The sequence below is a fragment of the Erithacus rubecula genome (genome assembly GCF_903797595.1).
Source record: "Erithacus rubecula genome assembly, chromosome: 1".
NCBI classification, from domain to species: Eukaryota; Metazoa; Chordata; class Aves; order Passeriformes; family Muscicapidae; genus Erithacus; species Erithacus rubecula.
The window spans coordinates 109102619-109163566 of NC_136658.1; the positions used below are offsets into that span (position 1 = coordinate 109102619).

General features: G+C 42.8%; 1 protein-coding gene across 1 annotated transcript; it reads right to left on the bottom strand.

Moving 5' to 3' along the window:
* Positions 1–6197: 6197 nt before the first annotated feature.
* PCP4 (Purkinje cell protein 4) lies at positions 6198–52843 on the bottom strand. The gene is made up of 3 exons (XM_079313110.1): positions 52743–52843; positions 34845–34896; positions 6198–7012 (listed from the first exon to the last, which is right to left on the bottom strand). The coding sequence occupies exons 1-3, from the start codon at positions 52749–52751 to the stop codon at positions 6885–6887; spliced, it is 189 nt and encodes a 62-aa protein (XP_079169236.1). The 5' UTR covers positions 52752–52843; the 3' UTR covers positions 6198–6884.
* Positions 52844–60948: the final 8105 nt, after the last annotated feature.

Genomic DNA, 60948 nt, shown 5'->3' on the forward strand with positions numbered 1-60948 from the left:
CAGGGGGAAGTCTAGAGGGCAGACTGATCAAACACTGAGGCTTTTATCTCTGGCTCTGCCCAGATTTGCACTGCACAGCTGTGCTGCTCAGCCTTGCATAACCTGGGCACGCTGTGATGCCTCTGCACTGCTGCCCAGGTGTCCCTGAAGACAACACCACCTTTACATAACATGAATTGGGAATCTCTGAGGCAGTTCACCTCCTCAGCACGGGAGGGAGTGGGAAATGAGGAGCTGCAGCTCCCCAGCATCAGGCAGCCACTTCCCACCCTCATCCCCCTGCCAGTGCCCCCTGCCAGTGCCACTCCCTCAAAGTGCTCTTATTTCATCTGTCACAGAATCACAGAATCACAGCATCACTGGGTTGGAAGAGATCTTCAAGTCCAACCCATGCCCTAACACCTCAACCATGGCACTAAGTGCCACATCCAGTCTTTTTTCACACACCCAGAGATGGTGACTGCACCACTTCCCTGGGCAGATCATTCCAGTATTTATCACTCGTTCCCTAAAAAACTTTTTCCTAATATCTAACCTGATTTTCCCTTGATGCAGATTGGGACTGTGTCCTCTTGTTCTGTCAGTGCTGCCTGGTGAAAGAGACCAACCCCACTGAGCACAGCCACCTTTCAGGGAGCTGCAGAGAGTGATAAAATCACCCCTGAGTCTCCTTTTCTCCAGGATAAACAACCCCAGCTCCCTCAGCCATTCCTCACAGGGTTTGTGTTCCCTCACCAGCCTTGTTCCTTCCTCTGGACATGCTCAAGCATCTCAACATCCCCTTCACCTTTCCCAAAACCCTTCCCATCCAGTGCATGTCCCCTCTGCTGCATCTCCCCACCCCACCCATCCTGTGCCCCCAGTGGTACCCAGGGCTGCTCTGGGCTCCAGCTCTCCTGCTGATGCTATTTTGGCCTTTGGTGTTTTGCCAATGAGATTTGCCTTTCAGTGTGGGTTTATTGTTCCCACAACACATTTCATGGGGGTTCTTTCTTGAATGAGGCAGAGAGACAGGATTTTTAGTTGTTCTAGAAAGTGGGGTTATTTTTTTTATCTTCTGCAGAAAATGAAAGTTCTTGTTACAGGTGTTGAGAGCATGGTTAGAAGTCATAAGACTTATGGCTACAAGTTTTTTTTAAGGATTTATTAACTAATAAAACACTGCTAACAGATATTTATGTTTCTAATTCAATAGTAAGATATTTCATTTTATTGATTTATCCTACTGAACTTTATTAGCCAATCATATCACAATACACAAACTTACATTGCTGCACTCTAAACTTCTTGTTACCTTTGTAACTACTTTTATTCCTTCTATATCTTAAACTCTATAACTAAACTTTTCTCTACTTAACACATCTCTGCTTTAAGCTTTAAATCTACATTCTTGCCTCTAGCACTTAAACTTGGAAGCTTTTCCTAAAGCCTCAGATTAAATCCTGTGTTTATTTCAAAGCTTTGGTTTATGTTCTGAGAATTCCCAACTTTCTGAGAATTCCTTAATTTTGAATTCCAGCAGTTCAGGGCACCCAGGTATGTGCCACCATCAGCCCCTAAAAGGCCATAATCTGCTGGGTTTTTGTTTTGTTTTTTTTCCAATATTCACTCCATTAAATACAGGCTTGGCTCCCAACTAGAAATTACCATGGCTCAAGGAATAGAGGGATATAATTTTGCCAAGATCTGCAAACCAAGCACAGAAAGTCACTGTACTTTGTGTACTTGATGAGGCCACCAGATCCTGTGCTCACACCCCCTCCCTTTGTCACATTAGTCCTGAAGATTTCTGCAGGAATATTCATGCTGGAAACTACACAGAAAGTGAGTAATAGTATCAGTTTGGCCTTTGTGAAAAGATCATTAAATGACAGCACACTGAGAAGGGGCAAGAGTCCTCAGGCTTATTTCAAAAGCTATTTTTAGCTGTGGATGTGAAGACTTTTCTTATCAAATAATTAGTCATCACCACTAAAGGCAAGTTAACTTTTCAGAATAAAATAGGAAGTCATTGAAACCTTTTCTGAGTTTCCAAAAAAGGTTGAGTTAATGATCATTGAAGCCTCTGCACCTGACTGCAATTATTTAGTAACAGAAAATGAGAAAGCACAAAAAAAATTTGAAACTATTACAATTCCTACCTTCTTGCCTTATTTGAAGGAAAAAGTGCTGCAGATAAAGACATTTACCCAGATTTCTGTGTCATCCCAGTATTGCAGAGGTGCAGGGGGATTATAAAATTTAAAAAAGAAAAAGATGTTTTACAGCCAGAATAGTCTTTTGCAGGAAAAAAAAAAAAAAAAAAAAAAAAAAAGGTGAAATCCTGACCAGCCAAAGATCACAGAGCAGCTCCATATTCTTGGGAAATTATGTTCTGACTACAAGCCAGCACAATAATGCTGTCACAAAAAATGCCAAAAGCCATGCAAATTTGTGGTGAGGGGCTTGTCACTGGTAAAATTGTGGAGATAATGATGTTGCTGTGCCTGGCACTGGGTCCATTTCATCTGGGTGGCTGCAGTTCACTCCAGGCACACAGATAAATTGGCAGGGTTCAAAGGAGAATAACAAAAAATAACAAAAAAGGGTTGAAAAGGAGACCTACAAGATAAGATTAGGGAAACTGGGTATAGCTGGACTGGAACAAATTAATCTATATGGCAGGAGGGAGGATTTAGGTTTTAAGTACAAACCAACCTTTACAGCTTTAAGAAAAGTTCAGCCATGGAACAAGCTGCCAAGGAAGGTTTTAGCCTTACCATCACTAGAGATACTAAAAGGCAGGAGACCATCTGTCAGGGAGAGTTTAGGGATTAAAAAAAAAAATAGCAGGAAAAAAAAAAATGCACTGCCTTAATTTAAGAATTGAGCTAAAAAACCCATTCGTGTCTAGGCTTTAATGGATTAGAAATGGCAGAGCTTCTCTTTTGGGGGAAGTTCCTGGATCTCTCCACTCTGAAGATTGCCTTGATCATATAAACCAATACAAGGGATTTTTGCTGTTTTCAGATTGAGAAGGATATTTGCATTTAAATGCTTCCAGGAGATAGATGTCTAAATATTAATTTCATCATATTGATAGTACACTCTGCTAATTCCCCATCAGGCTTTGAACACTCATATAGAGCTAATATTGAAAAAAGAATTATAGAATGTCCTGAGTGGGAAGGGACCCACAGGGATCATCAAAGTCCAACTCCTGGCCCTGCACAGACATCCCAAAATCCCACCCTGTGCCTGAGAGCATTTTCCAAATGCTCCTTGGTGCCACTGCCCTGGGGAGCCTGTATAACAAATTGTCACCTTACTTTTGTTTTTTCTGTGGGATCCTTTCTTCCCACACCTCAGCTCCTCTAAGAGGCACTCAAGGCAGTCCTGTTAAAACTCCTGGAAAATCCAGGTACCCCATTTCCCACCTGTCATCTCCACCAGCAGCAGATTTGGGTATCAGTGTGGCCAGTGGTGATTACATCGTATCCTAATGAAGTTGCTCTTTGGAAATCTCAGAATTCTGCTAGAGCCCTTTCTAAATAACATTTGTAAAATATGTTATGAACTTTCCCAGGAGCTGAAGGCAGTGGGAGCAATGGTTTGAAGAAGGCAGGTGTTGTGCATCTGAGCTCCTCCAGCCCTGGGTGAACCTCGTGCACTCCTGGGGATTTGTTGGTATTCATTTGCTGTTACTAAGAGAATCAGCTCAGATGGGATATTGGGAATTAGGAATTGTTCCCAGGGAGGGTGGGCAGGGCTGGAACAGGTGCCCAGAGCAGCTGTGGCTGCCCCTGGATCCCTGGCAGTGCCCAAGGCCAGGCTGGACACTGGGGCTGGAGCAGCTGGAGCAGTGGATGTTCCCTTCTTATGGAAAATAAGAGCTGAGCTTTCGGGTCCCTTCCAACCCAACCCATCCCATGGCTTGATTCTGTGATTCTGTGACATTGCCAGGTTGCTCCAAACTCTGAGTTGTGGGAGCCTCTGCTCTGGGCATTAATCCAAGACTCATTTCTCCTTTCTGTAAAACCTCCACTTCCCCACTTCCCCCACAGGTTTGGCTGTGGTTTGCTTTTCTGTCTTTAACTTGATAGACTCCACATTCTTTGCTGTTTTCCTTGTGTGGGCATTCCTGTGCTTTTTGATGGCTTTTGCTCCCTTCTGTTGGTCTCCTCTGTGTTTACTTCCACAGGTTATTTTATGGTCCAGGCAACGATGTGAACTAAGGATTTCAAAGGCTCAGGCAATTGTTCTGATCACTCAGTTGTAGGTTATTCTCATTTGGGATAATCAGGCAGCAATTTGGAGCAGAGGCAGCATGGATGTGTCTGGGAGGGTGTGGGTGTCAGTGGTGGGAGCCATAACCCCATTTCCTGCAAAATCTACTGCTCTGAATATTCTTCCATGTCACCTATGGGGACTTTGGGACTTAACAGCACAGATATCTCCCTAATTTAAATCTTTCTTTCCATTACTGGGTTACCCACAGTTAGGCAGAGCTCTGAGTGTCAGGAAGTTAAAACACCCACGTTACCCCTGGAATATTTAACTGTCCTCCTTCACCCATCCTGGTTGAATCCAAGTCCTCTTCCCACCTCAGCCAAAACCAGGTAGGTCTTTGGAAAGTGTGAGTTAGTGGTAAGAAAAGAAATTAAGAGCTGTCACCTTGGATATGGGCAAAGGATGAGTGAATAGCAAGACTCAGGAGTAAGAAAGCTGTGCTGGGAACACAAACTGAATCAGTGTGCAAACACATTCACATAAATAGGAAATTGCCTGACAGGGGCAGCCACAACGATTCCAAATTTCATGCCAGAGACTGTTTCCTCATTATGTTCCACTGTACATTAGGGCTGTGTCTATAAGATGCACTCTGAACTTCACACTGAAGAAAAGCCCTGCTGCTGAAAGTGCCATAATTCATTTACTAACAGCCCCTGTTGCTGTGCTTCAATAATGCAATCATTTCCTCTGTCCCAACCATATGATTATTCCTGTTGTGTAGGAAATTTAAGTCCAAGGAATGTCAGATCAAATATAAAAGCCTAGTGCTTACCCATAGTTTTTATTCAATTAAGTAGCCATTACAGAGCTCATGCTGTTTCAAATGACATAATGCAGAACACAAATGCAATCTTTTATTACAAATATATGTTCATCTAAACAAAATGGCACCAAAACAATCCAAAGCCATTACAATTTTTAGATTATTAAGCTTAGGCTATTATTATATGGTGAGCAGTTGCACTGGGGCCTCCATGAACCACACTTGGAGCACAGTAGTTCTGTTGTTTGAGGTTTATTTGTGAAATTCTTAAATGCAGAGGAACAATGCTGATTTAAAAAAATAATGCAAGCACAGAGCTGCAGCTTGGAGGATGCTGAGTTTGCAGGTGATGAGTGGGAAAGTCATGCCTAGGGCCAGGACCTGACAGATAGATGTTCCACAGACAGGATCTGAGCAGCATCCCACAAACTGAGCTCTGAAAAACTTTTGTGCCTCCCCACCCAGTCTCAAGCAGCTCACAAGTCATGTTTGCACAGGCTTCCTTCACTGCCCACAGGAACTCTCCTGCTCAGCATCCCTGTAACCAGCACAGGGCCAGAGCTCTTGGCAGCACCACTGAAATGATGCTCAGCATCACAAGAGCCTCAATCTGCAGAAGATTTTTCCTTTTCTTTTGTAATCCCACAGCTCTGCACCTCTCCAGCATTGTGAGGACATGAGATCCCTCCTTGTCCTCCATTCCTGCCCCCTGCTCTGGATTTCTGTTCAGATTTTACTAATGGTGCATTTGTCCCTTGCCTGCTGATCAAACCCTGTTGTGGATGGTGGGAGAGGAAGAAAAGAATCCCCCAGGGCAGAGCTGGGAATGACACCTGGATCTGTCCCCCCTGCAGGAGTGAAAGGCTGGCAGGATGTCACCACTCACTTCCCAATTTCAGACGTGCCATTGTAGCTGCTTTTTGTTGATCCAAAGCTGGGCTAACACACCAATAAAAGGGCTCAAAGCTGAATACAGAACAGTGCAAATGGACACAGGAAGCCTCTGACTTACTCCTCAAATTCTGAAAATAATATGGAAATAAAGAGATGGCACAGGAACAGTTGCTGAATATGTAGAGACTGGAAATCTGCATCAAGAAACAAGAGTTTAGACGGTCAGTTTCTATTTTTACACACAAAAATCAATCCCAAACTTCCAAAGGTATTTTGTGTCTGGTTTATTATTTTCTTTCCATAACAGTCAATGCAGTCCAAGATCTCTGAATGTTATCATGCAAAGAGGAAGGACAGGCACAATTTCCCCACTCAAACCACTTTATTGACACACTTGCAAGACAAAAATAAACTGCTCCCTGCTTCCTACACCCCTCATGCCAGCTTCTGCCTGCAACTTTTTATTATTATTTTTATTTTTTTTACTTTCAGCTCATTACAAGAAAGTCATTTTATTTTTTCACATTTTGCTGGCAGCTGGAATTCTCCAAATGAGGGAAGCAGGGCTGAGAAGCATCCATCTCATCCCTCAGCAAAAATCCCTGCAACATACGGTGCTGTTATGACTCCGAGCTTTAGGTGGAGAGGGAAACAGGCATCTGGGCTGGGTTCATTTGTAACGCTGCACTTGCTGGATTAATATGGAAAGACAGATGAAGGCAGACACTTTAATTACTTCACCCTAACTTTTTATTACAACATCAAGTAAAATGGTGAGTTACAGAGGATAATGGGCGTGAAACATCTGGGATGAAGTCGCACACAAGCTCATGGGTCGTTATCTGCCAATGGGGTTTTAAATATTGATAATTTCTGTACATGCATCTTTGTGTTATTTCTGATCTTCTGGATAAATCATCTCAGGATGACTTTGTTTTGCACTGTGAGGTAGCTACTAGGACTGGGACCCCGCTTTTTTCTTCTGGAATTTTCTGAACTGGGACTGTATCGCCACGGCCGCCCGCTCTGTCTCTGGCGCGTCCATGTCTATGTCAAACTCCTCTTGGACCTTCTTTTGCCCATCTGCTCAAAGGAAACAGAACAAAAACAGGTTTTTCAGACAGGGGAATCACTGAACAGCACAGGTGGAAAATGCTGATTCTTTCTCCTTCTTCCTAAATATGGAGGTAAAAGCCCTTTCTCCCTTAACCATATCTGGCTCTCAATTTTAAGACCGAGGAAAAGGCACCAATAGACAAATCCATGGCAGTGGGAGCAGATTCAGGGAAAAGCCTGGCACAAGTTTCATCAAACCCCTCCCAGGGACAGAGTCTGTGACAGCCCATGGGGAGCTGGGCACTGAGGAGCAACACCCAAAGGGTGCTCAGCACTCAGCCAGCATCTGGGCAAGTGCCACAGGACTCTTGTGTGCCACCCAGCAGGGAGAACTTAAAGGTCTTTCCCAACCTAAATTAATCTATGTTAACTCTAAAAAAAATGCAGATTAAAATATTTTAAAGTAGAGGCATTAAGACCCTGTTCTTATCACACTTCCAACACGACAGGAAGAGCTAATACTTCCCAAGGCTAATTTCCATCCTTTCCTCTCGTTTCCTGCCTCATCCCTTCCAACAAGCACAGCTCTTCCCCTTTGAATCATTTATGTCCAATCTCTCCACCACTGTGCTGCTTCCCTCACTTCTCTCCAGGCTCTGCTCTTGTCTTTCATCCTCAATCCTTGGCTCTTTGCCTTCCTTTATTCCCAGGTCCCAGCTTTCCCTTCAGCTGCATTTGTCCTCCACGTGGACAACCCAGCTGACTCTGCTGAATTTTCCTTCACCCACCTACAAGTTAAAAGTGCAGCCCTGGGAAAATTCCTGCCCTGCTTTGCAAAGATAACCCTAAAATGCCTGGCCTGAGTCAGTGGGAGCATGTTCACCCCACTAACCTTGCCACAGCACCGAGTTTTTCACCATAAACTTGTTTGTTTAACTCCCTTATGTAACTGTGGTGTGCCATTTTCAACCACTTTGCCTTTAATTCCTGACATTAATACCTCCAGGATGCTCATCCCCAAGTGCTGTTAATGCAAATAAAGGCAAAGCTTTCAATGTTATTAAAATGAAAAGAGACTTATCCCTATTGCCTCTGTCCTGCACACTAGGAAACAAGGATGCCATTCCATGATTTTAGCATGAGTCCTACAGAATTTCTTGCCTTTACTTCTTGTTCTTACCCAGAACTCAGTTTTTGTGTCCATTTTTATGAACCACTCCTAACTGAGAAAATATTTAAAGGGAAGGTTTTGCAATATTCCATATTTATTTTAACTACAATAACCAAATAAATGCAGCTATGTAAGAGAATGTAAAAGAAATGTTCACTTAGTATTTTGTTTTATTTAGAAAACATTTAAGAAGAAGGATGAAAATGGAAGAAGAAAGAGAAAATCTGGTAAGAACAGCTTGAGAGTTCACTAAGTTTTATTACACAAGCTAATGAAAAGCTAAGCTATCAAAACAAAGATTTTCATGGAAGAAAATCAATCCATTAACTTTATGCCATTAAATCACAGAATCATGTCATTAAATCCAAGAATCTGCATTGTTTGTGTAACTATTCAAGCAATACAACCACCCTAAGAACAGAAATACAATTATAATTTAATTTCCATGGGGAAAGGGATGTGAAGGTCAGAAGTGACACAGCCAAGGAGAAACTGGAACTGATTTTGATTTGGTATTTATGGGTTAAAGGCAACCTAACAGTAAAAGTGGAGTCTATCCATTGATTTTAGCCTTTCAGTGAATTAATTACTGTCCTTTGGAAATGCCAGTTGGGAAAACCAGATGGGTGGATGAATAGACACAATTGGGTTTGTACCTCTTGATGAAATCTGGCTTGTACAGCTCATTTCCTATTTCATTCTCATTTCCAAGTTTTAGCACTATCTTCACTTGCAACAGTGACTCAGCAATCTCATGTTAAGACTTAAGAAAATGCAGCATTTAGTGTAATGTGTCTCTAGAATTTCCAGGTCATTTAGATCTTTGCTTGATGTACATCATCATCAATGCCTTAAAATCAACTGTAAAACAGTAATTTACAATATCTTAAGATTTGACTTTTTTTTTTTTTTTTTTACTTCCTGTTGTTGACATCAAAACCAAAATTCAATATGAATTCTTCCTATATTTCTGTTTTCCTATCACCACTGAGAAATGGTAGGACAAGAAGTTTTCAGCCATGACCTAGACTTGCAATTAAGAAATTAGAAGTGTCCAAAAGGGCCAAGACATTTATATGAATAATGAAGAAATTAATAATTAGCAGATGTTAGGGAAATATAATGACTACACATATGTGCATAATATACATTATAAAACAACGTGCATTATCTATATGTAATGTAATATATATACTTATATATGACTAATGTATAATTTTGCATAATAATGTATATCTGTATAATTTTCTTTCTCTCTATGCCCATATTTCACTTTTTTATATGTCTGGTCCATTCACATTTGCATACATAGAGAATATATATATATATATATATAATTGCACAGATATATTTGCTTGAAGAGTTTAAGTCCTCTGTTAAACTGAAAAGAGCTGGACTGGGTATTTCCCAAATTTTGGGAGTGGATTTTCTTGGAGTTCTCCCCAAACCATTTTCTATTGATACCTGTCACAACACAGATACTTTAACAGATGGACTGTCAATCTGGAGAGAAAATTCAGTGGGGTGCCAGCTCAGGCTTTGTCTAAGGGAGTAAAATTTTAACTTTTATTTTGAGCTGCTTTCCTAAAAGCAGCCTTGTGATTTAAAAAGTATCACACCCTGAAAAATACATGGTTTTATTGGTTAGGAGCAGAAGTTCCAACTCCCTTGTGACAGGGGAGCTGGAACCAGGTCATCTTTCAACCCACACAATTCCATGATTCTACAAATTAGGAATTAACAAATTAATTACAATGAAAACCCAGCCTGGGCTCAGGACCTGCACAGATTAGAAATCCCCTCACTGCACTGATAAAAACCCTAAAAGTCTTTTTGCCCCTTCCTACTCCATATGCACCCATGCCACACTAACTTTTACCTGTCAGTAGCTGTTCACCTATCTCAGGCGTGCAGGCTGCTGGATTTGAGTCCTCAAATCATTAAATTTCTGCAGAGCTGAAAGTGAAAGCAAGCCTGAAGAAATGCTTCTCTTTCATGCACCATCTCCCAATCCTGTTTTTTCTTTCAGAAGGGATAATTAGCTTGGAAATGGTCTGAAAACCCAGGAAATTCACTCTCAGCAGAGCACAGGTAAGCACTGGCACAGGTTTTACTCCTGGACTTGATTTTTTTTATTCCTGTTGGAGGGGGCCAAGCATTCTGATAAAAAACCACCTTCTTCCAAGCTACCTTTATGTGGCAGTAAAGGTGGATCAGGATTCCCTCCCCACCCTCTGCCACACACAACCTTTTGTTGGTGTCTTCACTTTCTAAATAACATGATGATTCCTGCCACATGGATATCTGAGGATCCCTACACCCATCCCTATGGGAAAAAGAGGGAAAACAAAACTATTGTCAGCAGATTTAAACTCACGAGCTTGTTGTGATTTTACAGGATTCAGAGATGGTTGATGAGCCCTGGCCTGCATTTTCTGCTTCCTGAGGGGGATCTGCTTTCATTAGCACCATAATAAATAAACCCTCCTAACCCTTCCCACTAAACTCAGCTATTTCAAGGCTTCCCTGAAAGATTTCTTCATACTTTGCTGGGCTCTTCTGAACACACCTGACAAACCAGGGCTCTGATCACTGCCAACAGGGGAGGTGAACAATCCCAAACAATCAGTTGCTAGCCACAAAGAAAAGATTGCTACCTAGTGAATTTTCCAAAATCATGTTTTTAACAATGAACTGGCTCTGGTGCCAACTCATCAGTGTGATCAATTGTGATCAAATGTGATCAGTGGTGGGACAGACTCCTTGGAGCACAGCATGGACTGCTGGCTGACAAGGGGCACCCCACATCCCATTACACTGCAGGGCTGAAGTCAGACACAGTTTATGGGGTGCAGGCTTTCCCTCACCACAGGCAGCACTCATCCCAGCAGGAGAGCCTGAAGCACCATTAATGAGCTGCTTTCCAATTCTCCCATCATCTTGCACTGTTGCGACTGAAAAAAGATCTGTATTCCCTTTCCAGATGAAACACTCAGCATTAGAATGCTGTCTCCATGATCTGCCACAGAGCCTCACGATCCATGGCAAACACTGGATGGATAATGAAGCTGAAGGAAAACAATAAAATCTCACACACAAATCTACCCATCAAATTCTGAAGAAATGTGGTGCAAATGTAATTATTCACAAATGTCCCTCCAGCTATTTCTTTCATTTACTTTTCAGCTATGAAGTAAAATCAATTGTGACAATGCTGGGATAAGGAAACATTGCTTATTCCATGTGGGCCAAAAGTTTAAAGAACAAAAGATGTCTTTTGTGACATCTGAGCACAGCCCAAACAGACCAGTCCTGCCCAAAACTGCACAGGGAAGAGGTTAGTGGTGTGGAAAAGGGGACTCAGCCTTTATTCTCAGAAATTCCCATCTTCCAGATGAAACAGAAATTGCTTGTCACATTCTGGATGTGACAGAATGGAATACACTCATAAAAGCACTGCATTTTTCAGGGGCTAAACTGCAGCATTTGGGAAAAAAGATTCAATGGAGTGTGGGACAGAATCACAGTGCCCTGTATCAGGCCAGAAGCAGTTTTTTGCCTCAGGCAGGATCATTACCTCCCACTGCTCCAAAGATTTTTCAAGCTGTGACAATCTTTATCCCAAGCTATTACACCAGCCTGGCCAATGAGGCAGAACAGCCCCTAATTAAAGAGGACCAAAATGGGCAGGAATCACATGGATGTTGACATCCGTGTGCAGCTTTATCTTTATGTGATGGGAAGAGTCATTTTATCTGCCCAGACTCCACAGAGAACCAGCCAGCTGGAGAAAACATATGGATGCTCAGAGCTGTGGAGGCCACACTTAACTCCTCACAAGCAACAGTTTTAAAAGCCAAGAGTTGATGTTGGCCATTCTTTCCCCTCTGTATCTACTTGAGGGTGAAGAAGTAAAAGACTCATTTTTTAGGGGAGTTATAGAATTATGGAATAGCCTGGGTTGGAAGGGACTTTAGACATCATCCAGTTCCACTCCTGCCATGGCAGGGACACCTCCCACTGCCCCAGGCTGCTCCAGCCCCAGTGTCCAACCTGGCCCTGGGCACTGCCAGGGATCCAGGGGCATCCATAAAATTTCTGGACAAGCTGTTACAGTTCCTCACTAAGCTCACAGCAATATCTGCTCTCTGTCAGTGTGAAGCAATTCCCCCTTGTACCTGGTATTTCTCTCTCTTCCCAGCTCCTTCAGGCCCTGCAAGGCCACACTGAGCTCAGCCAAAGCTTCTCCTGTGCAGGTGAACAATCCCAGCTGTGCCAGCCTTTCCTGCCAGCAGAGCTGCTCCATCCTCTGCTCATCCTGCTGCCTCCTCTGGGCTCTGCAGCAGCTCCAGCTCCTCCCTGGGCTGGGGCAGCAGAACCTTTCCCTGCCCCTCCTGTCAGGGAGTTGTGCAGAGCCACAAGGTCCCCCCTGAGCCTCCTTTTCTCCAGGCTCAGCCCCTTCCCAGCTCCCTCAGCCCCTCCTGGGGCTCCAGCCCCTTCCCCAGCTCCGTTCCCTGCCCTGGACACCTCCAGCCCCTCCAGGGCTCTGCAGGAGCCACAGCTGGACACAGCCTGAGGGGCTCTCAGTGCCAGCACAGAGGGACAATCCCTGCCCTGCTCCTGCTGGACACACAATTCCTGAGCCAGCCCAGCTGCCAGGGGCCTCTTGGCCACAAACATTCAGCTTCTTCATTAACAAGCACAGAATTTTTCTCTCATTGGAGGAGGAACAACAATCATTTTCCTTGCTGCTCATCAGAAGTGCTGCAGGGTGAGATGCTCGTTTTGTGACAAGGACTTCATCCCTAAAGCTGTTCTTGTTTTGTCACTCCAAAGGAACCCAGACATTCCAGGGCCACCTTCCAGAGTCCAACCTCCCTGTTCTGTTTGTCAGGAGAGAGGCATCAATGGTGGGCAATTACAGCTTTACACAAGGGATTTATTGTTTTCAGCTTTTTGAAGGTGAAAGATGCTGGGGAAATGGAAAGTCCACAAAGGAACCAACTCTGAATAAAAAAGCAACCCCTGGAGCTCAGCAGTCTCCTGAAACTTCAAAAGCTCCATGTGAAAAAATAAAAAAAAAAAAAAAAAAAGGTTATCATTAATGATAAGACTAAATGTAACAGCTATTTTTATCTGAACTACACCAACTAACCCCAGAATATCACTCAAAGCAAGCCAGAAATAATTAATATCATTTGATTCTACTGTAAATTACAATTTGGTATAAAGAACATGACCTTATTAGGCAAGTAGAATCTTTTATTTTTCAAATTGACCTTTACTTTCAGAATATGGTGTTGCTATCTCAAACTCAAAAAAATTAGTTTTGCTGTAGAAAATAATGGTTGTTCTTCTAGAATTTTAAGAATGTCATTTCAGCATGAGGCTTTTGAAATGTCTGATTAATCTTTTTTTTTTTCCTAGTTATAATAATGTTCGAGAACAGGAATATTATTTCTGACATAAGATAAATGAAGAAGCACAAAAAATATGTACATTGGGGTAACATAATGGAACAGAAAGGAATAGCAGTAAAATTCAGTTTACAAAAATTGCATTCTCAAGTAGATTGTAGCCAACTACAAATGAATTGATTTGGCTCAACAATTAATATAGAGACAAATATTGTTTTTCCTTAAATGCTAATATTATTTAAGCAATCATTCCTCATCTTCAAAGTAATTAATGGATCACTGCCAGCCTTTTAAAATGGTTTACAAATGCATAGCTGATGCATAGGTAGGCACATAATTCATGGGAGGCATTCTGGGAATGAAAACAGAGGCCCTAATTCACATTCCCACTTGGAGATAAAACTTTGTGCAAGTTTAACTGGAAACCTGGTGAATAAAAATGGCCATTTCAGCTCCACAATCTCATCTCTTACTAGCTAAAACTGTGTCTGAGGAGTGCTAAGCTGCCAAATTCAGTGGGAGATGAAAGGAAATGGTGCTGGGGATCAAATGCTGGCACTGACACAGAATCACAGAATTTCCTGAGCTGGAAAGACCCACAAGGATTGTGGAGCCCAGCTCCTGTCAGGTCCCTGCTGAGAGGAATGTTGGATTTGTCTTTACAAACAAGCTGTGGGTCTGCTGGTGCATAAGCACTGAGAGATAAAAGAAACAATGGGATGGGTTCCACTGATTGATGAATGGAAATATATATTTGCCTTTACAAACAAACTGTAGGTTTGCTGATAAATGGAATTTGATATTGGAAGATGAAAGAAGCAATGGGGAAAACTATGAATTATGTAAGAATTAAAAATTAAAAGGGTTATACATTAGAGGGGAATCTCAGGAGTCAGGTGTTTGGGAAGTCTGTGCCTCTCAAGTACCTCACCCCAAGGGGAAAGAGAGAGGGAAATGTGGCTGGGAAAATGTGATAAAAAGGAGGCTGTGTCCTCCAAAAATCTGAGAGATCCCAGGGGAATTCCCCATGACCTCTCCCTTTATTCAAATAAAGCAAAAAGGACTCCTCTGTCTCCTTTCTGGACATAAACCTCTGGTGTTTGTGGATTAATTTTCCTGCACTGTGTCCCTGCAGAATGATGCCCCACCAGCAGGGATAACACACCCAGCCCTAAGCCAGCCTCTCCTCCAGGTCAGTATGCCTGATCTTCCCACAAATTCAGCCCAGAGTTGTAGGAGTCTCATTCTGCAGCTGCCCAAGGCCCCAGCCAAGTTTTAAATGGGAATTGTTACAACACGGTTTTAATTTCCTCTGCCATTTCCAGTTCTCATTTCCCCAGTTCAACACTGTGCCTTTAACCAGCTTTGCTGTGCAGGGAGCTGCATTTCAGCAGTGCATGAAGCAAGCTGCCCTCCTGACTCTCTCCTCGACTGCTTGATTAATATATGATCAGTAATTTCCCTATTATGGTAGCAATCCAGGCGCTGCCAGCCCGAGCTGGGAGCCCTAATGTGGTTACAAATGCACAACAATAAATTCTTTCCCCTCCACCACCCCTCAGTGCTCTGACCTTTGCAAAAGTGTCTTCAGCAATAACGTTTAAAATAACAACTGGGGAACTTCCTCAGGGCTACCTCGACACCAGCACATTATCCAAGGTCCCAGCATGGCTCAGGCATCATCCACAGATTCCCTAAATCTCTGAGAGCTGGTGCAGCCCCAGGCACAGCTGGGATTGCTCCAGACTCTGCCAAGGGACTGTGGGGTTGAGGGAAATACAGTTTAGCCCTTTTGATTCAAGGCATGCTGCATCACTTTCTGTCAAAACCGTGTAAAAGGCTCTGAACCCATTTTCTGTTGTTGCCCCCAGCACTTCCAAACACTTTCCTGCTCCAGACTGCAAAGGAACTGCTTCACAATGGGCTGGCACTTGCTGTTAATTGTGGGGTGACTGAGAGTACCTGAGAACACTCAGGAAAAAACACAAAATGAGAATTTTATCTACCAGTGTGGCACTGTCTCCTGTGGCTTTGCTTTCTCCCTAAAGAGCAGCTGGGGAAGAAGCTCAGAGAAGTGGCAGCAATCACAACATGCCACACAGGAGTGGCAGGAAAGGGGGATCAGATCCGTGCCTGCCAAAGTGACAGGAGCTGGGGAAGGTGGCCCAGGTTACAGAGCAAAACCTGTCAGTCACAGAAAGGAGAGCAATCAATCAAAAGCACGGTGATATGGAGTCAGAAGATGTTTTTTTCCACACGTAAAGAAGAGTGAGACTTTGCCCTGCTTATCTTCAAAGTGGAAAATAAGGGCATTTTCTTGGAGTCACTGGATACCAGCATATCTGTTAGCAACTAATGAGAGGCTATTTTAAGTTTACAGGGTAATTTTAATAAAAACTGCTTTATGAGCACTTGGAAAGTCACAGTGAGAAAACACTCTCCTCTTGTAAAATCCATCACAGGTTTTAATTACAAATTACTTAATCCCACACCCAGAGGTGCACAGCATAAGGTACAGGAACTGAGCTCTGCCATTCAATATCTCATTCTTAAACAAAGGAGATATTGCAGAGAAATTCTTCCCTATGAGGGTGGGCAGGGCTGGCACAGGGTGCCCAGAGCAGCTGTGGCTGCCCCTGGATCCCTGGAAATGTCCCAGGCCAGGCTGGACAGGGCTTGGAGCAGCCTGGGAGACAGTGGATGCTCCCTTTCTATGGAAGAGGAGGTTGGAATGAGATGAGCTTGAAGAACCCTTCCAATCCAAGCCATTCCAAGCTTCTATTTCAGTATCTTCTAAGCCTTGTAAATATTATCAGTAAGAAGCACTCACTTTACTGCACAGAAGCAAACAACTTTAATAATGGCCAAAGAGTGCAGCTTTTATTTGCACAAAGGTGGGGATTGCTGCATGATCTAATAGGTAATTAATTTAGCACAATCACAGCACAAAAGCCACTCCTTTAATACATGTTCCATGTTTTTTTTTAACATCTTGCACTACCTGCCAGTTTGGGGATGCTTGTGGAGGCAACTAGTAAGTAATTGAAGAATTGGAAATAAAAGTGGAGCTTCTGAGGTTAAAAATGACCAAATGAAGTACCTGACAGAACAGAATTGTCAGAGGGTAAAAACAGGTTGAGATGAACAAACCTGCTCTAAGATAGGTTTAGGAGAGTGTTTGGCAAAACAAAGTTTGTCACCCTTCCATAAAAGCAAACTCATCCCTTCAGGAGAGCCCCAGAGATGTGATGGATGTAAAATCCAGGCTTCTGGAGCAGCTCCAAGGTAGTTCAGCCTGCAAAGACCAGGATGCTCTGATGGACATCAATTTAAAATGAAACTTGGCCTGCCAGTGGGTCTCACATGCTCCTGCATCACTTGGCTTTGTCACTTCTGCTCCAGCATCCACAAGTTTGGCCAGAGTGCTGGAGAGATTCAGTCTGACCAGAAGTTTTACTGAATGTTCCACAGAATGAAATTTTTTCACAGAAGGTACAGAATTTTAACACCCCTGGCTCCTGAAAGCAGTCACCCAGCTGTAGTTTTCCACCATAAAGCAAAGAAATCCTGTTGCAGGAGGGTTGGTTCTGGGAAATTTCCACTGTTTTCTTTTGCTTGGGCTGTTACCCGAACAGAATCATTAATTTGAGTTTACTGTGTCTCCACTGAACGCAAAAAGCCACATTCTCTGTTTATTTCCCCTGCAGGCTGCCTTGCTTAACTTTCTTAGGAAGAGAGGAGGGGCTCCTCAGAATGTAGGATAACACTGAAACAGCAGCACAGGGGAGATAAATTAAGATCCAGAGGCAACGTGGCTCTGCAAGAAGATGAGAAGGAATGAAATGCTGGAGGGTACTGTCAGTGTGTTCCAGGCACTTGCAAAGCCATGTTACACGTTCTGCAGAAGCTCATTAAGCCAAATATTTCAAAACCAGATTCTAGGCAAAAAGCTCTGGCCAAATCCTAGCTAACTTAGGAATCATTTAGGTTGGAAAAGATCTTTGAGATCATCAAGTCCAGCTGTAAAGAAAGCCAAACTTGCAGGTGTTTAGAAACACACCAGTGGAGAAAAGCCAAGATTCCAAGCATGCAATTCCAACATATTTTGGACAGCCTGAATCTCACCCTAGAATCCCCTTCCCATACTGGTTAGCTCTCTATTAGCTGCAAAGGCAGCTCAGAGGGACTGGTTCAGATGTAGACACTGTTCTTTAAATGAGTTACATTGCCTGAGCCTGAGTGATGCCTGAACTACACATTGTAGAATTTCAGATGAACACACTTACCTGCTATTTCATGAGAAATTCTTTCTCACCAAATGAATTATTTAGCCCTTATGAAAGGTTCTACACTGAAACTGCAGCAGCTAAGAAATCTTATTTGCTCCAGGAAGGAAGAATAGAAAATAAAGGTAGGCACACCTTCTCACACAACTCCATCCATGTGCTGTGATGGAGGAGAGCAGCTCACCTTCAGCACAGGGTCAGAATGAACATTTGTTCCCTCTGCTGAGAGGGCCAGGGAAGCTGCCAGTCCTGCAGCTGATCTGGATCCTCTCATGCTCCCTCAGGAGCTGACTGAACAGTGTGCATACACTTTTCTTTTTATAGAAATATAGTTGAACAGACAAAAAAAACCCTGTATCAGCACCTCTGGCTCTCCTTTCAATTTAATTCAGAGATAGTGAATTTCTGTGTACACTGTGTGCCTTTATGTGTACATCAATAAGACTCCTTCTATCCCTCTAATAAGGGATTACAGCTAACACCACGACAAGCAATACCAAATGCTTCATGTGAACAAGCAGTCAAATGACAGTTTCTGTGAGAACTGTAATTGAATTCACCAGCTACAGCAAACACCAAACCTCTGCTCTGCTACTAAGCTAAGAAAGAGCCAGGTGATTGTTGCCATCCTGGAGGGTGCAAGGAACCCTGCAAAGGCAGCCCAGACAGCACTGGGAATGCAGGAGGAATAAAAGGTATTGCCATGATTCTCATGGCTGATCCAAGCCAAGGAACACCAGCTTGAGACTGGGATCTGCATGCAGAGCTAGAAAAACACAGTGACCAGCTCATAGTGTGTCTCTCCAGCATGGGACACTCAACAGGGAATTCAGATTTCACAGCACAGTTACACTCACATGCTCCTTACCTGCCAAAGCACACAACTTCCTGCTTCACCATTCCTTAATGGAAGAAAGAAATACAGCCCCACCACACATCCTTGCCATGATTTTTTTTCTTTCCCTTGCCCTGTTGTGGAAGCTGATGCTGAGGTGGACACAACTACTGGCTCTGAGGCAGAACTCTGCTCTTCCACTCATTTCCTGCCCCACAGTAATAGAAAAGACCCTACTGTCACATAGGACAATTCACTGTTTAGCATAAGGGAGTAAAAAATGGCAGTGAACAGATCCTATAGAAGAGGGGGGAATGTATCCAGAAGGGCAAGGTGTCCTTGTGAGCAGCCTGTTCATTACCTAGAGGCAGTTACTGTACTGGGAGGCTAAAGCCCAGAATTCTAACAAGTCAATACCAAAGCTCTGTGGGATTTCTTGTCCCTGCCTTTAGCCTCTGTATTTATTGAGTGAGGACTGTTGGTTGTAGGGTAATGTAATTCTCCAAGCTTTCCTAAGCAACAAAGATAATGAGCAAGGTCAGGCTCCAAAGCCACTAGACAATACTTCAAATCCTGTTTCTGCATTTTTTCCCTTCCTCCCATGTCATAAAAAAACAGATTTCCAAAACTTCTAGGTCCTAGGCACTGACTCAGCACCACCCTCTTTTGAACTCGATGCTATTTCAGATAAAGGGTGGAGGGGTTGTTCTCCCCTAAGAGTGCAGTTCTTTGTTCTGACAAGCATCTGACTAAAGTGTGGATCATCAAGGCTGCCTTGCAATGGGCTTATTTCAGGTGTGTAGCAAGGAGGAGTATCCACCTTTTTATAGCCTGTGTATTGATTAATCACACCCACACAGCTTTTTGGTTTTTATTTTTTTTAATGTGGGTAAAAGCAAGCATGTTTTTCCAATAAAGCCCCTGTGGAAGGAGAAGGCAGGTCCATTTCTGAGCTCTTTATCTACATCAGGAGGTTATGGAGCAGGGAGTGAAAATGGCCTCATTATCCTGACAGATGGTGCACTTACCAAACCCCAGAGAACACGAGGACACAGAGGAAGGTTGTACGTGCTGCAAGGGTGGTGCATTTCCAAGGTACCACACTGGCCCTCCAGCCTTGCTGCTTTCAGAGCTGGAACAAATCCCTTTTGTCATTCCCTGTCTCCTTCTCCAGAAGGGACTGTCTTCCCTTTTAACCCTCCCATCCTGAAACATCTCAAAGGAAGCTCAGAAAGTTTCCTCTGTGACTTTGATTTTTTTTTTAATGCAAAAACATGTTAAGGCAAAATAAAACACAAAGCCAGCTTTATTAATATGAGCTGTCTAGCAGAAAAGGAGGGTTCCTATCCATGTTATCTTGGTTTTCACCTCACTAAGTTTTCACCTGGTGCCTTTTAACAACAGCTATTTAAAATCAATTTTATCAGGAGGGGTGGCCATTGATTTAGCTAAGTGCTGCAATTGCAATTAGAAAAGTTATTAAACCCTGTGCCAGAAAGACTAATTGACATGAAAATCTAACTGAGGCCAGGGGATAAAGGTTTCTCTCCTGCCTCAGCTCTAAGTTTATTGCACACATAAAGCTATCTTAAAAGAACATTCAGGTTGCAAAGTAGAACATGAGAAAGTTAATAAATGACAAAATGAACTGATACCATTAGCTAAAATTAACTGAATCATTGAGTGGAGAACTTTAATTTTTGACATTGAAACTTTCAGGGTCTTAGGATCACAGTGCTGCTTAGATTTAAAGCAGAAAAAAATGTATTTTGATGCAACATATGGACACCCACATGGCTCCTCAGCACAGCTGCTTGGAACTGTTAAATCCAACACCAGTTTTAATTGGAGTAACTGGAAGTGGTGGGAGGCTGCTGTCCTGTTCCTGAATCAGCAGCAAAGGGAATGAACTTGACTATTTTTTTGGGTGAAAGCTGATGGGAAAGGAACAATGAGCAAACTGCTGCCTTCAGATGTGCTGCCTGCTCCTCTCCCACCTCCTCTGTCCCAGCCCTGATGGTCACCACAGTTTCCAGCAGTCCTCAACAATGCTGTGTCTTCATTTGGCTACTCCTGCTATCCAGAACTGCACCAGGACATTCCCTAACCTCAGAATTCCAGCCCAGCCCCTTCCCACACCAGCCAACTCCTGCTCTCCCCTCCAATTCTCACATCCCAGCCCATATTCCTCCCTCCCAAAATTATCAAATCCTGCCTAAATCCTCTTCCTGGCAACACCTACTGAATTCCTTTGTCACTCCATTCTGGGACCCTCTGCTTCCAAGGAAGGAGGCACATTTTTTTCCTAAGCAATTGTGATGTTCTGGGAGAACAGAAAGGGCACAACCCTGCCTTTGGCTTCAGCTCCTGGCCAAAGCATCACTGAATGTAGAAGCAATTAAGGAAAACTATGATTTCTTTAAGCCTTTCAAAGGCAGTGTTGGTTTAATTGCTTTCATGTTTACTATTTTGCTCAGTGATGTTGAGTTTTCATGGCAAGCAAAATAATTAACTGCTTCACTGAATTCACACAAGTGTGAGACTTGTCCTTCTAAACATTCATAACTTGGCCTCTATAACAGATAGAAAAGTCACTTCCCAGATGACAAATCTTACATTTCTGTTCAAAATGACAAAGGCTCAAAGCAGTCAGACAAAAGGCCACCAGAAATTGTTTTTAATTTCTTGATGTGCTAACATTTTGCTCAAGCCTCATTTTTGGAAACTACCAGAATGACTTTGCTGAACCCTTCCAAAATAATTCTGCTTGAGGCAAGCAATCAAAATGACAAATTTCAGCCTGAGCAATTGAATTTAGGCAAGGTTGTGTACAACTGAAAAGGGAGCTCTTAACCAGCAGAGTTCAGCAGCTGTTAATCGGCCTTGCCACCAGTTCAGACTGCAATAAGCAAAATAACTGCATATAATACCAGTGAAGGAATGTAAACTAAATGAAATAAAAGTTATGGATAGCTGGAAAATCTGTAAAAGAGATCAAAAGCAGAGGGTGAATGTTACTCTGCTGGCTTTTTTTTGCCAATGATTTCCTGAAGATTTAAGCACGGGAAAAAAATTTAAAACAGTTGAGTCACTTAAAATGATTACATGAAAGACAAAAATTAATCTGAGTAGTGCTTACACATTCTGTGCTGAGGAATTTCTCACACACTTATCTCTGCTACTCATTTAAAAATTCTCTGGAAAACATTTTCCCTGGTGTGAATTTAAGCCCTGATGGGCAGTTTTTAAGGTCTGTCTGGATTTACAGACATGTAATGCTGTCAACACAGCTGATCAGAAAGAGTATCTGAGCTGTTTCAAGCATCTGGAAGAAGGACTGAACCTTTCATGCATCTGCCCCTTCCTTCCTTCCTTCCTTGTAACTCCTTACCTGGCCCTTGCTTAAACCTAATCTAGGAAATTGTTTTTGGGACTGCAGAGCAACAAGAAACTTCAGGTGAGGATCACTATGACCCCCCAAATTAGAGCACTAGTCAGGAACCTTCTTTTTGGCAAATGAATTTTCTTTACTAATGACCCAGACTGTAAACCTGCCTGGGAAAAGAGGAGGGGGAAAATTAGCCAGTTAGAGAGAGAAGAAGCACTTGACCTGACTGTGCTGAAGAGACACAAAATTCTCTGGGGGAGGAGAAGGAATGAGAGGAAGGAGAAGAAATGAAGGAGACAGGAAGAGAGGCAGACAGAGGAAACCCTACTTGTGGAAAAGATGAAAGGAAATCCTCAGGTTTTATGAAGAAAGTAAGGAATGACTGACTTGACCCATCACAGCAGCCTGGCAGGAAGCACCAGGAATTTGGAATCACCCCAGAGCATCCTCAGAGCACCATGGGCTTCATCCCACAATCAATTGTTGCCTGTAACAAGGGGTCACAGTGGCAGGAAAATACTTACACTGTGACTGGTTAAAAGCTCCAATATTGTGAGTGAATGTCTCCTGAGCCTTGTAAAAACCAGCAGAAACCACTTGCAGGAGAGGTCTGGCAATGTGAACCCAGCATCTGAGTGTTTTCTAGTGCTCACCTCAGTCTGTGCAGCCTCTCCTGACTAGCAAAAAGCAAAACCTTCTCCTTTTTTTTTAACCAAATCGATCAGATTTTCTCCTGAAACAACTCACTGGTGGGGGCAGAACACTCTGGGGTTTTTTTGAACTGCCTGGACTGAAATTCCACATTGCTTCTGTTTTGTTTTCTGGCATGCTTGGCCAAGCTTATCAAGTGTTTTGTCACATTCAGACAGCATCACTTACAACAACAAAAGGTATCCCTGACACTGGGAAAGGAGGCTCTGGGCTGCATCACTCCCTATCTCAGCAATTACACTGAAATAAAAAAATAAACTCAGCCTTTTGCTGCCAGGCAGAACCCCCACAAATACTCAGCAGAACAGAGGCAGCTGCTCTCTAACTCAGCTGAGCTTAATTGTTGGTTTCTACTCAAATTCACTCAAGAAATTCAGCCCCAAATATGCACCACAGTACTACAGAATCCTGCAGAAAACTACCTACAGGCACAGAAACTTACTGTGATGTCCAAAGAGTTCTGGGAAACTCAAAAGAAGGGTTAAATTTATGATAGTTAAAAAAACCTTTTCATGCCAAGTTTCAATTTGGGTATGTTTATAGTTCAGAGAAGAAAACAGTAAATTCTTAGGGGTCTCACATAGTACCCACACTAAAATACAGTTTTGGATGTGCTTATATTTAATTTAATTTAAACTTGAAATTTTGAACCAAACTGAGCTGGAATCAAAAGCTCACACAAACAGTTGTATGGGGAGAAACTACAAAGCACAGATGTCCCTTGATGCAGTTTTCTTCACTGGCTTTTTTTGTGTCCATCATCTTCTACTGCAAGAAGAAAAAGAATTAATAAAAGAAAAGAAGTAAGCATTCTAATTCCAGCTCAGTTTGGACTTCAGCCAGTCCACCATGTAATAGCAAAAATGCTAATGTTAGCTGCAGTAATCTTCTTAAGATGATGAACAGAGACCAAAAATCTACACTAACTCTGCTGCTAGACTGTGTTGTTCCCAAGGTTTGCCCATGGCATGGGGAGGAATGGGGGGATTTGCCAAAAATTACATTTTCTTTTTGATGTTCTTCCATAATGGAATGGTTCTGAGCTGAGGAACCTCCAGAGGATTCCACCTCATGACTTAAGTCTTTTGCTTTTTATTTCTGTGGTCCCTGCTGTGAAAACCATAAATACTTAAACAAGAATTGTGACACACTTCTCTGGCACAGCTCTGTAAAAGCTTCAAAGAGGTCCAGCAGTGAGAGCAGACAATGTCCACCAACCCTCCCACACCTGCCCTGCTGGGCAAATGGCACAGGAATACACACTACTGTTTATGGATCATTAATCTCCAAACTTCTTCCCCCTGGGGTCTAGAAAAGCTATTTCTTTCTCTTTAATTTGACAGAGGAGAGAGTTTAGGCCAAAGAAGTTTGTCTGAGATGAGACCAAGTGATGCTGATGCAGAGAATGATTGATTGGCAAAACCAATGTCTTGCCCTCTGCTGACAGCATCCATCACCCTTGGACAGCAAAGGTCCAAACCTCCACATCTTCCATTTGTCTTCTTACCTTGGCTAAAATAAGCCAGTAGTGTTTTTCCTCCAGTTTCTCCACATCTTTGCCTGCCAGAGGCAGAGCTCACATGAGACACAGAGCTCTCACCAGAGAACATGGAGTTTTGTTGTGAACAGATTCATTGGAAAGGTCACCAAGAAATTTCTGCCAGTGACAAATACAGCAGTCTGCTTGATGAATACAATCATTAGGTGAGATTAAAACACACATTTTCTGCTAGTAATTATTCTGCTGACTGACAGACCCAGGGGTGGCTGCTTCAGGACACCCAACAGCCTTGGATCCAGCTCAGCTGTGTCTCAATGTCCTTCCCTTGATGGGTTCTGTCCCCTGAGAGGTGAAAAAGGAGATTGTCTGACCCTCACCTCTGCTCTGTGAACCTAGAAAAGCCAGGATGGGGGGTTTATGTGCTCCCACCATTCCTCAGGATGGGACCCAAATGCAACTGGAGGTCTGGAACACTCAAGAGTTGTATCCACATCTTCCCTCAAAGGTGCCACACCTGATAACCAACATTCAGCTCTGAAATCAAAGGCCATAATAAACAATTATTCAGGCTTAATTATTCTCAGTTCTGTCACCCTTCTGTCTGGTTCAACAAAGGATGTTGCTCAGAATTTTCTCCACAGCTAATTCCCGTAGCCCAGAATTTTCTCCATGGGCAATCCCTGTTCCCTGTCAGACACCTGGGTCAGAAATTCTCTGCAATGTCTGTGGGCACTATAAACTAAATTTTAGGTGACCATTAGTATGAGATCTTTAACTCAGATTAGGAGCTGCAGTGATAACAACTGTTGGATTAGCACAGGCACATAATGAATTCCAAAATCCTGCAGTGACGTTTTGTGCTCCTGGCTATTAGCCTGGTTTTAATTAGTTTGTGCTAATGAATATATTTGTACACGTCCATCTTTTATTGGCAGCTTTTAGAGGAGTAGTAAATTGGTCACTGTGGAGTGCCAGTGTTTCACTAAAACCTAAGGAATAATTAATGCTTTCTCCACCTAGAGTCAACCAGCAGTCTCAGGGGGTTTTAGGTATAAATTAGAATGAAAGATGAGATACTCAAAATACAGTTAGAGAACTCATTCATCAACAGTGATTAAATAATGTCACTGTGAGACCCTGGAGAAATGCTGAGAGCTGGTTTCCTGCTCTGGAATACCCACACCATCTCCTAGGAGCTGCCAGAGCACCCTGCCCTATTTTTTTTTTTTTTCCACTGTGACTTTCAAAATGCCTTTTCCATATCCGGTGCTATCCAACTTTCTTCTGTTCTTGGAAATTCCTCCTTGGAAAATATGTATTTTTCTCAGTCTTTCCTATTCATAATGAATGTGGGCTGGGGGAAAAATGAACCAATACCAAGAGTGCTTCTCTAAAGCAAATGCTTCCATCAAATCCAGTATCCTAGCTAACAAAATCCTCAAGTCAGAAAATATTTGGATGTTTTCACATCCATATTTCCACAAGAAAAGGACTGTGAGAGCTGGCACAAGGTGGTCAGGATAAGTCAAATCTGAATAAGGATGGAGTGGTTTGAGATGAATTTAAGGAAAAATATTTAATGTCCAGGTACAAACCAGACATTCTGAAATACCCTGCTGAGCATCCACTTAACTCCAGAGATAGACAAAATAACTCTTCTATTTATTATATTATTTTTATTATTTTGTAATGTTAGTATTACCCACAAATTCCTCAGTCTTGAGAGAGCTAAGTGAATTAGAAGCCTAAATCAAATCAAGTTCTGTGAACACCAGGTTCTCCAGAGGAGGTCATTCTGATAAACACAAAAAAAGTCACCAAAAAATACATTTTTCTCTGTTGATTACAAACAGAGCTTTAGGTCTCTCACATGGGTGTGCACCCAAAGAGCCAGACATGAAGAATTTCACCCCAAACTTACAGAGAGAGGCACAAGCACCCAAAACACACTTTTGGGGTGACTGAGATACCCCTCTCCTCCCTTGGACAAGCAACCAAAGCATTTTATATGAGGTTCTGAAATATTCTGAGCACAGGGACTGAAGATGAAGTGTTGTGCTGGTTCCTGATGCAGCATCTAATTCCTTCCTGCTTTTGGTTCTGCTCCCAGTTCAGCAAAGGATCACATTTTCATCATGTCTATAACACTCCTGCTGTTCTGAATTCTGGTGCCTGCTTACACAAGGGAGCCTGATAACACCAAATTACAAGCTAATTTTGGAGCATCGAGCTAAGTGCCTGAAGACAGCTGTGTGCTACAAATTAAAATCTTAAAAACCTTCAGAAAAAAAAAATATGATTAATCATTTACCCATTGCTAAGGGAGGAGCTCTTAAGCAGGAAAGTATTTTCATCTCATTTACAAACCCAAGTCAGAAGAAAACAGAAGCCTGTGGTGTGAAGTAAAGCAGATCTGTGTACAGTCATGTGTGTATAGTCAAAAAGAAAAGTGATGTTTCCACAACAGTAAATCCTGGTAACCACTGTTGGGCATTGATTGTGTTCCTCTTTCATTTTTCACTTCCACTAAATTAAAAAAAAAAAAAAAATGCTGCTCAGCTATATGCACCTCTTGTAGGCTTTTAATCATCTCTTGTTAGTGCTGGGGAACATGGAGAGATGAATCTCCAAGTTGTGCCAGCCAGCCCAGCTCCACAGATTCCCAATGTAAATATTCCAGCTCCCACATCCCATGGACTCCAAACCCCCTCAATGATGCAGGGGCAGATTCATTTCAGAGGAAACTTTACTGGTGTTACCAAGATTATTGAGGGGCTGGTTTGAGCTGTGTCCTCCCTCTGGGTCAGCACCAGCACCAAGGCAGAACCAAAGGCTCCTGCTCCCAAAAAACCACATTTTCCAGGCAATGCACATTTGTGGAAACCAGCCAGTTACATGCCAGTCACAGAAAAAAGGCTCCTTCTCCCTGGTGCACAGTCAGGCAGCTCACTGATAATTACAGACTGATTTCCAGAAGAAATATGGCACTTGTCAAAGGCATCATTTCAATTCTCTTTCCTCGTTAACACTTGATGGGAACTCCAGCATATTTATGACTCATCCAAAAGGCAAAACCCACCAGCATCACCACAGCTTTATTTATTTTTGCTTAATCTAATTTCTTCTTCATTTCTAATCACTGACTTTTTTTTTTTCCCCCCAATGACCTTGGCTGATTTTCCAGACAGATTCTCAGGAAGGAGCTGGGCTACCCCCACCTTTCAGGTGTTCAAATGCCCTTTTGAATGAGGCACCTCATGATGATTTCCTTGGGCTCCTGATCTCAGTGCTGCAGGAATGCTGCAGTTCTACTGACTTTTACCTCCTGCAAAGGAGCAGACTGTGAGGGACCATATAGAAATATATATAACTCCCATACATGTGTTCATCTCTCACATTTTTAGAAATGCAGCCGGATTTTTGGATGCACTGGGTTTGAGAACATCTCATCCAGGCAGGCACACAAGGTTCCCAAGCTGTGTGCAGGCACTGTGTGCAAAACAAAGATCCCATAAATTAATCAAGTTGTTCTCCTGGCAGGCTGGAAAGAAAGAGGTGGACCAGGGCAAGAATTGTTATTGTTATCTCTATTTTTAAATACTTGGAAGACTCTCAGTAACTATGGTGGTGAGGACCATATAAGTACCTAGACAGAGTCATTGGTAGCACAAGTATTAAGTGGGAAGATTGTCCATGTCAAAGGTACCTGTTAATAGAAGCTTTATATTTTGTAATAATTTCCCATTTTAAAATCATTAAAAAGCAGGTTTAAAAAACTGAAGTTTTTTATTCTATGCTTCTGCTGTTCTGCTCTATATTTTCTTTTCCTTGTGGGACTTCTGCATTAAAAAAAGAAAAAAAAAAAAAAGAAACCCAAAACATGCCAGAAAAAGCTGCTTAATTAACATTATATAGCAACATACTGACAGATATCCTTCATGTGGATAGTGCTGTATTCTTTGTGTGGGAAGATGGACTTATTTGGGAGTCATAAGAGTGGTTATAAATTATACACAAAATGAAAACTTGTGGGGAATTCCAGAGCCAGGACACAAGCCAAACTACAAGAGCACTGCTGTTAATTGATGAAATTAATACAATCTTTTTTTTTTCTTAAGATATGTCTGCTTAAACTTTAAAAAAAAATGAAAGCTCCTCGTTACCAGATGAGGTGCAGCTGTAATGCACAGTGTCAAACTTGACAGATAACAGAAAAATAAAAATAGTATATCTTTGAGAAGTATTCCTTCAGTTTAGATGACACACATTGATCAAACTCCCCCAGGGGCTCCTCTCCATGAAGCCAGATGGTCACTGCACATGGACAGGCACTTGTGGGTGGAGGTGAAGTTTCAGTGCAGCAGGTGCCCACATTATCTCAAACACACGTAAAAATCATCACTTTACAAGTTTTGTTGCTGGATAAACAAAAATTGTTGATCAGAGACTTTTTGTGAACAATCCTTCACTGCCTTCATCACCCCAAATAAATAAACATGGTGTCCCTCTGGAAAGGACTGATGCTCATCCCTGGCCTCCAGAAATGAAAATTCACCTAGGGGAGGAAATAAAGTTGATGTACAATTCCCTTCTCTTCCTCTCAGCATCCTCTCCAGGGAAGATCTGTGAGCAATCCCAGAGCCTTGTTGTTAAAAGCTCAACCTGCCTTTGACTGAGCCCTTCAGGGATGGACACATTCCATGATAAACACACAATGGGCAAAGGAAGAGAACAGGCAGGACAGGACTTGACACATCTTTGCTTTGGTTCTGGGCAAACTTTATGTGCAGCTGTCCCCAGGGAAATGCCTGAACTGAAACTCAGCAGTTTCCTGCAGTGTTTTTTACCATGCCTTGAGATGGGATTCAGCTAGAACTGTTCACTTGGGAATTTTCACCTCTCATCTGATCCACCCTCAGCTACAGAGCAGAGTGTTGAGTTCTCACAGGGTTTTTACACCTCTCTCTGAGCCTGAGTGATCTGTACATGACCAAACACAACTTATGTAACCATGCTGAGGGTTCAGACACTTCTGGGTTTAGGCTCTGTGAAGGTGTTATGGTATTTGGTGGTTGCAGACACGTCTGGGAATGTTGCTGAGGCACAGACTTTTTATTTTTAAGAGATGTGGGATGAGGTACAACAAATCATTCTTATTTCACTTCCCAAATCCCCACTAGTGATGGCTAGACTGGATGAAATAGGGCAGAATTTGGCTTTGGATGTAGGCTGAAAGTAGAATAACTGCATTACTGGGAGATCGTATCTGAAGCACCACTTAAAAGAGATGAGAGAATTTTAGAACAGCACAGTGAAAAGAGACAACAAGCTAATTTCCCTGCCAGCTCTCAACCCATCACCCAGGAGAACTCAATATTAATTACCTCCATCCAATACTCCCCACCCTAACTCCTGATTAGTGCTCTGGGGGTGAAATATCAGAGAGCAGCAGTTTAAAAGGGTTGGGTGGGGTTTTTTTTTACATTGATTCAGCACTTGCTTGCAATACTGAAGATTCATCTCTTGCCACACAAGCAATGTTTTGTGGGAAAGAAAATGCATGAGCATTGCAATGCAGCAGTTCAGGCTCTGTCCTTTCCTTGGACTAAAAATGTGACCTCCAGGCAGAGGAAGATACAGCAAACCATGTTCCATGAGGTCCTTTGAATATTTATACAAGTTACCCTCCTGTGTTCCCCCTCCCTCCTCAGAATCGTTTTTTCCACCAGTAAGTTTATTTGTAGGGCTGTTCCCAAAACCAGCACATTTTTTACGTAGTCATTGGAGAATATTAGTGGAAAATTAATTTTGAGTTCTTAAAGAGATATTTATATTAGCCCATACTACAATAATGATCCTGGCCTCTAGCCAGGAATTGAAGCTTTATTAAGCTAAGCACTCTACATAAATAACTATGAAGATTATTATTCACTCTGTTGGATCTGGCAGGATTTTTTTGTTTTATTCCTGAATGCAGTGAGCAGAATTTCCCAAATTTCTTGAGTAGAGGGAGTGGGTGAATGGACTGTTGATAACACTGTAAGATGCCTATCCCTACACCATGAAAACTTTACTAGAGAGAGAGATCTCTATTCCCCCACAGAGAATTGCTTTGCAATTATTTACCCTTACCCTTAATGTTTTCTAGAGGCATTCAGACTGAAGTGACTCCATTTTAGATGTAAAATATAAGAATTTACTTTATTAACTCTGCAGTATCTTCATCTTTTACACAGAGGCATCCCATGGACAGGATGAAACACAATATTTATTCGTGCATAATTTTCTGAATGCCCCAAAGCAGAGCTCATACACTGACAAGTGTTTTGGAATGAGATGAAACTCAAAATACAACTGACCATCTTGCCATGACATCTCAGTTCATGCAAAACCTACTCATTTTCATTTCACTCAAAGCCAGGAAGGCATAGAATTCATCCCATGAAAACACTTACTTTGTTATCATAAATATTCATGTTACTGAATGATAAATCTCATCTTCCAAGAAAAATTATTAATACCAATTAATAATCACATGCTTTATGTGCTTTGAGAAGAAAAGGCAAGAGCTATTAATAGGAAAAAGAGCGATTCTAAATTTGAAGATAGAAATAATTGGTTCTGATGCAATTGTTTCCCTGGCAGTTGTGCTGGGCTATTAAAGAGTAGATTGCATGAGAGCAGCTTGCAAATTACACCACAAGAAAAAAAAAAAAAAAACAATACAGGGCAATGTGAAGCAGAACAAGAAGTGACAAGTGTTAACCTATAAAGGAACTTTGTGACATTGCCAAGGTCACAGAGAAGAATCACTTATTCACTAAGAATAGTTGGGGGGAACATTCTGTTTTCATATTTGCATTTGCACATATGATTGTCCCAACTAATCAAACCAGGTGAGCATAAAGGAAATTACAGCTTCTTATCCCACACTGAGCTGTGTGGGATAGTAGTGCTGCCTTCCCTTTGCATTTTCTACCTCAGAGAACAGGGTTATGTAACAGGTTTCCAAGTTACCTTTGCATTTTCACAGACAAGCATCTCTTGGCTTTCAGGTAGACTGAGAACCCCCAAGGTCCCAGTGAGGTTATGGGTTCAATAATGGGCCAGATATTTACTTTGTTCATCAGTGGATGAAGGGCAGAAGCCTCCTCAGCAAGCTTGACAATGAGGGATCTCAACAGGCTGGAGAGATGGGCAGAGAATTGTCTGAAATCCAACCAGGGCAAATACAGGGTCCTGCAGCTGAGAATAAATAACCCCAGGCACCAGCACAGGCTGGGGGTGACCTGCTGGACAAGGATGTGGGAATCCTGGGGGACACTGAGCTATTCCTGAGCCAGCAGAGTGTCCAGGGGTGCCCTGGGGGCATTGGGGTGAGACCCCCCAGGCAGGGGTGACCCTGCCCTGTGCCCAGCCCTGGAGGCTCCTCTGGCTGCTGAGCCCAGCTCTGGCTGCTCAGCACAGCAGGGACAGGAGCTGCTGGGGCTGAGCAAGGGCCTGGAGCATCTCCCTGCCCAGGAAAGGCTGAGGGAGCTGGGGCTGCTCAGCCTGGAGAGAGACAGAGAGAGGGCTCAGCCCTGCCTGGGCCTGCCTGTGCCTGTCTGTCTGTCTGTCTGTCTGTCCCTGTGTGCAGGGAGGGCAGAGCAGCCCCAGGCTCTGCTCCAGGGCCCAGCAATGGCCCCAGAGCCACGGGCAGGGGCTGAGCCCAGCAATTCCCCTGCACAGGAGGCACAACTTCTGCCCTGGGCAGGGACCAGCCCTGAGCAGAGCCCAGAGAGGGGCTGGAGTCTCCTCCCTGGGGATGTTCCAGAATATTCCACCTGTGCTGTGGCAGCAGGGAGGTGGCACCAGGATGTCCCTCTGTGCTCCTGCCACCCTCACCATGCTGTGTGTGCAGCAGAGCTGATGGAGGGAGCTTTGCTGAGCTGCTCCGGGTTAGGAACTAAACACAATTAAGGAGACACTGCTCCTGCCCAAGGAAGGTCAAACAAGAACATGCATTTGTGTCTGCCCAAACCATGCCTGCTATAAAAGGAATCCTCAGAGACTGCGTTTCCCTGGGTGCTGCTCGGTGACAGCAAGGCCATACATGTCTTCAAAGAGGGACACTGCTGATTGCCATGGTCATTATTTCATTTTCTTCAGCTTCAACCTAACCTAGAGGCGAGCTCAAAATTCATTTTCTACTGCAATGCATGAACAAAGCTCGACCCCACAGTATCTCACTGTGTGAATCAAACCCTGAGAAAAGCCAAGCATCTTTATTTGTTGTCTGAGCCAGTTTTCAGCAGCTTTTCCTGATCTGTAAACAAGAGCAAAGACAGCAACCAGACCAGTTTGCCTTTGCAGAAATTGCCAGAGAATGACTTTTTTTTCCTTTTCTTTTGTTATTAGATGAAAGACTTTTTTTGTTTCTCCACCCTGCCTCCTTTTCAACAAGAGGGAAACAAGAGGGAAAGTTTCCTTTTGACAGGGAAACAAACACATGAAGAAGAGGCTAATAACATTTAAGACATGGACATATTGCAGACTTCTGGCCAGAAAAACATGGAACAGAGGATTTATATTGTGCATGCAGGTTTACAGCACACCCCAATTTTCAGAGCAATAAATCATTGCTTGAGTGCTAACCACACAGAGCTAATAAAGACAAAGAGTTAACACATTTCTGCTTCTTTGATTTAGCATTCAATCTCAGGTTCAAAGTTCTGATTCTGCTTTATTTTTATGCAAGCATGTGGGCTGGGGAGATCAGAGGACTCTATTCCATCTCCCCTGCTGCTCCTGTGTTTCATGGAGGTGACAGTTTTTCTGCTGTAATTTCATTACAAAAAATAATTGGTATCTATTTGCCTAAGATTAACTGTGCCTCTGTATATGTATGTTATACATCAAATTATGCTACAACTAGAACCATATATATTTTTGAATTAATGATGCAGCCCTTGCTCACTCAAAATCCCTACTAAGAAAAAAAAAATTGCTTTTAAAAAAGCTGCAGAATCAGTAAATCTAAGCTAAACATGACAACAGGACGGTTTTATTTCGGAAAAAAAAAATTATTTGGGAAAGAAATTCAAGGCAAATGAGCTGAGTTCATAATGTGCTCAAACAGAAAAGAGAAAAAACATGCTTCCCATGCTGCCCAAATGGCTGACATAATTTTGCTTGCTTTCCTTTCCTGTTAACTTGAAAATGCAAATTGCTTTGCTGTCAGGGTACATTTGTTCCCACTAATTCAAGACACGATAACAAGCCAAAATATTTATTTGGGTTTTTTTTTTTTTTCCACTCCAATTTGTGTTTTATCATAGTGGGAGCATCATCTATGGATTTCATTTACTGAAGCATTATGCAAACAGCCCTTATGGGAAAGTCACCTCCCTGTAATAGGAAAACTATCCATAAAGAAGGTTCTTAATGCTTTAGGATGTGCTGCCTCAAAGGGCCCAAAATTCTACTCTGACCAACACTTAAAAGGTCAAAACACATACCCAAAATAACTGCTCAAATGACCATTGGAAAAGCCTTGGCTTTTCAGAGAAGGGATTTGGATCTTTCCTGCTTTTCAGGGGATGGGATGGACATAGAACACGTTCTTTCAATTAGAACTGGATGAGCAAACAGAAGCAGAGAGCACATTTTATAGTTCAATCCTCTTTCTGGTGCTGCTTCTTTTTCAGCTGGGTATATTAAAAAAATGTAAAATATTTTTTAATATTCTCCTTTGAAAAATGTTTTCTAATGGTAACTGGCTTTTAATCAAGTATCACTTGTGTGTAAAGCATTTCTGCACCTATAAGAAATAAAATGAGATTTCAGCTGTTAAAACCCCCAACAATTACTATTCCTGAAAATTCAGTTTTGCTATCTTCTGGGGGGGTAAAAAAAAAATCCACATTTTTAAATTAGAATTGTTTGTTCCACTTGAAGGGCTGAAATTTGTCTCTGCCAGCCCCTTTGGTAATGTGTAAAAAAGCCCCATGGAGCTCCTTGGAGGAGTGGAGATGAGTCCAGACTCACTCTGTGATGAAATTTGGAGCCTCTTTGCCATCTGGTCCTTCTATGAGAGCTGCTCCATCCACAGCTTCTCTCTAGCAACACTCAAAGGGGCTCTAAACAAATAGATTTTAACTTTGGTATCTTAGTTCTGGGACTAAAATTAGGTAGGATTAATCAGATTATAGAAACTATGAGCAAATCCTTTGACACTTTATTTCTCTTCACCCTCCTCATTCATGGAGCAGCTCTTAATACCTCACCTTGTTTTGGTGTCATTTTCACACATATTTAATCTTGTTTCAGGCCAATTTCTGCTTTCTGTTTTGTTTTACACAGCACACACACAGAAAAGAGACTCTAGCAAAGGGTTTAAACATACAAATAAACAGAAAACAAACCCACTGAAGCCCTTCCAGTTTCTCAAAAACAATCAAAAGGTAAATTATGACACCAAAGCCTTCCCTATAGGATCTGTCATTACAGTAAAAAGTATTTTGGCTCCATTTTACTCAGTGTTCTCATCCAGAAATAAAACCAACCCTTACCATTCTCACCAGACGTCTTGTCTTTGCCATTTGTAGCCCCGGTTCCTTGTCTCTGTTAGAAAGGACAAAAAAAAAACACAAATAAAGGGGTTAGAACACATTGAACATGCATTTTCCCCTTGGAATTCCTGGTAATTACACATGATATCTCCTCAGTACATTGGATAATCCATTGACCCTCATGCAATGCTGCTGTGAGACACTGCCAGTGAACCAGGAATGATTCCAAGGTTGGACTCTGGGATCCTGGAGCTCTTTTCTGGAAGTGGTGAGTTTTGAGTCTGGTTTTTTCTTTTTTGTTTTTATTTAGAGTCAGGATTGAATGCTCGAGATGGATTTCTTGTTCAGACTTGGTTGTTTATTAAATCTTATTTATAGTACAGTGTTTTTCAGCACTTTTAGTTATTAAGCCAAAAGTGAGAGAACATGGAGCTGAATTTAGCCAGTTACAAGGTCTTCTAAAGCCTATCTAATTAAAAGCTAACATTTATATTATGTATACTTTTGACCCAATAACTAAACACTGCAGTACTTTCTATCTAACCAAAGACTATCACCTGAAATCATGATGAAGGAGCAAAGGAAAAAAGAGACAATGCCCAAGAACCTCCATCTTGTCCCATACTTATTACTATATTCTAAAACCCCAAATTCAAAATACTTCACCATGGGAAATTACACAGTTCTATTTAACTACACACCAGTGGTTCTAATATTATTACTCAAATTTGGAAGCCTCTCCAAGGCCTTAGATCCAAAGAGTGTTCTGCAGGGGATCAGTGTCAGAAAACACAGAAATTTCAAAACTTCCCAGGTTTCAGGGCTCCAACACTTTTCCCATATAAGAGCCTCTGGTTTAGGTCCAGCTGCATCACTCTGTGTGTCCCTGGATGTAATTATCACAATGAGTGATGTGTGTGTGTGTAATCAGGTTCCCAGCAGTACAGGGGCAGGAGCTACACTGCAACATTTCATTTCTTCAGCTCCCTGCTGTGCCTCCCCTCCTATGACTCAGGAAGAATATAGGGAAGTTTTTCAGGGACAAAATTATAAGGGTCAAAGCCCAGCCTGTAGTTAATTTGGACAATGCCATAAAAAAGACACAATAACAATGTTCCTAGAAATATATTAGCAATGAAAGGAGGGCTAAGGAGAATATCCAGACCTCATTCTGGTTAAAAGATTCATTTTCTGCTTTGGCAACACTAGAAGATGGAATTTCCCACTTTAACTCAGTTTGTCCAAAATACAGCCTCCTGAATTTCCATGAAAAAGAACTGATTTAGATCACTCTACCAAGTGACAGGTGGCAAACACCAGGGCAGACAAAAAATTCACAATAGCAGAGTACCAGAGTGGTTACATTAGTGGAAATTCCCAGCTTAGGAATGGTCACTCCATGAAAATTATTCTGCATCCCCCAGAGAAAGCATCTCAAGGTGGATTAAGATATTTAAAGGGTATGGGAAAACTAACATTTCTTATGTAAAATTATTCATACTTGTGTGTGTTACTGAAATAGAACTAAAGAAATCATGCTGAAGGCTTTCACAGGTAAAAATCTAGAATATTAAAGCCAGAGAATAAATCCAGCTGCACTCAGCCATCTGAGGCAGCACATCCTCAAGCACCAGGGAAGTGACCAGGTACAGGAACACTGCAAACCTAATGGTTTTTACCAACATCTGGACAGTCATGTGGATTCTCCCATGAAAATTCATACAGCCATATTTATCTGAAGGCATTTTCTCTAAAATTTTTGGTTTAAAACATCCCTTGGTATTTCCAAGATATTTTTTATATACAGACCTAATCATGAGGTAAGTACAAAACCTTCACGTGTGCTCTTAGCTCTGACATGGAAAATGGGAATAGATTTTTTTTCTCCCTGGAGCCTGAGCCAAGACATAAACTTGGCCAATAACAGAGAATGGGATTCTGAAGGGATAAACACCTTTGACAAAAGCATAAGTTACCAACAACCAGAAATCAATACATCCACCAACATCCAGTTTTGCTTTGTGCCTTTATTTAAAGCCTGGTTAATAATTCCATGTTTCAACTCTAAATAGCACTTTAAAGAAGATTCTAGTGTTCATTTAAAAAACACCTTTTTTTTTCCTATCAATAAAAAGGTATCTATATTACTTTTTTTCCCCCTGTATATTTTAAAAAGCTTTTTCAAGTTATCTTATTTCCTGAGCATTTCAGGCTGTGCTGTTTAAGCTTTATGAAAGCTTCTCTTTCCTCCCTAGGCTATACCTGTCAGGTTCAGTCTGCTTATGATGGAGTGCTGGAATATGGATTCACACATTCATTTTGTGTCTCAAGATTTCCCCTCGGGGAGAGCAGAATGTTGTCAAAGAAAAAAGAATAAAAACTTGGGTTTGGTAAATTAAGGTTTTTCTATTCATGAGGTCACGGTATTTTTCTTTAAGTCTGGAATCAGTTGCAATATTCTGCAGCCATTTGTTTGATTGGTACCACTGGACTTGCACAGAAAGAAACCTGAAAATCTGCCAAACCAGCTCCTGAGAGCTTTTCCTTTAGTTATAGACATATTTTGATCTATAAGCCCTGTGCTGTCTTCCAAGTGACTGCAATGGATTTGAAAGTGAGAATCAGCTTCTCATTAACAAGGCACTGAAACTCAGGAAAAAGCCAGATATAATGGGATCATCCTCCTGCAAAGCCTTTAGTCTTTTATTTCAATACATTCAGTGGACCTACTTTTGAAAACATTTTCAAGGTGTTGGTATTATTAGCAGCCTGAGTTTCTTTCTTCTTTCATCACCTTTCAGGATGGTGCTGCAGGTTGCAGAACAAAGCTGAGCTTTGTTGTGTGGTTCAGAGCAAAAGGGGACTAAACACAAGGAGGAGTTACTGGGGGTATCCTCAAGAAGCAATGGATGAAATAATGGTATAGCAGGTACTGTCCATAAATCAAATAGGTGAAATTAAAATCACTGAGATACAAGAAAACCAATATTAATTTCTGGATCTGACAGGCTGAACAGCCCCAGCTCCCTCAGCCTTTCCTCCCAAGAGAGGATTCCCATCCTCTGTAACTTGCAGCCAGCTCCCTTCATTCAGAGATCACTTCTGGAATTCTACAGCATCTTTTAAGGCAAGCACCAGGACAGAAACATTGAATAAACTTTCCACCAGCCATCAAAGAAACAGCAGAGCTAAAATGAACATGAGTGCACACCCATAACGATTATACAGTAAAACATGATAAACAGTTTTGTTGCTATGTTGTGTAGGAGGAAACAGAGTTTATGACTGCTTTGGGCTATATTAATTTTTAACTCAGTGGTTTTACAAAACACCAAAGACACATAATTTAAAATGTCTCTAAAAATCAAAGTGACTCCCAATTTGTCAGCAGAGGAAGTTAAAAAGACTTCTGCCATATGCTCAAAATCCCAGTAAGAAAAGAACAGGTTTGCTTTCCTGTTAAACTCTCACAGTGATGTGCAGAGAGGCCAGTTAATGTGGTATGAAAATCTGTAGTAAATTAGTCCCCAAGGTGAGCAAACTAAGGTCAAAAGTGAACTTGTAGCCAGGAGGACATTTCAAGAAGAATGTTAAATTACTGCAGCAGCTTTTCTACTCATTCTTCTGGCCCCTGCTGCACCCCCGAGCCTAATTTTTGCCTTTAATCTTACATTCTGTTCTTGTCTTGAAATAGCCTGACCTTTTCTGCAATGCTTTTAATTAGCACCTCAGTGTTAGGGATTGCAGCCAGGTGTTGATTAGAGAATTTTTTGGGGCAGAAGGGTTGTTTGTTTTATGGTGAGCCACAGAAAAGTCCAAGATGAGGGACATGAAACTGCCAGAATGTTCTGACAAATGGGTTCCTCCAGATAATAACATCATGCTCAGAGCAGGGTCAACAAGGTACAGAGGGCTGTCTTCCAGAAAAGCAGTGGCTGCAGGTTTTCAACAGGATGTGTTTCTACATAAAATAATGGAAAAAAAAGACCCAAGAGTGGAATTAAATAATAGAAACAGGTGGAAAGTTTCAGTAAAGTGGACAGCAGAAAAAGCCAGCATGGACTGACAAGGGTGACATGTATGAAATGTTATTTAGGATGTTCCATATTGGCAAGGAGAACTGCAGGGAAATTTGTGCATGTCCTAAACTTTTCCTAAGCTTTGTTTTCATACCCTAAGGAGTGATAAAAAGAAATACATGTTGGTTCTAAGCAACACAAAAAATCTGTGCCAAGCAAGCCTTTCCTCTGCAACACCACCCATTTTCCATACAAAGATTTATTTGAGAAACATAAATTGAATCCAACTAAATTATTTCACAAGAACCCTTTTTATAGTATTCTGCTTTAATTAAAAAAAAAAAAACTAATCTGTTTCAGCCTTGATGTAAAAAAAAGTACTGAAAAAATAAATTTTGAAGATTTATGAAGTTTATGATCTTTCTGCAAATAAAAATGTCACTGAAAATATCACTTGGGGAGTTTTCCAAGTAAGGCAAGCTTCCCAATCACAGCAGAATGATCAGGAGATACATCAGAATCTAAATGAAGATCCAGAATTTAAGTAGGGGTAAGAAGCAAACAGCTATGATCTGAGTGGCTACACTCTCACTGCAGAATGTGGAATTTCAGTAGGATTTTTAGGAAAAGTTCTCCTTTACTGGAGATTTCTGTGTCACCATTTCATTTTAACATCATGTACTGACCTCAAGCTATGGCACTCAGCATTTCACACCTTGAAGTGTGAAAAACATTACTCTTAGCCACAACACAGTAATAATTTGGTTTAGAAATGGACAAAATAAATCACAATGCTTAAAATAAAAATTAAGAGCAAGAAAAAATTATGTTGCTGTGACAAAAAAGATTTTGGTTGCTAAAGCTTCAAGGGATTACTGGGCTCTAAGTAATGGGACTGGAATTTTAGCACCACAATATTTTTTGGAATTACATATCATAAAGCATGGAAATGAACAGCTGGGAGAGATAAAGTGCACTGCTGGAGAGCCAGGCACAACTTCTATCATTTCACTCATTTCCTACTAATTATTTCTTCTCCAAACTGGTCTGCAGCACAGACAGATGGCAAATCCCAAACCAACTCTGTGACGTGCAGGTTCACTCCCATCAGTCACCTACAGAACATCTGCAGACAGAGCTGAAGGATCCCTGACAGGAGCTTGAATAAAGCAATAAAAATTGCACAAGACATCACACAAATAAACCTTCCTCACTTGTCTACTTGTGCCTCCTTTACAAGTTCCTCCGCTCTTCCACACATTTTTATGGATGTGGTAGTGAATATTTATGAGCTGAAAGTGTCCTTCAAAGGCCACTTTTAAGGGAATTGTAGCAGGTACAAAACACCTAGCCAAGATTTTGTCAGAGTGATGGATAAATCTGATAATGTGTCTGTTACTTCTGTCTTACACATCACCGTGAGAAATCACAGACCTCATTTCCTGGGCAGCCTGACAGAAAGAAAAATTATTTATCAACATCTACTTCCTCACCTATGTATCTCCTCCTCCCTGCATGCTCCTCTACTCCAAGGGAGTTTTCCACAGCCAGTTTTCTGTCTGTTTTGCTTTGCCAGGGCAGCACAATGTTGCCAGAGCAAGAGCACCAGAATCCATCTTTCCACACTGGCTGTCAAAGCTAAATGATCCCTGGCACTTGGACAATTCTTGTAATTATCCTCATGGGTCAGACAGTTTTCTACTTGACTGGGCTCCTGATTATCCCTAATTTTATTAAGGCTTTCCTACAGCTATTTTAATAAATTAAAACTATGCAGGTGGGCTGAGATGAGCTGATGGGATTCAAATTGCAGTGGCTACAAGCTGACAGAGGGACAGTGGGGTTTTTTGTGACTTTTTTTAGTCACTGAAGGGACATGGTTATGCACATGAATGCACCTTGTCATCCTGGAAAGCACAGCATTATCTGTCCAAAATTAACAAGTCTCTGATAACTACAAACAGTGGTGTTTACAGGGCAGCCATTGCCTTTGTGGAACACACATTTTTATTTACATGGCTACACAAAATGCACACAGAGTGCTTAATCACATGGTTCCTCGTAGGCTTAGGCAATTTGCTTCCATTTAGGAGACGTGATTTGTTCATTTTTGCCCAGACAGAAATTCTGGCTTGAGGTAAATGCTCAGAACAGGCATTTCTGAGGGTACACAGAGAGCAGGAGCTCCTTCAGTGCTGGGCAAGCTTAGAACCATGGAATGGTTTGGGTTAGAAGGGACCTTTGTGCCCACCCTCCCAAGGAACAATTCCTAATTCCCAATATCCCACCCAGCCCTGCCCTCTGGCAGTGGGAGCCATTCCCTGTGTCCTGTCCCTCCATTCCCTGTGTCTGTCCCTCCATCCCTTGGGAATTGTCTCTCTCCATGTTTCCTGCAGCTCCTTCAGGCCCTGCAAGGCCACACTGAGCTCAGCCAAAGCTTCTCCTGTGCAGGTGAACAATCCCAGCTGTGCCAGCCTTTCCTGCCAGCAGAGCTGCTCCATCCTCTGCCCATCCTGCTGCCTCCTCTGGGCTCTGCAGCAGCTCCAGCTCCTCCCTGGGCTGGGGCAGCTCCCAGGATAAATTAGGAGGCATCTGATGAAAATGGGCTGAGGGAATCACTGTCTGAGATAGAGGAACCTACTTAAAGTGCTGATTTTAAATATTCTAAGAGCACAGAAAAATAGTTTAGCTGTGCCCCACTTTTGCCAATGCTGGGCTGTAATTTATAAATCAGCACAGTGAGAACCTGCTGATTTTGTATTCAGATTCCATATAATGTTCTAAACGGAATATTTACACCAACACCAAATGTAATCAACGTAATTAGCACAAACAGTAGCTTGCTTAATATTTAGCTTATTAGCATATTTTGAATTAAAACATTATTTCTCCAAAGACATTGTAATCACAAATTTTGATTTTTTTTTTCTTCAGAGGCAGGGATTAATGGAATCTTTGAAGTTAATTTTGAAAGCAGCTGCAAGAATGTATTTCCCAAATCCTGTTAATTACCATGCCAGCCATGAGAAGTAATCCCTTTTTTTTTTTCTTGCAGGAAATGGAAGATTTGATCCAGCATGGTCTATTTACTCAGATGTGGACAAGGAGTTGTCTTTGACTCAGCAGAATTACTTTTATGAGTGGAACTGGAACCTCAGTGTGGTACTGTGGAATTTCCCTAAATTGTGTGCTGGGTTTTGTTTAGCAAAGGGCAAAGAGTAAAATCAACTACAAAAAAACCTTCTCACACCACTTGCCAAGTGACCTCAGTTCTCACTTGGATGTGGGTGATACAGCCCAAATCCCAATTACACTGAGGTCTCCTCTTTATCCATTTCCCAGGTGACCCAAGAGGAATATTTCAATTACATAAAAATTTGATTAAGCTAGATGGCATGAATAAAAACTGACTGTGGTTCTTAAGGTGGTTTCTTCTGTTTTTTCTCCTATTATTTCTTATCTATTGGTAGCATCAGACCTGGCATTACAGTTCCAAAATGGGCATTTTTGGGCAGGAAATCTGCCTTAAGAACTCCTACTTCCCATTAGAGGCCAATCCAACCACACCTTCCCATCCCCAAGGCCTCATTTCTTTGGAAACAATTGTTTGCAAGGTCACACAGAAAATAGGAGCACTAAAATTTATTCAAGTTAAAAATAACCTTTCAGCAGAGCTGTGTTGAAAACAATCACTGAAATGATCCAGCTAAAAAAAGAAATAAATATTTCAATCATTTCTGTTGATCATTTCAGTCATGGAGCTGATGTCTCTGATCCACAAACAGTTGTACCAGGGCAACCTAAATTATCAGCCTTGGTCCCCTATATGGGAAACACAGGCAGAGCCTCTGATTAGGAACAAGGGAACCTTGGGGATCTGCAAAGAGCATTTGGATACAGACAGTATCCTGGGAATCCTTTCATATCAGCATCCCCAGATAGGAAGAGTGTCCTAAGCCAATTAAGGTGTCAGAGTCCCTGCCTGGGCATAATATAACTGATTTATGGATAGTGGTTTTGTAGCAAAACATTTACTTTAAATTTTGTTCTTCCCAGCCCTTCAGAAGTTTTGGGTAATGCAATTTGCTGAGCTCTGAACCCAGCTGGAATTGAGTTAGAGGTTGTCTTCAAGGGACAGCTTGGATTATTCACAGCAAAAATCAGCACTGACAAATTGCTTCATCTCAGATCATACTGGCTATCATTATTAAAACAGGCTGCTTCTTCCCAGACTGCAGAAATTCTGGTGGCTGGTTTTTTTTTTTTTCTGTTGGCATGTTTTTATTTCCAGTTGTACAATTTAAAAAAAATCAGTTCTTATTTCCCTGCTGTTTCCCTACATATTTCAGAGCTAAACAGGTATTATCACAGCCAGTTAGACTGCTCTAGTAACTGGGCCAGCCAGGATTTCCAAAAATATTAATTACAGCAGTTTCAAGCCACCATGCAAAGGAACTTTCTGCCTCCAGCCTCGGGCAAAGCCTTTGATTTCCAAGACAAGAGCAAGACCAAGTGGCAGGGATGTTTCTGCATCACTTACTGCACTGCTCCACCCACCCTGGGAAGCCTGTCTGGTCAGAGGGAGAGACTCAGAGCAGCCCCCCAGCATCTGCTGGGATGACAGGAGCTTCTCCAGGGCCATTCCAGCAGCAGGGAATCTCTGCACTGTGAGTGCACTGCAGCCTTGCCCAGGGGGATGATGCAAACCCAGCACATCCCTGCCAGGGGACCCAGGATGGGCTGCTGAGAGCTTCAGGGGAGCTGCTTTGTTAAGGGGGAAGGAAATGGCTCAGAGCAGAGCTGTTGGCACTGGAAAAACCACAGGCAAGGGATTAGAAACAACCCTGCCACAGTGAAAGGAAAATGGGCAGGGTGAGGCACAAGGTCAACTTGACAGCCAGGAGTTAGGGACAGTGATCAAATAAGCTCATATATAGCAGGCAGAAGACAGGTCATTGCCTCTGTCCAAGAGATGGACAGAAAATTGGCATTTCCACAAAACAGCAGCTCTGAGGACCCTGCAGTGGCTCAAGGAAATTGTTGCTGCAATCCCTTTCATTGCTAACAGCTGCAGAGAAGATAAAGCAATTCTCACAGGAAAGCTGTAGGAGTTCCCAGGTGTCCTGGCCCCAGCAGAGATGTATCAGGTTACCTGCCCTAAATCCATCCCTGGGAGGGTGGGCAGGCCCTGGCACTGTGAGAATCTGTGACTGCCCCTGGATCCCTGAAGTGTCCAAGGCCAAGTGGGACGGGGCTTGGAGCAACCTGGGACAGTGGAAGGTGTCCCTGCCCATGGCAGGGTTGGAAAAAGACCTTTAAGGTCCTTTCCAAACCAAACCATTCTGTGATTCTATGACTGTGTTTTCCAACTCAAGTTCAATGTAAACTGCCAAGTTTCTCCATGTAGTTCTCTTTCATCCCCTCTGTCTTCAGTCTCACATTATGAACCAGACTCCATTCTGCACTTTGTGCCTTGCATAGGAAGCAAAAGAGAAAACATTACCCATCTAAACACTTACACCACATTCACACATGAACATGGCAAAACATCCTGCAATGCCATTAGAAAGGGTCCTTAGGAGCTCCTACAAGAAAAGTCATGCATTTTGGTAATAGTCTCTCATACTTATCTCCCATGACTAGAGAGAAAATAGGTACCTTAGAAATTCCATTCAGAAAGCAGATTTAAATCCAGCTGTGCTGCCTGATACACTGCACACAGACAAAAACATCTATTAAAGACTTACATGGCATAACTGCAAAAGCTATTGCTAGAATTCAGGTCATTTGCAGTTTGGGTTCTCTGCAAGTCACAATATTAAGGTAGAACCTTTGCTACCAGTGTTCCCACACCTGCAGATCCATCCCCTAAATCAAATTCTAGGACAGAAGCACACAAAGTTTTTGATGCACACAAGGAATACAAAGCAATGCTCAGAACAAAAGCCCTGTGAGGAAGAGAGGATCTCCTGTAATCTCTCCTGAGAGGTTCATTCAGCTTGCTTTGGGTGTTAGTGCTCTCCAGTAGCTTGCAAAATATGCTGAAGGAAAAAAGTGATAACTAGCCAAGTCTGACTGGCAAATTAAAATTGGCATCAAGCTGGCCTGCCTTAGGCATTTGGCTGCCCTGCTTAAACTGCAGCACATGTGTGCTGGCACATGGACTCTCAAGTGTGCCAAGCCAACAATATGTTTGCTCTCTTCCAGGGGTGTGTATCTGTCAGCTCTGACTGGAGCAGGGATATGTGTGAAGCAGCCATGAAGCCACATGGCTCCTTTTCCCCCCCATGTCATCTGTCTGCCCAGACATCCTTCTTTCCTCCTCCTTCCTTCCCATCAACTTAATGCTTCTAATTTCTGGCAGTTTATCTTCTGCCTCCCTCGACCTCACATTTTGTAAGTACTCTTTTGGAATTCCAAGAAACAGATTTCCATGTCATTCTGATTTCCTCCTGGAACACTGCAATAAAAAGTTCAAATAAAAGTCATTCTTCAGAGCGTTTCCATTAGTGTTAAAATTATGTGCTTTAGAGTCAACATTCTCAAAGCAGGGTATTCAGTATTTTAATATAAGAGTAATTTAATGCTGGTTATTGCAAAGAGAAGCCTATTTGCTCCAAGAGAAAAAGAAAGATCCCCAAGAGAAAAAAGAACTCCATTTCTTGAAAGATTAAGGCTAAGAGAATGAAAATCACTGAAATTCAAATGAAGAACACACTTGTGATTGTTATGAGGATTATTTTTGTGCCTCTGTACCTCTCACTTAAACTTGGACTTCAGCCTTTTAAAATGTGCTTTCATATTTATCTAGGCATTACACCCTGATATTCACCTGGTTAAACCAACCTCACCCTACTGCCTGGTGAGGCAAATGCTATCATGTCTGTGAAAACCATTCTCACAAATCACTGGTTTTCATTTATGTCACCAAGGAAAAGCCTAATACCATCAAAATCCTCAAGAAATCTCTTGTGTTCTCAGATCTATTAATTTTTGCTTTATCTGCTGTTACAAGCTGGCTGTTGAGATCATGGCACCTGCTGGGTGACAAGGCTGATTTTGTTGGTCACAGTGGACATGTGGAGATGCAAAATCATCCCCAGATATTAACAGTGGGTGTTGACAGCTTCCCAACACTCTGCCCAGGGATTTCGAAGCTGTGCAGACCCCAAGTTTTCTTTTAAGGTCTTTTTCCCTCTGATACACTCCAGAAGAGTCTGCAGTCTTGTCAAGCTGATTTAGAAGGATATGGATTTGTCCCATTTCCAGAGTCAGTCCTGGTCAGAGCTGGCTTGGGCATTTCTGAACTGTGCTCCATCACTCCCAGAAAAGGTGCACCCAAAATCCCTACAAATCCATCCACACCTGTGAGTGCAGCCAGCCAGGATCCCCAAAGGGATCTGTTCCTTTCACTGTCAGGAGACTGGTATACAGTGATCCCTGCTCACTCCTTCCAAGTTTAAACCATCAGAACCCACCAAGAATCCAACTGCCAGCCAAGGAACACCAGGTAAGGCTGCTGACAAAGCAGCTCAGACCCTTCTGTCAGGCATTTGGACATCAAAGATATTAAATACACACCTCCAAACTTTTTGGCAGAGCTAGAGTCTGTGTTTCCAAGATCTGATGCCCTCCTACCTGCTGCCATCCTTCACACCAGCTCCTTGTCTCAGTGCAGGGATCTCTGAGGTCTCCAAGGTCAGATAGAAGGACACAAGATTTTGAAAGTTTTTTTCCTTTGTTTCTTACTTTCATCTCTCACCAAAGAGCTCTCTAACATCATTCTCTCTACTGTTACAGCACTCACAGTCTCTCAGCTATACCACTGGTTAAGGTCATATTTCATGCACTTTAGACTAAGGTGATTAATGCAAGAACATCCAGTGTCTATAAAGTAATATTTTTCTCTTCAGAGGAAAGACAGTTCAGCTTAAACTAATATTCAAATCACATAGGCAGACAATTTTCTTTTCTTCTCTGACTAAAGTTGTGCTTCTCCCTCCAAATTCCACATTAGTGCATAAATAAGGGTTTATCCCTCTTGGTAGGAATTGATGAGATGAAACAGCACCAGCCAAAGACCTGCTCTGTGTGACACTTGCCCAATTTATCTCTAAGTAGACTTAGTGTTGTCTTTGAAAAAGCAGATATGGAGAGTGGGGATAAACTGTGCCCCCAAATCCTGTCATTTATCATGTTTCACAACTAAATTCCTTTTCAGCTTCTCACCATTTATTTTCCTAAGAACACAAATATGCATCACCTATCTTCTACCTCTTTTTGTATGAGAACTAGAGACTGTCCTCTTAATTTCAATTCAGAAAACCAAAGTTTAAAAGTGATTATTTATAGTTTGACCTAGTTTATAGGTATCTACCATTTTTTATTTATTTGGAAACCCAATATCCAAACAATTGAAGAAACAGGAGAGCTTTCCTTAGAAAGAAGAGGAATGTGTGTTTTTCATCTTCAGGAGAAGACCCTGTGCCTTGCAGAGAACATGGTGCATGGCTCAGGGAATTTAAGGCTCTGATGCAAGTGCTGAAGGAAGGCATTGCTTTCCCCTATCCTCTTCAGCCAAGGGGGTGTCTCAGGATTGACATACCCAGTGCTTAGCCCATTCTATTACAAGCTCTTCCACAGCAGAGTCAAAGAAGCAAAACATGCAAATACATTTCTCAAGCCATTCCTACAAAAAAACTGAGACAGACAAGAGCAAACAGCAGTTTAGAAATCAAATATTTTATTCAAATTTTAAAAAAAATATAATAAAACCCCAGAAATCTTTAAGGGAAATGCCACCCCTGTTCCTGCTGAATTAACTGCTATTTTTCACCACATTTCATCATAGCATCATCTAGATAATGCAATAACTGTTGGATGGTGATTCCTATAAGCTTGCCAAATCATTACAAAATTAGGGATATTGGACTAGAAACTAATACTCCTTTGCAACTTGAAATTATATTGTATTGCCATGTCCTGCAGCATAAAGGTTGGAATAAGTTATTCTTTTACAAGGAAACATGATATTGAAGCACACTATTAAAACCAAATGTCCTTTTTTAGAGTGTGTTGCCTGAATCTGTTGGCATTCTATACATGGCAAGAAAACCTGTGAGTTTCTGCCAGTGTCATCAAATTAAGATCAATTTCCAACATCACTTCTAAGTGCTATTTTAGAAGATGCTTGATCCCACTGAAACCACACTGATGGAAAGAGTAGGCAAAGTGACAGATGTAAAACTTATTGTTCTCTCTTCTTCCTCCTCTTTTGAGCTGCAATTTACCACTCAGCTAATAAATAGATGTGAGTTAAAATTAAAAACTGATGTTCATGTGCTTATCGATCCCACCCCCATCCTGTAACAGCTGCAGAATTTCCTCCTCCACTCTGCCATGTTCTTGCTGGGGTTTTTAGAGCTGCACAGTTTTTGTACCTACTGTGGTTAAAATGAGGCAAATAATTAACAATTGGGGTCATGGCAAAATTGGAAAAATGCAACCAGAAGGATCCCCCTAAGGTGAGGAGCTGGCTCAGACACCTGCCAGGACTGGAAATACCAGACCAGAGAACAGGAGCTGCCCAGAACAAATATGGTGTGTTCTTATCTTACAAACACCAGTTCTTTGATTTGGTGCCATCAGGATTATGGCTGTATAATCCTCATTTGTGTTTATGTGGTTCCAAGATGCTAAATACCATTGCAATGGGATGGTTTCAAGGGAATTCAGGAGGACAACACAGGAAAGAAGCTCAGTTTTACCATTTAACCACCTGAAGCAGACAGTTTCAGCCAAAATCACCCACTTACACCTAATATTTCACACATTCCCTGTCTGTCCACAAAAGCTTCCTGCTGAACACACCTGTGCAGAGGGACAGGGAGATGTTTCAGGTTCTCCCTCAAGTCTGAGGGAAAAGGACACTCTCTCCAAGCATTCCCAAACCGTGGGGGGATCACCTGTTTGGAAAGCAGAGGTTGCCTTGCTGATGGGTGTCTTACACACACCCCAAGCACTGGTGAAGCTCCTGTTTCAGAAGAACACCTTTGACCCCAGAGTCATGCCATGTCAGCCTGCATCATTCCTGCACTGGCTGCTTGGACACCTCCCAGTGAGGGGGGTCTGAGCTCCAAAGCAGAGATTCAGCTCTCCAGGCTGCAGAGCAGAGCTGTGTGCAGCACAGCTCATCCCCCAGGAATGCCCTGCACCTCCCAGTCACACACAAACTCCATCCATGCAAGGAGAGCACAGCACAGGCTGCAGGGTTCCAAAGCCAACCTAAGGCAAACACCTTGTTGTAGCTTAGGGAAGCAAGATTTGGTTTTGCTTTCAAAGCCTGACCAAAAACTCTACACTTAGAGAAATATCAAGCCCCCAGCTCTTCACCTTCCCAACTGAGAGAGTCAGACCCCAACACCTCTCTGAATTTCATGTGCCTGGTTGCTTGACACCAGTTTCCAAAGGAAAACCAGAATATTCTTGCTGCTGTCTGGTAACTAGGCTGATTCTCAAATATAAAAAGCTGCAGGCTCAAAGTACAGACCACTCAAGGGGTGCACATCAGCACCCTGGCAATCAGGGCTGCACTTCACTCACGTTGCACAAGGCTCTTCCAGTGCATGTTCTTCAATCATAAGTGCCTCAGGCAATCAAAAAGATTTCCCAAATGGCTCTCCTAAAGTCAGACACCTAAATAACATGTTTTAAAGCTGAGCTTGTCCCCCACACCAGCAAACCACTCTGGCCTTTTATAATCAAAGGGAAATAAATGCAGTCTCTGCTGGAGATTCCTCATCCCTGAGCCACTGGGACAGCACCCAGGGCTGTGAGACCACACTGCTGAAGTGCTCTCCTTCCTAAGCCCAGACCTGATTCCTGATGACAACCACGAACATTCCACACAGGAGGCAAGAGTGAACATCATAAAAATGTCTGTGTGATTGAATACTTCTTGTGAACCCTCGTGGCAGGGGATTACCACGACCTAACATCATCTGCAGCATGTCAGGATAGTTAAATGAGTGATCAGATGACAGGATTCCCCGTGGTGAATGGAGTTGATGCCAGGTGTGAGTCTTGAGGCTCACTGTGAATAGAGATTTGGCACTGGTCTGTGGGCCCATTATCCCAGATCTCTTCCCCCAGTTCAGCCTGTGTGCCTGGAGATCTTTAATGGAAGGCAGGCTGTACCTCATGGCTGCTCATTGACAGCAGCTGCTATCTTCCAGCACAGCTCTCCTCTCCAGGCTCATTAAAAACAACAGAACAGCCACAGACCTACAGAAAAGGTTCCCCAGTTATTTGAGGACAGACTTTCAGAGCTAAAGATGCATTTCAATGTACCCTGACATTCCCAAGGAATTCCCATACAGCTAAGGGACCTGTCTGCCACTGAACCAGGCAGCATAAATCACAATTTACAAACCACCTCACATTCCCACTGACTACTTATGGGGCCAGACTTCTGACCAGTAGAAGGAACTCATTAAACACATTTTCAGATAAATGCTGCAGAGAAAGGAGTGTAGTATTCTTCCTGTAGAAAAGGTCCTTATCCTTCCTGAAAAAAATATAAGCTAGCTGCTAGAAAATAGAAAAATACTACAGTCAGATGAATGCCTGCTTCCTTTTCAGGTTTTTCCACCAGGAGACTGGTGATCACAGAATGGTTTGGGTTAGAAGGGACCTTAAAGCTCATCCAGTTCCACCCCTTGCCATGGGCAGGGAAACTTCCCACTATCCCAAGTTGCTCAGAGCCACATCCTGCCTCTCCTTGAACACTTCCAGAAATCCAGGGGCAGCCACAGGTTCTCTGCACAACCTGTTGAAGTGCCTCACCACACTCATAAATCACCCTGATCACTGCCCATAAACAAGAAAAGTTAATTTTGCTTGAAGCAGTAAAATGAGCATTCATGCAAAGTCTCAGTAAATAACTCAGGGAGATGAAAGCTCTTTTCAGAAATTTCCATGACTGCATTTCCAGCACTGCTCAAATCCAGGCAATTGGCACCATAGAGCAAAAAAACCCCTTCCCACCCTCCCAACACTGCTGTATGTGGGATAATCTTTTGGGGGCTCTAATTGAACCTCTTTTTAAACACCCCATCCACAAATAATTTTTTTTAGCAGATTAAACCAAAAATGAAAATATTTTTCAGTCACAGCATTGCAAGCTAAAACCACCAAGAACCCCCAAAGGAGCAAACAGTTATCTAAGAGCTTCCCTTCTGCTCAGTGGGGTTCTTGCCTCATTTTTTAACACCAGTCTTTTGCAGTGAGGTGGTTTGAGTGGTGTAGTTGGTCTCCTCTGCCTTTTGGGGAAGAGCTGACAACAAGGAACAGCAGGGAGGTTTTTCTTCACTGGAGCTGTGAGTGATTAACTCCCCAATTTTGTCAGGGGAATGACAGCAGCACTGAAGGCACGAGTGCAGTGCTTAGTGTCACAGGCACAGGACACAGCTCTGCACCAGAGAAACATCTCCCAGCTCCAGGGGTTTGCCAGGAATACAGCTCTGTCAGGCACAAATAAATGCACTGTGAATTAAGAATTCCTGTGCTGGTAGTAGGGAGGATCTTTGTCTTCACTGTGTCTCTTTAAACCCAAAAGGCAATCAGTCTAATTCAAATTATGAAAGGTATTTACCAAGCAAATACAGCCCAGCACAAAGCTGTGACAAGAATGCCTTGTATAGTTATAGTAGGTACAGCAGCACCACCCAACCATTACTCCTTTCCTAAAGATTTCCTCCCAAATTACAAATTTATAGAGCGAAATAGCACTGCTGCATCTCACAGCACACCTGGGCAGCAAAGTCACAGTGGCTGAAACAAAAAGGCAAAAAAAACCCCAAAGCCACACTGCACAAACTCCAGCCAGGTGATAGAAATACAACAGCAGCAGAGCAGAGGTGGTGAAGAAATGAGGATTTTCCTCTTCCCTCCCCACCTGGCATGACCTGAAAGCCAAAATATGAGCTGTTCCTCACAAATCCCTGCACCACACACCAGGCTGCTCCTGCTTTTCATCTCCAGCTTCCACCTCGTGGAAAAGCACAGCTGAGTGTAACACCTGCACAGCAAACCAGTCACAGCTCATCCGGTGTCACTCTCCCTTTTGCTTCTAAAAAAGGAAAATCCCATTTGTTAATGGAGCAGCAGGTGTTTTGTAACAAACAGCCGCCAAAAATAGGTGCTGGGTAAGGCGTAGTTTTAGGTACCTGTGCTGATTCCCAAAAAAATGAGCTGCACCAGAGAGTGTGGGATCTCTCAGCTCAACCTAAAAAGTCATTCTGTCTAACAATACACTTAACTAAAAATAATTCTAGTTTGAACTCTTCCACTGCAGAAATAAAAAAAAAAGAGCAATCAAAACCCCCCACAACTGCAAAATTTCCGCTTATTTATTTACACGAGTACAAGTGATCCTTGCATGTTTGGGACTATTTACATTTTTTCGCCTCGATTGTAATCCTTCTCAGGACACCACTCACAAAGTTTACATCAGCACCAACCACAAATAGGGCGTTTTTTTCCATGAGCTCTAGCAGGCAACTTTCCCACAAGTTACTAAATCCTCCTTTCTACACAGGAAAGCGCTGGGTAGATATGAAAATTAAATTATCGGGGATTCTCCATCGGCGTGCCTGGTCCTTCAAAGAGCAAAACCCCCACCTTGCTTTAGGCTGGCCAAGCACACACACACCTGTGGGGATGCGTTTTTTGGGTTTAAGAGGAGATGCTGAGACACCCCCTGCCCTCCCTCCCGGGATCTCCGGAGCATCCCCGCGTTCCCAGCCCGGGATGCGCCTCTCCCTTGGCGGAGAGGCGAAGGTGACATTGGGTGTCCCCCGCCCCGCTCAGCCCGGCTCACCTCGCTCATGTCGCGACAGTGACAGTGGCAGCGGCCCCGCCGGCGCTCAGCGCTCCCGCCGCCCCGCGACCCGCTTTAAGAAGCGGCGCCGCGCGCCCGGCCCGGCCCGCGCCAGCCAATCAGCGCCGCGCGCGCGCGGGCCCCACCCAATCCCCGCGCTCCCCGCGTCCCGAGAGCGCGCGGCGCCCCCTGGCGGCCATCACTGCCATCACTGCCCTCACGGCCGGGAGCGCTTCCCGCCTCCTCCTCATCCTCCTCTTTTCTTCCCTCCTTTTCTTCCTCCTTTTCCTCCTCTTCCTCCTCTCCCTTCCCCCTGCAATTCCCCGAGTGCCCGGCACCATGCGCGCCACTTTGAGGTGGCTTCGAGCATCCCCGCACAGGGGAGAGACACCAACTCCAGGTATGCTGGAAGCATCCTGGGAATGGGGAATTATTGCGGCAGATCGGACGAATAAATTAAATGAGGATTATTTTATTTTTTTCTATGAGGGTGGTGAGGTACTGGAACAGGTTGGCCAGGGATTTCTCAAGCCTGGCAGTGTTGAAAGCAGGTTGGAGCCTGGAATGGTGGGAGGTGTCCCACGACAGAGGGGTTGGGGTGAGATGTTCCTTAAGATCCTTTCCTAACCCCGTAACATTCCGCCATCCTACAAACCAGGCAGAGAATCGCTGCTCTGCTCAGCCCTGGCTTTCCTCTCTGTCTCATCAGTCTTGCTGCCATCCCTGTTAAAATATACAGCATTCCTTCCACAGATACATGGGAAACAGCCCTTTCTGTTATTTCTCTGAAGGGTTAATTAAAGCAAGACTTTGGGATGTGTGCTGTTGTGCTCCAGCATCTGTCTTTTGATGGAGCACAATCGCTACATTTGGCAATACACACTCAGATGCTCTGACTCATGTATCTGTGAAGAAATATAGGTTCAATTAGCTCTGGGAATGCACTTAACTCCCTCAAATTTTTCTCAAATCAATAAAAAAGTTAAAGTATTATATTGGAAAGCCCAAGAAGCTTGACAAGCCCTCCCACTTTCAGGGACTACCTTGCAGCAGTCTCTTTGCCAACATCTGTCTTCAGGGCCAGTATTAATAAAGGCAGGGAAATAAATTTGATGAGAAACCACATTTTCCCTTGGAGCTGGAGAGGCTGAAGGGGCTGGGCTCCTTCACCTGAGCATGAGGAGGCTCCACAGGCAGTGGAACCAGGGCTGTGTATCCTGGGAATATTTTAGGGATGCTGGCCAAATGTGTAGGGATGGGATCAGGAGAGCTGAAGCAGGATTGGAGCTGAATTTGGCAAGGGATGTGAAAAACAATAAGGGCCTCTACAAGTGTGTCAGCCAGAAAAGAGGGAGAAAAGAAAATTTAACCTCCTGGGAAATTAAAGAGGAAATCTGAGGTAACGAACACTGTTTTTGCCTCTTTCATTATACGTCTATTCCCAGGACCTCCACCAGCATCTGGTATTTTTAAAAATTGACATGAATTGTCACAGTTTTTGTTGTGAGTGGCCCAAGCAGACAACAAACACAGTAGGAGTTCATTTCATGAGCAGCTTCAGGAGCTGCCCTGTGAGGACCCAAAATAAAGATGATGAAGTTTAGCCCCTGGAGAAGGTGTGTTTCATGTGACACCATTTTCCAGTGAAGAGCAATTGTGGGTGTATTGCATCAGTATTCCTGCTCTGGCAGGAGTGCCACCGGTCTGTCAGCTTATGGATACAAGGCACAATGCTAACATAAATTATTAACAGAGTATTGCTGATCAAAGGGCTCCCAATCACATGGGAAGAGACACAGACTGCTGAGAGGAAATCTGTTCAGGTCCCTTTGACTCTGACTCACATCAGTCTCGCTCTTCACCATCAAAATAAATGTGTCAAATCCAAGCAGAAAATCTCCTGGTGATAATTCAGGCCATGTGCCCTGCGAAGCAGGTTAGTAGAGAAAGCTCTTTGCACTAAATGCTGCAGGAGAACATCCAAAATTCTTATTTTTGGACCTGCTTTGAGAAGTTCATGGCTTCCAGGACAGGCACCCTGGAGGGCACGCTGAGCTGTGGCTGAGAGGTGGCACTCTGGAAACACAGTCCCCAGCCTGTCTCTGCTAGAGGAACGGTGCTGAGGATGGCGACAGTGCCCTCCATGCAGTGAGGACTCTGCTCTGATGACAACTTGCACATTTTGTGGCATGCAGTCACAGTGTAAGATGTATTATCTACCCTCAGACAGGTTCCTGAGTGAGCACAGAGCTCCCCTCTCCCAGGGAAAGCCTCTGACCTGCAGAGATGCATCTCTTCTCTCCCTCTAAATCTTGTTCCCTGCCTCTCAGCTTTGCATGTCATACACTGCAGAAAATTTCCATATCCAGCCAGAGCAATCCAGATATGAACCTTGGGTTGAAATGCTTTGTGCCTCTCTTACTTCTCAGTGTGGACCTGCTGAACTTAACTCTTCAATTCATATACACAGACACACAGACACCTCCAAATCTTGGGTCTGACCATCTCAAATGGACAAATCCCGAGTTCTGGAAATGCAGCAGCAGCCTGAGCTTTTCAGAAGGTTCTTACAATAAAGGCAACTCTAGTAGTTGTTTTATTTATACCCTGCCATTTGTGTTGTCTTGATGGCACCACATTTTAGTTTTGAGGTACCCCTTTCCCTGTCAGCCTTTCTAACCTATGGCAATCCCTCAATTTAAAGGTGTCCCAAAGTTCTGCTTTTACTTAAGTGCACAGCTAAGTAGTAGCACTTCTAAGTAGAGAAAGTATTCTAAGCAATCTATTTTCAAGAGCCATTATATTCTGAAAATTGACTATTAAAATACCACCTTCTTATTCATCAAGTCTGCACTCAGTGTGTGTTCAATCTTGTCTGCTGGCATATGACTGCAATTTTACTGCCTTTTACTCCCACTTACCTGAAAGATTCAGCAGAGAGAAGAGAAGAGAATCTGATCTGGGTGTTGGAACAGAAAGGCTCTCAGGCTTCCAAGGAGCTTCACCTGTTTAAGGGCACTGAAGATGGCTCTTCTGTGCCAGACTGAGCAAGCCATAATTGGAGAAGTGTGTGTTAAAGTCCTGGAAGGATTTGGGTTGGAAGGACTTTAAAGATCATCTTGTTCCAAATCCCTGCCATGAGAAGGAAATCTTCCTCTAGATCAGGTTGCTCAGAGTCCCACAGAGCTTTCAATTCCAGGGGTGAGGAGTTCACAACCTCTTGGGCAAAGCCTGGACCTCACCACCCTCACAGGGAAGAATTTCTTCCCAGTATCCCATCTCCCCCTGTCCTCTGTCAACTTGAATCCATTCCCCCTTGTCCTGTCACTACATGTGAAAAATCCCTCTCCAGCTCTCTTGAAGCCCCTTTAGGCCCTGCAAGGAGCTCTAAAGTCTTTTCTTCAGGCTGAACAACCCCAACTTTCTCAGCTTTTCCTCACAGGAGAGGGGCCCCTCTGGTGCTGTATTTGTATAAGGAGAGAGCTGATTGTGTGCTCAGTCCGTGTCACTGACAGCAACACACAACTGCACAGTCTTGCTTTGCTTTCAATCCCACCCCTGAAGGTGTCTGCAAAGTGAAGTGGTTTGATCAGAAGCACAAAATTGTTCCAGAAGAGACAGAATCCTTTCATTGGAAAACTAAACCAGCCCGTGCAGTCCCAGCTGTGCCCATGCCCACCTTGTCCCCAGCCCAGAGCTCTGAGTGCCACCTCCAGGTGCCACCTGCAGGGATGGGCACTGCAAACCCCCTTGGGCAGCTCCAACCCCTGAGCTCCCTTTCCATGGGGAAATTCCTGCTGCTCTCACCCTGAGCCTGCCCTGGCACAGCTGGAGGCCACTTCCTCTTACCCCGTTACTTGTCACCTGGGAGCAGATCCTGACCCACACCTGGCTCCAAATTCCTTTCAGGAGGTACCATAGAGTGCAGGGGAAAATGTCTCCTCAGGCTGCTGGATGTTTTAGTCAAAATTTGATTCAAATCAAATCCAAAAAGATCAAAATTAAAATACAGATACGCCTTGAAGAGCATTCCACATTTCATCAGAGCAGAACTGCTCTGTTTGGTAAAATATATTTGAATTTTGACTGTGACTGCAAAAACTGAAGTTTCCCAGTGCTTGAAATTGGTACAGTGAAGTGAAACCTCTGCCTCCTGCTGGTTTTACACTCTGAATTTTTTAAGAGAAGGAACAGTTTCACACAAACTTTCTACAAAAGAAAAAAGTCCATGTTGAAGCTGAAATCAAAGATGTTGATTTCAAATGGAAAGCTTTTGTTTCAAAAAGATGTGTACCTTTGAATCCTAGAAAACAGGAGAGGATCTGGAACACAACCTTAGTCAGAGAATATGCTGTGATTATAGGCTTTGGTAGCAATAGATTGAAGCATAGCCTCAGGTGCTGAATGATGGATGGCTGGTCATCTCAGACACATCAGCTAATTTACCCAAGAAAAAATCTAAAGAGACAGTTTCCACAGCTGAACTCCCATTAGTATTCCTTCTTACCTTTTAATTAAGAAGCTAATGGCTGTGGGTAGTTAATCAACAAAATGCCTTTAAAGATCTGGGCCTGAGGGCCTTTGTTACAACCTAACCTTTGTTCCCATGCAAGAGGAATGAGTCAATGGTTCCAACAAAACCTTATCGCTGTCGTTGTCACAAAGATATCAAATATAATCTGAAAAACTGAGTCTTTTCTCAGGAGAGTTACAAGACATGACTTATTGTACAGTGTGAGTCATCTTCCATCCTTAAAAAAATACAGCCCAGAAACCAATCACCCGAATATGTGTGTCAATTCTTCTGTCTGGCCAAAGAGTTTTGATGGATTTAATTCAGAGCTGTGTCCTTAACTTGGGTGTAAAGAAAGCCATTCTCAGTTTAAGCCAAACTCCCTAAACTTTTGAAAGCCTGAAGAATGTTCTGGGGTTTGACTCCTTGACTGGCTCAGCTCTGCAGAAGCCAGAGGATGTGAAGATGTGGAATATTCAGATGTTACCTGGCGCTTACCTGTGGCAGTTCCCCTCTTAATTAGAAGGTAAAAAGACATCATAATTACCAGTTAACAATTTTCAATCTCTGTACAGGCAAAGGAATTAATGTGATTTAGAAGATCCACAATTATAACTTGTGATGTGGAGAGATAAAGAAGTTTAAAGTATATTCATTCCCTTACTTTACTTCAGTGAGTTTGGGGAAGTTAAGGGCGAATTCTCAGGGAGTCTCTTCCCTAAATTCTTGTTCTGATGATGGATTTAGAAGGCTCTCACCTTCAAAAGGGCTGAGGTAACATCCCTGTCAGTATCAACCTCTGAGAGGACCTCAGGGGTCCCATCCTTTTCTCCTACCCCAGCTGCAGAGAGCTGGTTTGGCCAAAAAATGAGACCCCATCCACCAAGCACCACCCAGCAGTCCTGCTGGGATGGAGGAGCTGCTGGATTATTATTTTTCATGGTCTCTGTAACAGTAAAAAGCTCCAGAAGAGCTGCTCTCCTATTTGTCTTTCATCTTTTAGAGAGAGCAGAGCCCCCAAAACAACCTCTGATCTTCATGTCATAGCAGTTCCAAATTTTGCCAGGAATTTTACAGGAAAAAAAGTAATCAAGTTGAGACATCCAAACCCTTTCTATCCACTTACTCCAGAAACCTTTTTATTGCTGTGTTGACAGTAATTGCACGTAACAAATTCCAGTAAAAGGAAGCTAAAGTCACCAGGTCAAGTGATGCATAGTTAGTGGCTGCCAAAAGAGGAAACAAGTGTGGACTCACTTCATCTCTGCTCTTCCCCCATGCAAATGCACTTTGGGATTCCTCACTTTCTCACAGGGCATAAAAATGCCTCTGCTGGATGGGCAGGGAGAGGGCATGGAGCACAACAGGGCAGTTTGCTGGAGAGGGAGAGCCTTTATCAGTGTAAGGACTCACCCATAAGAAGGTCAGTGAACAGCAGGAGTTGTCACTATTGCTAAATCCCTTCTTTAAAATATATTTATGGACTGATAAGCGAAGTTTTGCAGTTCCCAACCTCAGCTGCTGGGGCCTTTTTCCCTTGCATGTCTGATTTTTGAACGGAGCCAGTTACAATTAATGTTACATAAAACTTTGGCTGGAGGTAGGAAGCATGAAATGGGCTTGCTACTTCAAGAGACCCTATCTAGGTTTATTTTCTACATTCAGTTTATTCACAAAGTGGAATCTTGTCCACTAAGCAAGGTAAAGATATTTACCCACCATTCAGAAATTGAGCCAGTCAAGGGAAAGGTGAGCTCAGCACTTTTTAATTTCTGAGCTGTGAAGTGCAGCAACAGACTGAGACACATTGGGCTGCCTTGTAGAAATACCCATTTAGCAATGGGCATAGTCAGAGACCCAAAACCAGGCACTTTAGCACAGCTGTTCTGTCCCACTGAGCTAAATCTCTCCTTTTAGCAATGGTTGGTTTGCTGAGAGGAGTATGAGGCATGGAAAGAAAAGGAGATATAAAGTATGCTACGAAAAAGAAATGATCCTGTCAGCATCTAAAGACCTAAGATGATTGAATAGGTGCAGCTAATTTGGCAGAATCTTTTTAATGATAGTCTTTGTAATTTTTTATGTTAAAAATGATAAAATGGAGGTGGAAATAAATGCAATTCCCTGCTGACTGATGGAAAAGGATGACCCCTCACTTTTAACAGAAATAAATGCTTAGTTCCCTTTCCTTCATCCTTCTTCTACAATGTCTTTGTTACCAATAATAACACCTCATTTAGCTATTTCCTATGGGCTTATGGTGACATTTCAGTTTAATGGTTGATGACTTTTCTGAGGCCCTTGCCCACCCTCTATCCTTGCTAGAAAGTGCTCTCTCTGAGCCAGTCTCTTTATTTGAGGTATTATTAAGTGAAGGTTCTTGCAAAGGTCAGCACAACTCTAAAATAGATTCATGTTCACAAAAGAGAAGTGTTTCTCTGTCCTGGCTCACCATGGTGCCCTTTTATTCAGGCTTTTCCATGGTGGTATTTCCAAAGCATGAGCTTGGAAGGTTTGGGCCCTCGGGGATCTTTCTGCAGACCATGAAAGGAAAGTTTCCCCTGAGGTGATTTCAGGACATAACTGACCATCCTGATTTGTGCCCTGCCAGAGCATCTCCCACTCCCTCTCCTTTAACTTTCTACTCAGGTGAGGGAAATAAAAGATCCCAAACTTTTTTTTTTTTGGTCATTGTGGATACACCCCTACAGGCTGACACAGAAACCTTTCTCCTAAAAGATGAAAGTCTTCTGCAGATGGCACTGGAGGAGGGTGAGAACAAGACCAAGATGTGGGATTCCCCCAACTCCAACCTCCCAGGCCGCATGTCTAGCACTGTGCTGCTTCCACAGCACTTTTCTACTGATGTTACCTCTTTCAAATGCAAGCGAGGTCATGTGGAGCTTGTTTAACACTTGCTGCTGCACAGAAATTGAAAATAGTTGCACCATGTTACCTGGGACTAGGGAAAAAGCTCAGTGAGTTTTAATGCATTCTTGGGTAGTTGGTTTGTGTCTCTGCACCTCGAGTGCCCTGAAGCACAAAGAGGTCCAACATTTACACCAGGATCTGGCCAGAATAAAAGTCCAGTCAGTGCTCCCTCAAATGACCAGAAATAAAATCATTTTGACTCAATTAGAAGCATTTCAGGCCTTTCAGTGTCCTTGGCAGTGTGATGGAACACTGGCTATGAGCCTAATGGACAAACTAGCTCTGATCTCAGCTATAAAAAACAGGAGTAGTCCTGGATTTACATTTTTTTTCATGCTTTTTATTTGTATGAATAATAAGTAGGTTCATTTATATAAATTACTCGAAGGAGTTGGTGAAGGTCAGAGGAATCTAATCCCAGGTTGTATGAAATATTTAGTTTATAGTCTCTTTGTATTTAAAGTTTCAGAAGGTGAAACTTTAATGATGTTATGCAACTGTAAACAGATGAGTTCACCTGATATTGAGGAAGGCAAGGGTGTTAAATAACATAGCTCTTACCCAGGAAAGACCAAAAACCTGCTGGCTTATTTTACAGAGTGCATTGCCATTTTGCTGAGCATGTATCTACCTTGTTTCATGGTTCAGAGCAATTCAGTGGAATACAAAACAATTCACAGAATCAAAGAATAATTTAGGTCAAAAAAAGGATTCTGGAGATCATCAGGTTCCCCAGCTCATGAACAGCAGTGGAATACTGAA

Bases quoted from the DNA above. Each gene is read 5' to 3' on its own strand.
- PCP4 (XM_079313110.1), bottom strand. The intron at 7,013-34,844 runs GTAAGGGTTGGT...TCCTTTGAGCAG, and splicing joins CAAGACGTCTGGTGAGAATG to ATGGGCAAAAGAAGGTCCAA.